We start from the raw sequence: 72,089 nt of genomic DNA on the forward strand, positions 1-72,089 counted from the left end.
ACATCTGCAGCATCTTATTGTAAATGTTGAAGGACGCCTACCTTCTAAGGAAGTATAGTCAGCTCTGACCTTCCTTACACAGAGCATTAGTATTGGCAGTCCAATCCAATTTATCATCCAGCTGCACTCCCAGATATTTATAGGTCTGTACCCTCTGCACACAGTCTCCTCTGATGATCACGGGGTCCATGAGGGGCCTGGGCCTCCTAAAATCCACCACCAGTTCCTTGGTCTTGCTGGTGTTCAGGTGTAAGTGGTTTGAGTCGCACCATTTAACAAAGTCCTTGATTAGCTTCCTATACTCCTCTTCCTGCCCACTCCTGATGCAGCCTACGATAGTAGTGTCATCAACAAACTTTTGCATGTGGCAGGACTCCGAGTTGTATTGGAAGTCTGATGTATATAGGCTGAACAGGACCAGAGAAAGTACAGTCCTCTGCGGCGCTCCTGTGTTGCTGACCACAATGTCAGACCTGCAGTTCCTGAGACGCACATATTAAGGTATGTCTGTAAGATAGTCCACGATCCATGCTACCAGGTGTGAATCTACTCCCATCTCTGTCAGCTTGTCCCTAAGGAGCAGAGGTTGGATTGTGTTAAAGGCTCTAGAGAAGGCCAAAAACATAATTCTTACAGCACCACTGCCTCTGTCCAAGTGGAAGAGGTATCGGTGTAGCATATAGATGATGGCATCCTCTGCCCCCACCTTTTCCTGGTATTTGAACTGCAGAGGGTCAAGGGCGCAGCGGACCTGTGGCCTCAGGTGGTGAAGCAGCACCCGCTCCATGGTCTTCATCACATGTGACGTCAGAGTGACAGGCCAGAAGTCATTCAGCTCACTAGGACGTGATACCTTTGGGACTGGGGTGATACAAGATGTTTTCCAAAGCCTCTGGACTCTTCCCTGTTCCAGGCTCAGGTTGAAGATGCGCCCAGTTCCAGCACACAGGCCTTCAGCAGTTGTGGTGATACTCCATCTGGACCCGCTGCTTTGCTGGCACGAAGTCTCCTCAGCTATCTGCTCACCTGCGCTGCTGTAATTGTGGGTGGGGATGTCTCTCCTATGCTGGTATCAGCAGAAGGATGGTTGGAGGATGCAGTACTCCGAGGTGAGAGTGGGTTAGGGTGGTCAAACCTGTTAAAGAAGTTGTTCATTTGGTTTGCTCTCTCCACGTCTCTCTCGATGGTGGCACCCCGCTTCGAGCTCCAGCCAGTGATGATCTTCATCCCATCCCACACTTCCTTCATGCTGTTATTCTGCAACTTCTGCTCCAGCTTTCTCCTGTATTGCTCCTTCGCCACCCTGAGCTGGACTCAGAGTTCTTTCTGCACGTGCTTGAGATCATGCTGATCACCGCCTTTAAAAGCCCTTTTCTTCTGGTTCAAAAAGCCCTTGATATCACTTGTAATCCATGGCTTGTTAATAGCATAACAGCATACTGTTCTTACTGGAACTACAATGTCCATACAGAAGTTGATGTAATCAGTAGTGCAGTCAACAACCTCCTCAATGTTCTCACTATGTAATCCTTGCAGGATATCCCAGTCCATAGTTCCAAAGCAGTCTCTCAGAGCCTGCTCTGCCTCAGGGGACCACTTCCTGAATGAGCGTGTGGTTGTAGGAATCTCCCTCACTCTTGGTTTGTAGTGAGGCTGAAGCAGAACCAGGTTATGATCTGCTTTCCCAAGCACAGGCAGCGGGGTGGTGCTGTATGCGTCTTTAACGTTTGCATACAGTAGGTCGATAGTCCTATTTCCCCGGGTGTTACAATCTACATACTGGGAGAAGGCAGGTAATGTTTTGTCCAGCGTTACATGGTTAAAGTCTCCAGCAATTAGCACAAGCGCCTCAGGGTGCTGTGTTTGTAACTTAGCAACTGCGGAATGGATGATGTTACTTGCTATCTCCGTGTTTGCGCAAGGGGGGATATAAACAATAACAACAATCACATGTCCAAGAGGCAAGTAATAGGGATGCATAATTACAGCCAACTGTTCGATGTCCCTGCAGCAAGTGGAGATTTTAACGTTTATTTGTCCAGTGTTCCAACATCTTATATTGACATAGAGAGCGACACCCCCTCTTTTGTGCTTCCCGCAGGTACTTGTGTCTCTGTCCGCTCTAACTGTGCTAAACCCGGGTATCTCCACATCAGCATCTGGGATGTTAGTTGTTAGCCATGTTTCACTAAATCACAGCAAACTGCATTCTCTGTATATCCTGACATTTTTCACCAGTGCAGCCAGTTTGTCAATCTTATTTGGTAGTGAGTTCACATTTCCCAGGATCACAGAAGGCACCGAAGGTTTGTAGCGCCACTTTCTTGCTAGACGCTTGGCTTTTATCATAGCAACGGCTTTGCTGCCCTGATACTGCCTTCTTACCTCGTCAGGTAAATAGGGAACCACACCGGCATGTGCATTTGTTCTCAGCACTTGAAGTTGACTACTTGAGTAGACGAGTCTCGGTGTGTAAAAATTTATCTCCAAATAGTAAAAAGTGTCCAGGGAATGAGTCCACATAAAAGAAAGTGGTAGGAGTTAACAGTGAAATAAAGAAAAATAGAGAAAAGGTACAAAGATAAAGACTTTAAGATAAAGTCATACACAGAGCTGCTGGAAAGGTTGCCACTTCTGTTGGCACCTGAGTCAAGCCGCAACACCAATATTTCATGGTCAACAGCGGACAGGTCAAGGAGGACAAGGACTGCAGCGCCACCTGAGTCAGTAATAATAGAGATGTCATTGAATACTTTAAGGAGGTCCGCCTCAACACCATGATAATTCCTAAAGCCAGATTGGTAGATCTCAAATAAATTATTGGAGTTAAGGTGATCAACACATTGATTATAAATAATTCTTTCTAATATTTTAGCCAGAAATGGCAATTGGGAAATCGGGCGAAAATTGGCTAAAACTCAAGGAGCTAATTCTGCCTTTGTTAGACATTGACGTACCACAGCATGTTTAAAAAATGAGGACACAACTCCCTCACTAATAGAGCCATTCATAATGGCTAGTAAAGATGGACCTAAAACATCAAAGGCTTCCACTACAAGGCATGGTGGTACAATATTAAGAGGACTGAGAGCTGGGTTAATTTTTTAACTGTGAAAGTGAGACAAGATCAGAAGATTCCAAGACAATACAAGATTAATAGTAGGAGGTTCATAGCCAGTTGGAACAATACCACAGTGAATTTTTTATCAATTTTACTGACAAAGAATGAAAGAAACTGCTCACATGAAAGAATAATGGCCACATTAATTGAATTAAATAAGACCCTAGGATTCTTAGAATGATGGGATACTAAATTAGTGAAGAAATCATGTTTAGCTTCCTTAACTACAATCGGGAACAGAGAAGTCCTAAAAATCTGTTTAGAAACCATCAGTCCATCTTTTTTCCAATGCCGTTCCGCAGTTTGATAGGCATGGCAAGGTGATTGCGTACTTTCATTTATCGAGATCAAGGGTGTGACCGAGAGAGTGAGTTGGCATGTTAATATCCATCCATCCATCCATTTTCCAACCAGCTGAATCCGAACACAGGGTCATATTAATATGCTGGATAAAATCAAATAAGTCCAATAGTGATAAAAAGTCATTAACCAAAGGTTTTGATTGACAACAAACGTGAATGTTAAAATCACCAACAATAAATACTTTGTCATGGGAGAGGGTGATATCAGCCAGGAGATCAGAGAATTCAGAAATGAAGATATCGTTAATTACAGGTGGTCTATAAACCACAGCAAACAACAAAGAAGGGGAGCTGCACACTTCGAAAAGTTGCAGTTCAAAGCTACAAAATGGACCGCTTGTAAGGCTCTGACAGAAGAACATACTTTTAAAAGCAGTGGCAGTGCCCCGACCATGATGAGTCAGCCGAGGAGAATTTAAAAATGAATAACCTGATGGTACTAAGTCAGTAAAACATGAAGAGTCACAATTTACAATCCAGGTCTCAGTGATGGAAAAGAAATCCAGATTATTTCAGATAATAAAGTCTTGCAGAATAAAAGTTTTATTAGACACTGATCTCACATTCAATAGAGCAGCCTTGAAAGAAGTAGAACAGCTTGCTGCGGGATGAACATGGGTGAGCGTGCGAAGATTAGCAGCGTTTACTCCCCAAGAACACACTGAGGAAGAGTGATGTCACCTTAAAATGGAAAAAGTGTCCAGCGCCCATGAACCAGGGATGGAGTCCTGTGCAGAAGAAGATGGGTCATAGAAGACTCGCAGGCATCGGGAATCCAAACTCTGGGACTTGAGTCGCCGTTGTTTAACAGCAATACGAAGCTCTTTTTCCAAGGCGACGATGGGTGCGTTTGCATCTCCGAGAGCCATTCAGCTCACTAATATAGGTGAACACCGGCATCCAGGTGAAAAAGTCAGCAGATGAATAAAACAAGGGTGGAGGTTCACGTAATATCCCATCAGGAGATGAAAATTGAGAGGAAAGCAAGCAAGAAAATATGTCAAGTAAAGAATCATGATCATAGGACAGTGGCCATTGAGATAAACTAATACATAAAAACAAAGATAAAACATAGATTAGCGAGACGAGCAGACGGCCAGCCACACCAGTCGGCGCCATCTTGTCATTCAACAAGACAAGACAATGTCTAAGTAGGATAGACTGGGATAAGCTTTTAAGTGTGGAGACAGTCGAGGAGCAGTGGAACAGATTTAAAAGTGTTTTACATGTAATGCAGGACATTTCAAAATGGCCGGCTTGTCATCCCGGCCAATACCCGCAGGCCGCTAGATGGAGCTCTCCCTACAGCATAGAGGTGCCCGGATACCAGCAGGGAATCACGGACTATGGAGTTTTCCCCTACAAACCTGCTAGATACCCCAGGGGCCAACAGAGGATGCTGCAGGGAGGCCCAGAGAGTCATATGTGCCCTATAACCCAGAAGTGCGTCATAGGCAAAGCGACAGCGGAAGTGACGTACTTCCGGGGTGAAAAAAGCACTTTTTATCTGACCTGGAAGTAATAAGGAATCATGGACTGAAGGACTGTGGGAACACAATATAAAAGACTTGAAGGAACACCAGAGTGTTGAGCTGAGCTGGGTGGAAGTGTGGCAACGTGTCTGGGAGTGGAGGATTGTGTTTATTGTGTATTTGATAGTTATTTATGAGTATTGTGGACTACTGCACTACTTTGCTTTGTGCACTACTGTTAATTAATAAAGTCTACTTTTGAACTTTTATCTGGTGTCAGGCGTCTTGGACAAGGGTTCAAGGAGGCGATAGCGCCCCCAATCTGTCAAAATACCTAAATTTGGAATAAATAGAAAACTAAAAAAAAACTCCACGGTGGTTTAATAAAGGTTTAAAAAAGAAGTTGCAAAGGAAAAAACTGCTTTATAAGGCATATAAGACTAATGACTGCAAAGTGAATCGTAGAGCATATAGGAATATGAGGGCAACCATTAAGAAGGATATCAGGGAGGCTAAAACAGTTGGAGAGGAATATAGCAGATAAGGCGAAAGAAGACCCTAAGAGATTCTTTCAGTATTTTAGTAGTAAAAAGAACAGTCAAGGAGGAGGTCAAGTACATCAGGAATAGCAAAGGGGAATTGAAAGATACAGACAGTGAAATAGCAGATGCCCTAAACTTACAAGTGGGCAAGTGGATAACCTCCTAAAGGTAAACACGACTACTAAGGAGGTACTGAGAGATTTGGAAATTGTAGAGGGAGAAGTGCTGCTCAAATTAAATAAGCTGAAATCAAACAAATCACCAGGACCAGATAATATTTATCCTTGTGTTCTTAAGGAGGCTAGTGAGTACATATATAAACCCTTGACACATATTTTTAGGAAGTCACTACATACTGGAGAGATTCCGAAGGACTGGAAAATGGCAAATATCATCCCATTATATAAAAAGGGTGACAGGGCAGATCCAAGCAATTATAGGCCAGTAAGCTTAACATGCATCACAGGAAAATTAATGGAAGGAATTATTTAAGATTAATTATTTTTAATATATATAAATGACTAGCAAAATACCCACGCTTCGCAGTGGAGAAGAAGTGTGTTAAAGAAGTAATGAAAAAGAAAAGGAAACATTTAAAAAATAACGTAACATGATTGTCAATGTAATTGTTTTGTCACTGTTATACATACACACACACACACACACACACACACACACACACACATAAACATATATATACATTGTCACAGATGAGCGGGGACACTGCCTGGCTGGGACGCCTGGATAGTCCCAGAGTTGGACAATACTTCTCCTCGGCTATGAGAGGGCAGCCGCCCGGGCCTGTTTGGGGGCCACAGAGACGGAGCTGGGACGTTCATTATGAGAGGGGCGCCAGGACAATTAGAGAATCCTGGATGGCAGCACTTCCGCCACACCAGGAAGTGCTGCCGGAAGTAATTCCAAGGAGACCCGGAGTGCTTCCAGGTGCTTTTCTGACACTTCCGCCACACCAGGAAGTGACTTCAAGGGGAGCACCTGGGGCTCATCCGGGTCATGATAAAAGGGGACACCTCCATCCAGTAGACGAGCCAGAGTTGGGAGGAAGGAGACGAAGCTTGTGAGGAGGAGAACGGAGGTCAGGGAAAGAAGAAGAGTGCAAGAAAAGATAAAGGAAGAGAGTTGGTGCTTGAAGACATTGTGGTGCTTAAAAATAAAAGAATTGTGTTTTGGACATTCTGGTGTCGGTCTGTCTGTATTCAGGGGTATGCTTTCCACAACATATACACATATATACAGTATTTACATATATATATACACACATATCTACATACACATATATATATATATATATATATATATACACATGTATATATATATTGAAATAGTTTTGCTGTCAAATAATGCAAAGAGTACGCGACACATGTTTCTCCCTAATTTTGGGCTCATCAGGCGTACACACTCACTGCACCCCCTCTCGGGAATCGAACCTCTGACGTCAGCGCTAGAGGTGAAGCCGCTTGTGTTGCGCCACGGCGCATGGTTCACTTATTTGACTGTATGTAGATCGGGGTATATATATATACTAGCAAAATGCCCGCGCTTTGCAGCGAGAAGTAGTGTGTTAAAGAAGTTATGAAAAAGAAAAGGAAACATTTTAAAAATAACGTAACATGATTGTCAATGTAATAGTTTTGTCACTGTTATGAGTGTTGTTGTCATGAAGGATTTGATTATCATTATTTCTTTCAATCAGGTTCGTATTTGGAGGATGTGTTGTGTTCAAGTTATATTCCGTGTTTGTCAACCGTTGTGAAGATAACAGGTTTCATTCATTGAAGTGTTCACTACCCAAATCGGTACTCGAGAATCTAAGATGTTTAACAGGCATTCCCGGTATTAAGTTATGGATTTTCCTGCGAATATTTAGCGGTAGCGTGTCTATGAACTTAATTTAAACTTTCCCAGTCCTTCAAAGTCAGTTCACGTGAGCCACTCGGAGTACATGCATCGAAGCTTCTCAGCTTGTGTTATCTCGTGCGATCTCGTGATGTCCATGGCTTTATTTAATGTTAGCTCAGACCTGGCATACCAGCAATTTAAACTCCATTAAAGCAATTTTTACTCTGTTACAAAGTGATCAAAAGTCTCATTTAAACCCTGCGTCTTCTCATTAAGCTTGTATCTCGCGAATATCGTATTCGTCGTGGGACTGACAAACGCCAACGGCAAGCCTGTCTATGAACTTAATTTAAACTTTAGGTTTACACCGTGCTTTGTTTCCGAAATAGCTGCACTTATGAATATGCTTGTATGCGTCACCCGCTTCATATTCTTTTGCTGCCTTCTCAATTGTGTAATGCGTTTTTTGTTCAGCGCACTTGGGAGCTGTTGCTCTTTGTCTGTGTACTGCGTTCACAGTCAGTTCACATGAGCCGCTTGGCGGCAGGGTGTTTCTATTGGATCGCTGACAGATGGTCTTATATGGGCAGGCAATCAATTATGTGGGAGGCATGACGATAAAGGACGCAACTCCGCCTCACACGGCGACTGAGCTGCAGGCTATGGCTGGTATATACAGTATGTACATAATAAGGTTCAGTTATGACCATTACGCGTAGAATTTCAAAATGAAACCTGCCTAACTTTTGTAAGTAAGCTGTAAAGAATGAGCCTGCCAAAATTTCAGCCTTCTACCTACACGGGAAGTTGAGAAATAGTGATGAGTCAGTGAGTGAGTGAGTGAGTCAGTCAGTCAGTCAGTGAGGGCTTTGCCTTTTATTAGTATAGATTTAGATAGGAATATTAGTAACAAGCTGGTTATGTTTGCAGATGATACCAAGATAGGCGGATTAGCAAATAATTTGGAATCCATTATATCATTACAGAAGGACTTGGATAGCATATGGGCTTGGGGAGATTTGTGGCAGATGAAATTTAATGTCAGTAAATGTAAAGTATTACACATAGGAAGTAAAAATGTTAGGTTTGAATCCACAATGGGCGGTCGTAAAATCGAGAGTACACCTGATGAAAAGGATTTAGGAGTCATAGTGGACTCTACGCTATCAACTTTCCGACGGTTTTCTGAAGCCATTAAGAAGGCTAACAGAATGTTAGGATATATAGCATGATGTGTGGAGTAAAAGTCCAAGGAGGTTATGCTCAACCTTTATAATGCTCTAGTGAGGCCTCATCTTGAGTACTGTGTGCAGTTTTGGTCTCCAGGCTATAAAAAGGACATAGCAGCGCTAGTCTAATTCCAGGGCTACAGGGGTTGAATTATGAGGAAAGATTAAAAGAGCTGAGCCTTTACAGTTTAAGCAAGAGAAGAGTAATAGGTGAAATGATAGAAGTATTTAAAATTATGAAGGGAATTAGCACAGTGGATCGAGACTGACACTGACACTGCTCACTCAGCATAATGGTTCATCTCAACAACAATTCTTTCGATCATGTCATCATCAAGAAATAACTTCAAGTAAGTTAGTGGATTTTACCTGTCAACTTTCACTTTTTTTCCTGGCTGCCACACAAAGTCAAAATGAAGTGTGTTGGTTTATTTGAAGCAGGGTCAACAGAAACCCAAACATGATCAAGTGCCTTTTTCAGATTCATCAGAATCACTTTTGGTTTCACTGCCCATTTCAATTTCACTGGCTGAAGACAGATTCACTTTGGCATCACTCATCAGCAGTCATCATCAACTGTCAAGACTGTGCAGCACCTGGGCTGGGGAAAAACATTTCTTACAAGACACCATTATGAGGCTAGGAGAAGATGCATCTACACCATTGCCCGGGTAACAACTGGGCCAGAAGCTTACGTAAGATGTGACTAAACCATTGCCTGAGCGACTCTCTGGCTTTGGAGATTTTTGTCAGAAGAATCACACACCAGCACTGTTATTACCTTATCTCACTACCCCAGAAATGGAAGTGCCAACCTTTATATCATTGGTCTGATAATGTCATGTATAACACATTCCATGAGCATTCTGGAAAGATTCCCGTAGCAACTATGGGATAAGAACGGGCATCCTGGCCAAGAAGGAGGCTTAGGTTATTACCTGGAAGGGAGGTCTGAGAGGAACAATTGATGGATTGGATGGCTGAGTGTAATGATAACTCTGTGCCCAGCTGGTATAAAATACTGGATGGACCAGTAAAAGCTGGAACTTGTGTGTGGTTCCATCAACCCAAGCGCTAGTTGGTAGTGGTCCTCAAATTCTCAAATGAGAACCCAGTAGAGACACCTGAAGGGGTGCTAGGGAAATGAAGTCCAGAAGTGCAGCACTGTACGGGTCCCTTGGGATTGGTAGAGGGCACTATCGGGGAGGACCACCCTATTTTGCCTATAGTGTGGAAGTGCTTTCTAAATTGTAAATTTATTGGTCAATTATTGTATTGTGGCTTACATTGAGAGAGGATTTTGGAAAGTGCCTGTAAGAAGAATAAAAATCCATTATTTTATTCTATTAAAATGTGGTGTATTGCTGGGACTGTGGTTTGGGGCTCTCTGGTACCCCCTTGTGGTTACACAACCAATGGAGGTAAGAAAAATGGTGTCACGGCATAGTGCAAAAACATTTTCAGGAACATTTTAGATTTTAGATGAAAATGAAGGTCAGAATTGAATTCTTCAGGTTATTAAACCCCAAAAAAGATTAATTACTTTGTATATATTTGTCCCGGCTGGGTAGGAAACAGATACAGTCGATTCCTGTTAATCGGACCACATCGGGACGCGATCATTTTGGTCCTAATAACCAGCTGGTCCGATTACACGAACATGCCCTATACATGTGCAACCAAGACGGAACGTGCTATAAGCAACATATTAAAATGTCATTATGACTTTTATTGTGCTGCACACGCGTATGGCGAACGTACAAACAAGAACTACGTACATGTACATGTACGGTTGCTTACAACTTTGTTTATTGAAAAAGAAATCTACAAATTCTTCAAAACGATCTACATGACACTCAGCATGCGAAGCACAATAAAAAAGGTTACATTACCAAATTCCAGTCAACGTCTGAAGAACTTGTCTATTGTGATCTGACATATTCTGTTGACTCACTGCACTTGAACAAAATCACCACAAACATCTAACACATCAATGGGACTGCCTTCATTTCCCTCCTGCATGAAATAGCGGCGCAAAGTTTCAAAGCATTTCCTGGCATCCTGTGTTGTCACTTGCACTAACTAATTAGGGTCATCATCATCACTTTCCTGTTCTTCCGCTTTACGCTTACATCCGCTTTCTTCTTGTGGCTTCTTTTTCTTATTCTCTGTCATGTTCTTTGGTCTGATTAAATGGAATTTTGGTCCAAATAAGCGAACAATATTAGGCTTATGTAATATGATCTGTTTCGGTTTTTTAGGATTTGGTCCGAATAAGCAGCTGGTCCAATTAACTGGTGGTCCAATTAACCGGAATCGACAGTATCTAACTTTTTCAGATGAAGCAGTAGATGCATAGAAAAGGCAAAACAAAACAAATAAAATATAAATGTGACCAAAAGATTTAAAATCAGTATCAGGCAAGACATCAAAACCACGCAAGACGTGAAGATCAATTAGCAAAGAGAGGAATTTTTTGTGTTTTAAGGATATATCCACAGATGGGATAAAGCTGCATTTTCTGACCTTTTGTCCAGTCATGTTGATGAACTTGACGTCACATCCCTGGACATCATGCCCCAAGAAATGAGGAATGTGACCCTAACAATGGTTACACAAAATTTGGTTGCCCAAATTTATTGTCATAGTCAGCTTACCCATGTTCTAAAGCACATCCTTGGGTGAAAGAATGAGAAAGAGAGAGACAGATATGTGGCTCAGTCAAGGGTCTGCATGTCTGGAAGGTGTGAGGGTGAGGAATGAGAGATAAACAACTAAAGCTTGACTATGTTGTGATTCAAAACATTTCTTTCCAGTTTAGTCAAAAACTTGTGAAAAGTAAAATAAAAAACCTGACACACATATAATCATGAACTTGTTGTGTAATAGTAATAAAACACTACCACACAAGTCCTTAACTGGCAGTTTACTAGCTACATAATGTTTTAATTTATCTAGGCAAAGATAAACAGTTTTACAATACCAAGCCATTATGATAATGTCCAATTCTGTGTAGAGCCATGTGTAGAATTAGATTGTAGTATTTTCTGGTAGTGGAGTGCCCTCTTTGTCTTTGCTATGTGCATGATGTGGTGTTGACATCCTTATGTTGCTGTTAAAATCATTGCCATGTCGTCTGTTACTTCATATAGAGCATCATGACTCTTTGTGGCACATGAGCATTTTTAAGAAAGTCCCTTTATTGAAGTAATGCTGCTTCTTGATCTTCCTAAAATTGGCTCAGCAACTGGCACAGAGCTTAAGCTTATAAAATTGGATTTTAGATTTAGTTCATATTGTCCAGCTGTAAGGCTCTACAGAAGATAGCTTCAAGTCTTGATGGAAGAGGGGTCAGCTTTAATGCCTCAAAGACAACCGAGAAATGCCTGCACATAATTTTTAAGGGGAGGCATAGTGGCTAGTGATTGGATCAAGTTATATATCCAGTGTGTGCCTATAGGTGTGTTATTTTTGTCCAACAGAGTCAGCCAGCATTCAGTTTGTGGTTAGAAACTTAAAATGAATGTCCTTTTGGGTGCCCTTTATCTGTAAATTTTTTTGCACACATGTCAGCTCATCACTAATTAACACCTTTGTTATCAGATAAAGTGCAGAGCAAGCTGAATAAATTTTGGTAGAACTGCAGGTTAGCCATTCATTGGGATACAGCTAGCATTCTGCATCAATATTAAGTCTGCTGTCTTCACAGGCCTTGTGTGCCATTCAAAGCCTGGCAAAACAGGTCAGTGCCCACTTTTCCCTACATCCTGGCATGACAGATGCTTGTCCCTTGCAAACCCTGAGAATGTTAAAGAATGTTATGATGTGTTTAAGGCCTATTCAAACTATCAGTTAACATTTTCTGAGTTTCAGAGTTAAAAAATCAAGCATGCTTTACAAAGGTAAAAAAGGAATTGAGTGTCACACAAATTGTGATAGCTTTTTTGATAAACAAGTGAATTATTCTGAAAAAGTACAGCTGATTGTGATACTATGATCTAAAATCTTCATTTACTTAAAAAAACAAAACAAAAAAAAACAAGACAGCACTTTCATATGGCGGTTCTTATGTAGCAAGGTGATGCTGCGTGATATTGTGTGAATTTATTAACTGGGCATGTTTCACGGCACTTTACAGTGAACACTATTACAAGGCATTTTATCAAAAAAGTACATTCAAGCACAAAACACTGGCAATGATAACACAAAGGTTATAGTAAAAATGAACTGTAGGAAAATGTTAAGATTTTGGTATACCTGGCAGATAAGCAAAATAGCAATAATTAACCAGTTTCAACAGTGAAAGCATAGGACAAAACAACAGTAGAATGACTTTCATGAAAGAAATGAATGCAATGACTCATTTTCAACGTGTTTGATACCACCTTAAACATATACTGCTTTCCACTAGTAAGATTTCAAAATCAACACACATTTTTGCACCAAAGTTTTATTGGTTATTTTACAACATGCCCTTGTAAATATTTATAACAACAGTTGTAATATCTATCTAACTACTGAAGTAAATATTAAGCCATGCCATTTTCTTTCCTAAATCTTATTTGCATAATTTGTCCCAATGATCCTAGGAGCTATGTTGTGTGGGGCTTTATGCCCCTGGTAGGGCCACCCAAGGCAAACTGGTCCTAGGTGAGGGATGAGACAAAGACGGTTCAACAAACCTCCAATGAAGAATAAAAACGTTGGACAACGTTTTCCCTTGCCCGGACGCGGGTCACCGGGGCCCCCCTCTGGAGCCAGGCCTGGAGGTGGGGCTCGATGGCGGCGCCTGGTGGCGGGCCTGCACCCATGGGGCTCGGCGGGCACAGCCGAAGAGGTAACGTGGGTCCTCCTCCCATGGGCTCACCACCTATGGGAGGGGCCAAGGAGGTTGGGTGCAGTGTGAGTTGGGTGGTGGCGAGGCGGGACCTTGGCGGTCTGATCCTCGGCTACAGAAACTGGCTCTTGGGGCGTGGAATGTCACCTCTCTGAAGGGAAGGAGCCTGAGCTAGTGCGCGAGGTGAGAGGTTCGGCTAGATATAGTCGGACTCACCTCGACGCACAGCTTGGACTCTGGAACCAATCTCCTTGAGAGGGGCTGGACTCTCTACCACTCTGGAGTTGCCCCCGGTGAGAGGCGCCGAGCAGGTGTGGGCATACTTATTGCCCCGACTTGGAGCCTGTGCATTGGGGTTTACCCGTGGGCGAGAGGGTGGCCTCCCTCCGCCGGGTGGGGAAGGGTCCTGACTGTTGTTTGTGCGTATCGCCAACAGCAGTTTGGAGTATCCACCCTTTTGGAGTCTCTGGAGGGTTGCTAGAGGGCATACCTTCTGGGGATTCCCTCGTTTTGCTGGGAGACTTCAATGCTCACGTGGGCAATGACAGTGAGACCTGGAAGGGCGGGATTGGGAGGAATGGCCCCGATCTGAACCCGGCGGTGTTTTGTTATTGGACTTCTGTGCTCGCCACGGATTGTCCATACGAACACCATGTTCAAGCATAAGGGTGTTCATATGTGCACTTGGCACCAGGACACCCTAGGCCTCAGGTCGATGATCGACTTTGTGGTGTGTCGTGGACTTGCGGCCATATGTCTTGGACACTTTCGGGTGAAGAGAGGCGGAGCTGTCAACTGATCACCACCTGGTGGTGAGTTGGCCGATGGTGGGGAAGATGCGGTCAGACCTGGTAGGCCCAAGCGTGTTGTGAGGGTCTGCTGGGAGCGGCTGGCAGAGTCCCCTGTCAGAAGTAGCTTCAACTCCCACCTCGGCAGAACTTCACCACGCCCCGAGGGAGGTGGGGACATTGAGTCGAATGGGCCATGTTCCGTGCCTCTATTGTTGAGGCGCTGACGGAGCTGTGGCCGCAAGGTGGTGGTGCCTGTCGTGGCGGCAATCCCGAACCCGTTGGTGGACACCGCGGTGAGGATGCCGTCAAGCTGAAGAAGAGTCCTATAGGACTTTTTGTCCTGTGGGTCTCTGGAGGCAGCTGATAGGTACCGGCAGGCCAAGCGGAATGCGGCCGGTTGTTGCTGAGGCAAAACTTCGGGCATGGGAGGAGTTTGGAGGCCATGGAGAGCGACTTTGGACGGCCGAGGAGATTCTGGTCCACCGTCCGGCGTCTCAGGAGGGGAAGCAGTGCAGTGTCAACACTGTATATGGTGGGGATGGTGCGCTGCTGACCTCGACTTCGGACGTTGTGGGTGGTGGGGGAGTACTTGAAGACCTCCTCAATCCCACTAACATGCCTTCCAATGAGGAAGCAGAGCCTAGGGACTCTGAGGTGGGCTCTCCCATCTCTGGGACTGAAGTCACCGAGGTGGTCAAAAACTCCTTGGTGGCAGGGCCCGGGGTGGATGAGATCGCCCGAGTTCCTTAAGGCTCTGGATGTTGTAGGACTGTCTTGGTTGACACGTCTCTGCAACATCGCATGGACATCGGGACAGTGCCTCTGGATTGGCAGACCGGGGTGGTGGTCCCCTCTTTAAAAGGGGACGGAGGGTGTGTTCCAACTATAGAGGATCACACTCCTCAGCCTCCCTGGAAAAGTCTATTGGGGTTCTGGAGAGGAGGGTCCGTCGGATAGTGAACCTCGGATTCAGGAGGAACAGTGTGGTTTTTGTCCTGGTGCGGAACAGTGGACCAGCTCTTCACCCTTAGCAGAGTCCTGGAGGGTGCATGGGAGTTTGCCCACCAGTCTACATGTGTTTTGTGGACTTGGAAAAGGCATTCGACCGTGTCCCTCGGGAATCCTGTGGGGGTGCTCGGGAGTATGGGGTACGGACCCCTGATAAGAGCTGTTCGGTCCTGTACAACGGTGTCAGAGCTTGGTCCGCATTGCGGCAGTAAGTCGAGCCCGTTTCCAGTGAGAGTTGGACTCCGCCAGGGCTGCCCTTTGTCACATTCTGTTCATAACTTTTATGGACAGAATTTCTAAGCGCAACCAGGGTGTTGAAGGGGTCGGTTTGGTGGACTCAGGATTGGGTCACTGCTTTTGCAGATGATGTTGTCCTGTTTGCTTCATCAGGCCGTGATCTTCAGCTCTCTCTGGATCGGTTCAGCTGAGTGTGAAGCGGCTGGGATGAGAATCAGCACCTCCAAATCCGAGACATGGTCCTCAGCCGGAATAGGGTGGAGTGCCCTCTCAGGGTTGGGGGGGAGATCCTGCCCCAAGTGGAGGAGTTTAAGTATCTCGGGGTCTTGTTCACGAGTGAGGGAAGAATGGATCGTGAGATTGACAGGCGGATCGGTGCGGCATCCGCAGTGATGCGGGCTCTGCATCGGTCTGTCGTGGTGAAAAAAGAGCTGAGCTGTAAGGCAAAGCTCTCAATTTACCAGTCGATCTACGTTCCTACCCTCACCTATGGTCATGAGCTATGGGTAGTGACCAAAGAACGAGATCGAATACAAGCGGCTGAAATGAGTTTCCTGCAGGGTGTCTGGGCTTTCCCTTAAGGATAGGGTGAGGAGCTCAGTCATCCAGGAGGGGTACAGAGTAGAGCCGCTGCTCCTCCGCATCGAGAGGAGTCAGATGAGGTGGCTCGGGCATCTGATCAGGATGCCTCCTGGGCGCCTCCCTGGTGAGGTGTTCCGGGCACATCCAACTGGGAGGAGGCCCGGGGATGACCCAGGACACACTGGAGGGACTATGTCTCCCGGCTGGCCTGGGAACGCCTTGGGATTCTCCCGGAAGAGCTGGAAGAAGTGGCGGGAGAGGGAAGTCTGGGCTTCTCTGCTTAAGCTGCTACCCCCGCGACCCGACCTCGGATAAGCGGAAGAGGATGGATGGATGGATGGTTGTGATGTGGCATCACATTTTAATTAGTCTACTTTATAGCCACACCTAGGAGAGAAGTGATGTGCTGCATGTTGGTCGGACATAACATGCAAGAAATAATTCATTATACTCTGTACACATGACAGTACTACTACTACTGAGCATCATCCACAAGGCTTCCTAGTCTATAATCCAAGACCACTCTTTCCAAAGAACATATTGTTTATAGGAATAAGAACTGGTAGACAGAACAGGAAAAATCATGGACAGTATTAGATACACTTATTTAGGAACAGCAGATTCAACTTCAGTAGACACAGCCAAACAAAACATGATTTTTTCATTGTGATTTGAATGTTAGAATCAATAGAGTTTCTCTGGAAGGGAATACAGCCTCCCTGTGTGCAGTTTGTGTCTAGTTACGCATCCTTTGTTGCTTATGATAACATCAACTAGGTACTGCTGACTCTGTTGTCAACTTTGTATTGCATAATTTCAATTATCTGGCAGTCACCTGAATATATTTTACTCTGCTGGTTTGTTTAAACAAGTATCTGGCATTCATTCTCTGCTAAGTTGCCAGGTTTACATATACAGTATTTAGTTTGAAGTTTTTTCCTAGTCTCAATATTATTCTGTAATCTAATCCTTATTACATTCTTTATCTACTGTATGCTTTTGTATGAAGCTCTGATATCAGCCAAGAATTACATAACCAGCAATGAGACACAATAAATGTTAGAATAAAAAGATGTTAAGTCTATTAGTTATTATACACAATCTGTAGGCCAAATCCAGCCAGTATGCAATTTTTTTTCTGGCCCAAATAATACTATAACACATTTTTTTCAGTTTCTTTAAAATTATGTAACATCTGTAAATGTGAGGCATCCAAGAAAGTCAGACACGTGCAAAGAGTTTGAAAGGGGCAGGTGCTCAATTCATTTAGCAAGACATGCAAAGCGGGAGATGATCCATGCACAGTCCTGATAAAGAAATGGCAGAATCACATTCATTTAAATGTAATGGACATGGCTACACTTCTTCCTACTCAATTATTCTTTCATTTTCTAACCAGCATATTTGTAACTAACCTAAAAAGTTGACAAAATGAGTGGTTCCATTGATTTATTCCAAAATAGAATTTATTTTATTAGCATGTCAAAAAAATCTACATTCATCTGAAATTCCTGTGCTTTAAAGCTTGAGGTAGAGCACAGTGATGATACGATTTCAAATTTGTTAACAGAATTGCATAATTGCTGCGATGCGTTGTTAACAAGGCTATTAAAAGGCTTTCTTCCAATGGTAAACTCTTAATTTTGTGTCACTTATCAGATTTTTGATGCCAAAAGAATGCTAATTAGTATATCAAAAAAAAAATTACTGAACATAGTGAAAGCACATGCTCCATATATTTGTGTATGAGAGAGAATGGGGTGACATCTCCAGTTACAAGTAATCACTGAAGGTATGGTCAGTCGAGTTCAATGGTTATTCGGGTCTAGTATAAAGGCTTCTGGTTTAGCTAAACAATTACACAGTCTTTTCACTTATGTGCAGCACCTTGAAAGCAATACAATAAAGACTGTTTTTCATGTATTCTGAAAAGATGGAATTATCTTCAATTGATACGTCTGATTTCACATAACTAGTCTTAAAGTTGAAACAAATGTAAAAAATAAAGCAGAGATTTTATATCATCATGGTTTTTTGACATATCAAATATGAATTAATCTGACATGTCCATTAAGTATTACCCTTTAGTAAGTGTTATTCACCAGCAAATGTCTCCTGTATACAGTTGAATTCAGAAGTTTACAAACACTTAGGGTGAATTCTTCCAAACTCACTTTATAAGCCCTCCACAGATTTTATTCTAAAAAAGTACAATTTTGGCATACTTGTTAAGACATCTACTAAGACATCTACAACATTTAAATGATTAGAAACAACCACTGTAAATTGTCATAAAAGTATGAATTTGAATAACTGAGCTTCTTCATTTGGAACAATAATGACACCAGAATGAATTCAGTGCAACATTTTCTTTGTGTATAGATATACATTTAATTGAACAAACTGAATTTATGTGTGTGATGTGATAATAAGTGGGCAACTGGATGTAAGGGTCCAGGAGTAAATGAGAACTTGGGTCAAAGTGTATGAGAATTGTGTTTTGGGGGTGGGATCTGCCTGAAAGTGCATTTGGCCCCAGATCAGATCTGTTTGATGGCCTTTGTAGTACACGATTAATAGGGCTACTTGTGGAATGAAATGTACAGTCTTATTATTTCTGGAAGTGATTCTGCATCTGATGGGAAGCTGGAGTGGTCATATCTTTTGTGGGATAATGAACTTGTTACTTTTAGTTTAGTTTAGTTTTTTGAAATTTTTGTAGTCTGTTAATGTTTCTGTTAGAAAGAGCACCAGAAAGAAGAGATAATGAAGATTCAAGTATTTAGAAAGAGATAATGAAGATTCAAATATTTACACATCTAAAATGCTGTCCAGCTGTGGTTAATACTGGTAAGAGAATGATGTTCCGGTTGCAAACAAGACGTGAGATTCAAAATTTAGATTTCTGATTATGAAAATCGGCAAACAACAAGATAATGCTTGTAAATGCATGGGGAACTATTTATTAAATATGTGCCAGTGGATTTGCAATATATTATCAAACAGAAAACTTGCATCGCAAGGAATTATTTTGATGTGATACATGAGATTAAAGAAATAATCTATTCATTTATCTGTTTACTCATTCCACTTAATCTAATTTTAAGTGTTGTGAAAAAGATGGAGTCTAACCTGGTAGCATTGTACTCAAGACAAGAAGAAATCCTGATAATGAGGTCATTTATTTGGGTACACATTCATATGTGAAAAAAGTAACCCATGGAAAATATATGCAGACATGAGAACGTTTAAACTCTTAAGTTAAAAAAATAAAGTATTTGAGGACACTGCCTAATTCAATAGGTGTGACATGATTAACTAGCAACAATATCACACCTTCAGAGAGAAATGTCAAAATAATGAGAAAAAAAAATTAAACCTGTATATTTTTTGACTTTATGTTCACACAGCTGAATTCTCAAGATAAACAGAGGCAAGCATGTGTTGTCTGTGTGGTAGCAGTCTATTCTTACAACTTAAGCTACACACTCATGTGGTTTCCGTTTCCTTTAAAATGAAATTACTTTTAGGTGGAAAAGAAACAAAGAAAAATTACTTTCTTGCTGAAGCAGTAACTGCCAAGAGAAACACTTGATTAAGTTGAAAATATACGCAGTCAAGAATATATATGCCTACAGTCTTAAAATAGATTGTTCTCTGAATTAAATGCTTTCCTTTGCATGCAACCAACCTTACTCCAAAATCATTTATTACTAGACAATGTTAGTTAACATTCTATTCTTTCAATTTCTAAGTCAATCATTGTTCCGAGTGGACCAAGAACTATATCCAAACCCCGTACCAGCACTGACCCAGTCCTCAGGATCTTTAGGACAGCAGTGACATCCGAAATTCTATGAATTCTTATATCATTCTTCACAAAAAAAGTTTCAGATTATTAAGTAATATAACAAGTGAATACATGGAGAGCAGACTTTAGACTAGGAAGTACAAAACCAAAGCAATTTTATATTGCATGAGTAGATACAACTATTTATAGAAAGCATGAGAGCAATCTATAAATTTGAGACTGGAGTGTATCTGCATTTGAATAAAGTAATTACAATACCAAAAAAAAAGTGTAATTCCATTAGAAAATCCATACCAAAGTTAATAATGCACAAATTGACACTATGTGAATCAGAACAGGACGCAAAGTTATAATCTTGTACCACATTTATTTAATATATTGCTTGTGGTAGTAAAGAAGATAATCTCCATGTCATTAAAAAAAGAAGAAATTGTAATATAAATATGAGAAGGCATAATTAACTCCCTTTGATTTGTAGACAACATTTATCTGTCTGCAAATTCAGAAGATTTACAGAAATTGATTAATCAAGAAAATAAGTTTAGGAAAGCAATTGGATACTCTATAAATGTGTCTAAAACAGAATCACTCTCAATAGGAAAGAAAGACTAGATAAATATTTAATTGGGATATATCAGTTGAAACACCTTGCTGAGCTAATTTATTAAGGAACAGTAATTGCAATGGTTGGAAATATTGGTAGGTATCTATCACACAGAGATTGTGCTGGTGGCTTTTGAAAAAGTACAAAACATTTTTGTGTTAATGACAACATAACCTTAAACTGCTTGACATTTTGATAGGTCTGTTATCTTTCATAGACAGAAGCCTACTGATAAAGACCAGTATGAGAAAAATTATACATTTGTTGAATAGTTTAAAATGTTTAAGATAGTACTTTAAAAAGAAATATGTATGTGTATTTTTAGGCATACAGACGTTAATGTGTTTTTAAATTTCCTGGAACATTTCAAGTTAATCAATGATAAAGTAAGGTGATATGAATATAAGCTACATAATCATCTGGTAATGCAACAAAAGAAAATAAACCTCCACGTAACACATATCGTGTAAAAAGTAAACTTCTGAATGTCCACGGTCATAAAAAGTCAAAGTTAATCTATAAATGCCAAGGACTCCTCAGTGAACTCCCTAAAAGTATGGTCTGATATTCCAAATTATTTGGGGGTCCATGACAGAAAAAATGTGAAACATTTTAAAGTATTACATTATTTATTGCCCATTGCTCATTTTGCAAGAAAGGTTTGTAGCAGAATGCAAAGAGCTGCTTACAGGCAAGGGCTGTCTGCAATGGCTTCACAGTCTGAATGGGACAAGATGAATGTCTAGGTTGGGTAGGGCTAGATGTTTGAGTGGCAGCAATCCACTGCCAAGAAAGGAGGGCATCTTTAAATAAATAAACATCAAGGATGAGAGCAAAGAATTTCTTAGGAAACAAATAAATCAGAACTTTGCCTGCATGAGACACCGTCTCAGTGATAATGAAGAATGTAACGTCAATTGCTGACACTTTGATACTGACAGTGTTCAGTTTGGGAAGAATATAAATCAGCCATTTTGTTTCCAGTTCATTGGAAGCATTTCCTGTGATCTGTAAAAATGATAAAATGAAGTCATCTGCTTTGTTAGGCTCTTAGAGTTCAGCAGTGAATATTTTGGTGTTCAGTAAACAAGTTCATTATTGGCACAAACCTGTGACAGTGCTGCTGAGGGGACTTCACTTCCCGCAGCTGTCAGCAGGAGTGTGCAGGAAAACATAAGAAATCAGCATGCACTTTAAAAGGACATTACATTCAGAGGAAACAGTCCGAGTGGAGCTGCAGCAGTCTTTGACAGACAATATGTAAGTGCATATATGTCATGAAAAGTGTTTTTACTACATGATGCTGTGTTTTTTTTTTTGTTTGAAGCCTGTGTACATGTATAATGCTGTCCATATGCCTGTGATATAAATATCCTAACCAAAAACCTCCCTTTTATGTATAATTGATTGTATGTACCATAGTACCAAAATAAGATTTTATTGATCAGCCAACACAAACTTGCCATGAAGTATTATTATGTACACTGATTAGCCACATGTGACAGCTTTATATTTTGCAGTATCTACTGTAAAGGCAATGGGGAGAAGGAGGAGAATAAAAGCACAGCTTCAAACGTATTTCCTATTTTAGTTTTCAGAATGGATTATCACTTCCACCCCTCTGCTAATCGCACCCTTTCCAGTCTTCCAGGATAAAAGAAGTGGGTCATCTTGTTTGATCACCTCCCTACAGGACATCTGGATTCTGAGGAAAAATACAAAATGGAATTCGCAACTTGAACACATCACATAAGTTATGGGATTACAGCCTATACTTATGTAAAAAAAAAATCTAAGTTCAATTGCATAATGAATATTATACATCTTCTTTTTCAATTGATCATTCAGAGAATGCAGACAAAAGCACTATTATAAAAGCTGTTGAATACGAAGGGTTCAGATCTTTTACACACAAAAGTATATGTCTGTCTGACATGTACAGAATGTCTCTGCTATGCAATCGTGGCACCAATAATTAGCTAAAGGAATGAACAATTGAAAATCTGGTCATTGACAGAAGGTCAACATATGCACTACATTCACTTGCTTTTCCATGATGAAATTAAGCATCATAATTTCATTTTTGGGCTTGGGACAAATTAACCGACAATATTAGGTCCATAAAAGGCAAAGAAAAGGGACTATTTCAGAGACCACTGCAGAAAGACATACATTGTCAATACTTTACATCATGGTTTGGGGACCTAAACTATTTGACAGCAGACTCCAGATAGTTCTCATTGAGAGCAAAATTGCCTCTTAATGGTACACCCACAGTCATCAAGCTTTTCATCTTATACATTGGCAACATTGAAAAGATTATCTGTGTTGTAGAAATGGAAAGATTTTAAAAAAGTCTCACAATAAAGGATTAACAAGCTGGTATGAATCTGGGGGTTTATTATGTTCTTTATTAATTTTAGACTTTACACAATTTAGCATTATTTGCTAACATTTCTATCACTGCCATTTTAATCTCTTATTTATTTTGTTAATGGAAGCTGTCATTTTCCGAATCTACAACAATCCAGAGTTCATGACACCAGAGGCATACCAGTATTTAAGATGGCAACAGAGTACAGCTAGTCTCTTTTGATGTTGCACTTTACCAGGTTTATTTGACTAAACTTTAGAACATGTTGTGGCATACAGCTGGGGCCCTTGCCCAGCTGGGACCCCTCCACTCTGGAAGGACCGGGGTAGGGAGCTTATCCAGAGCATTAAAAGAGCGAGAAGGCAGGCGCCTTATAAAAGGAGCCAGCAACCACTGCTTCATGAGCCAAAGTCGGGTGATGGAGGACAAAGCTTGCAAGGAGCAGTGGAGGCAAAGAAGAAAGGGAGAAGAAAAAGAAGAAAGGAATGTGTTTAAATGTATTTGGTGCTTTGTATTGTGTTTTAAAGAGGGGAGCAAGAGAAAGACACTTCCCCACTGAAGAATAAACGTGTGCAATTTTGAACTCGTGTCCTGTCTGTGTCGGAGTTTGGGGAGTGGTATGCACCCTATTGCGTTTCATAATGTTTAGTGGTTTGGGTGTGCATTTTCTATCCTTTTTTTTAAACTTTGCATCTTCTTTTAAAAAAAAAAGCTCAGGTCAGGATGGGGAGCATTCACTGGTACAGCACATTGCTGCACCCACCACACAACGAAACAGCTAGGGATACCGGTTGGCAACCCCCCAGGCGGAAATGCAGTCTAGTCACACCCTCCAGAAATGACCATCTATCTGCTGCCATCATGTATTATGTGTGCATCCCCGTAGCCTAGTCCAGACACTCGGGTCATCAACAATGAGGATCACCCTCTGAGCTGGATCACCCTCTGAGAATCGTGCCACATGGCTGTAGTGCCATAAGTGATGCTCCCTCATAATGCAGGTAATGTGCCTCATTCAGGACTCCATGAGCAACCGCTCATTTAACGCAAAGTCAAACCAGCAATACCCAAGGATTCTCCATCAAGACACAGTACCAAAGGAATCCAGTCTTCATCTCAGGGCATGTCTTGCAACCATATAACAAGACAGGAAGCACCAGGACTCTAAAGATTTGGACCTTCATCCTCTTACAAAGATACTGAGATCTCCACCTACCCCTTTCTTGCGACCTCTTATCTGTAGCTGTAAACCTCTTACATTATTTTTTCTACACTTTATGAACCCGTTAGTACTTTAGTAAACTGCCCTGTTATAGTGCTCACTCTGTAAATCCTGATTGGTGCATTTTTTTTATTGTCAATTACTCATTTAGTCAAAATAAAAATAATTACAGCATCTTTTGTGTTTTTCCAATCTTTTAATAGTTTAATAGGGCCTTTCAAATTAACAAGTAATGAATGAACATATTTTCTCTGTTTCTATAATTTAAAGCAACATAATTATCTAGCTTTAAACAATATGCACTTATATTTAAAGGAGCCATGAGTGTATTACTATGTTGTATAGGGCCTCAAAAAAACATCTTTTAACTGCGCCAGTTTACAAAATGTATTTGTAAGCAAAAAATCTGGGTTACAAATGGAGTACTACCAGGGACCGTCTGGAAACAACAAGACAGTGTAATTTAAAACTCAGAACCATGGTTATGGAAATAAGGGTCTTCAGTTTTGCGTGTGTGTGAGTCTAACAATTTCTTTTATCCTTTGCATATGCATAATAATTCAATATACCAAAACTGATGTCCAAAGTAGCTTTATCATGTTCTGAACTTAGTCATTCCATTGCATGGTCATGTAAAACTAAGATAACAAAGCTGCAATCAATCCTACACAGATTCAGTCACAGTGGTGTTTTTACATTAAGAGTGAGATTCTGTACATAATAAGTAATAAATTTCCCTCTGTAATTTTAACTTTTTATGTTTGTAATGAACCTTGACTGAGAGGCTAGATCAATTGGCCCTGCAGTGTTCTCTGTACCATTACATGTGAGTGCGCACACGTGCACCCTGAACTATCAGGTTTTAAAATGGGGCTTGAACTTTGCTACTCATATGAAAATGTGAACCACCTGTTGCTCTTTTAAATTGTGCATTTGCAATTCTGTTTCAAAACTTTTCCCAGTCGAGGCCATGCAGAGCACACCAAGGAAGAGATATCAAATGTTCAGGACCATTTGTGCCCATTAAACTTGGACACAATCTTTTAAAAAGAAAAAAGGAATCCAATATTAGTGTTGTATTGTTCAAAAGACATTATACTTCATCGATAGTTTCTTTTATAAGGAAGCCTGCATGTGCCCTTTCCATTTTGTGGAAAAGAAGCCAGCAGTATGATGCTCCTGTTTTAAAGATACAGAGAATCCTGGTGAGCAAAAACATGTAGAAAATTGTTAAATTATTTGCTGGCCTTGTGCTAAGCAGCAAAAACCTGGCTGCATAGAAGTTGTTGTTGCTACAGGACATGTGGAGCATGTATGTTTCAGTGGTCTGTCCATATTATTGTGGCTTGTCCTTTTTCACTTCAGATCCCTTTGATTCTAAGCCTGAAGTGTTGCTGTTTCAATTTAGGGAGTTCTTAACAAATAGATTTTCCAGAGCAGAAAGAAACTGCAAGGCTTTTACTTTTTTGTTTCATCGTGTTTAAATCGCTATTGCCTTATTTTATTGGATGATTACAAAATCAAAGTATCACAATGATATGTTGCCAACAGAGACAGACCAGGTACCAGCACCACATTGTTTCATTTTTTGTGATGTTTAAAGTGCATGGACTTGTATGTTTCAGTAGTCATTAGCTAAGAGGGACAGATATTATTAGTTAGATAAATTAATGCAGTGGTTCCCAACCTATGGTCTGCAGACCACTGTTCCACTGCATATTAACAGACAACCTGCAGCTACTTTATCCATATCATATTAAGTGCTTTGATTTTGCTCTGATCCTCCCTACTTAGTATTAATCGTACATTCCAAAATGGCCACTGCACACGACAGGTTGTTCAAACTGATGACAGAAAGTGACTGTGTTGGAATTTGAACCCCAGACTATAGGCCTGTGAGGCAGCAGCACTAAATACTCAACCACTTCTTCAAATACATTCTAAAATTCATCTGGCAATTTTGGGCTTTTTTACACTTTATTTTTACATATTTCATGTAATTCCTCTTTTGGATGTAGAATTATAAGAGGTTAATACTTTGTAATCGACATTATACAAAATTAAAAATTAGGCAATAATGGGCAAAAATGAGTAATGTATTTAATTGAAAAATACTTATCAAAATGATAGCATAAGAATGCATAATGCATGACAAAAGAAATTGCATAAAATGTGCTGTAACTAAACACTGGAAGGAATTATTATTATTTTTTTACTTTTTTACATTACATAGTGTATGATGTGGAATATATTTTCCTTAGTTATTTTTATTTTATTTTTATTTGTCATACGTAGATGAATTCATTTAATAACCCTCCCTAAATAATATTGTAGTTTCTAAAAAAATCCACTTCTGCCTTGCATTGTAATGTAAACTACAAAGAGTAAATATAAAATAATAAGAATACCAATATTTAACAGTACTTCCTCACAATACCTGAACTCGAACTCAATACCCTGGCTGAAGAACCTCCTCTCTGAAGGTTACATCTTCTTTAAAGGTTTGTATGGCTGGGGATGCTTTTCTCTTACAATCCAAAGACATGCAACGAGGTTGATTGGTTTCTGTAAACATGCAGAAGCAGTGAGCGCAGGTACAGTATATGCATGACCATGATGCAATGACTTGGAATCTCATCTAAGTTTTTTTTCTGTCTTACGCTCATTACGTCTGCAAAGAACTCTGGCTTTAGTGGTCCTATGAGGGAAAAGTGGGTACAGAAAATGTATAAAACAATGGTGAAATGAAATGTTAATGATCAAAAATGAATTTATCCATCCATCCATCTATCCATCCATCCTCTTCCACTTATCCAAGGTCGGGTCGCGGAGGCAGCAGCTTGAGCAGAGATGCTCAGACTTCCCTCTCCCCTGCCACTTCTTCTAGCTCTTCCGGGGCAATCCTGAGGTGTTCCCAGGCCAGCCAGGAGACATAGTCCCGGGGTGCATCCAGGAGGCATCCTGATCAGATGCCCGAGCCACCTCATCTGACTCCTGTTCATGTGGAGGAGCAGCGGCTCTACTCTGAGCCCCTCCCTGAGCTTCTCACCCTATCTTTAAGGGAAAGCCCAGACACCCTGCGGAGGAAACTCATTTCAGCCGCTTGTATTCGCAATCTCATTGTTTCAGTCACTACCCATAACTCATGACCATAGGTGAGGGTAGGAACGTAGATCAATTGGTACACTGAGAGCTTTGCCTTACGGCTCAGAACCTTTCTCACCATGACAGACCGATGCAGAACCCGCATCACTACAGACGCTGCACCAATCCGCCTATTGATCTCACGCTCCATTCTTCCCTCACTCATGAACAAGACCCCGAGATACTTGAGCTCCTAAACTTGGGGCAGGATCTCTCTCCCAACCCTGAGAGGGCAACTCCACACTTTTCCAGCTGAGGACCATGATCTCGGACGTGGAGGTGCTGATTCCCATCCCAGCCGCATCACACTCAGCTGCAAACCGCTTCAGAGAGAGCTGAAGATCACGGCTTGATGAAGCAAACAGGACAACATCATCTGCAAAAAGCAGTGACCCAATCCTGAGTCCACCAAACCAGACCCCTCAACACCCTGACTGTGGCTAGAAATTCTGTCCATAAAAGTTATGAACAGAATTGGTGACAAAGGGCAGCCCTGGCGGAGTCCAGCTCTCACTGGAAACGGGTTCGACTTACTGCCGGCAATGCGGACCAAGTTCTGACACCAGTTGTACAGGGACCAAACAGCCCTTATCAGGGGGTCCGGTACCCCATACTCCCGGAGCACCCCCCAGAGGATTCCCCAAGGGACACGGTCAAATGCCTTTTCCAAGTCAAACATTGGTGAAAATCAACCAAGCACATCTCCTTCAGTGTCCGTCCAGCTCACCCATGGCTTGCTCAGCTGGAGAGACGTCAGCCGCTGTGCTCCTCATGATACTGACCCCCATCTTGGCTGCCTCCGCTGGCGTCTGTCAGACCGCTTGGGGTTGTTACCCTCTTGTCTTCCTTCTTGCACTCGCAGTCAGATCCCTAATGAGGATGCCACCTTGATCGAACCCACTCCTCCACATAGTCAGTGGGTGTGATCCATCCCTCGAGCGCCTATCCTTTGCTCCACACAAGATCCTGGACTGTGCTGACCAATCTCTTTAAGCTGGCTGGCTCGTCCACTCTTTTTCACTGCCCCAATGCCACACTCTTGCTCTCCAAGCCTTTCCTCCCTTTCTCCTTTCGTTTTCTTTTTTTCTCCTCCCTCTCTGTGCCTGCTCATACTTATATGGCTCCGTGGGTACAGCGGCTTAATCACACACCACAGGAAGCCAATTAAGCAATTGAGAACAATCGTACCCTGATGTGCAGGTGCAACTCGCCCCCATTTACCTCATCAACTCCCCGTGGCTGCACAATTGTGGCCATGGAGACTGACATAGCCAAATGGATTATTAAAAAACTGGCCTTTCATTCAGAGCCACGAACCCGCTATACCACAAAACCCTCCAGGAAAACATGCAAACTCCAGGCAGTGAACATAAGGGGCGTGACTCCCTAATATAAGGATTTTAAATATGCAGAGCAGTGAAATATCATAAATTTAATGTGTTCTGTGTGGCAGTTGCTGCCTGCTGCTGCTGTCAGTATGGAGGAAAATCCAGAAGCATGTAGCAATTAGCAACTGAGTTGGATTTAAGATATTTACGATAGTCTGCTTTAATGATAAAATAAACTACTGGTTTAAATTGGAAGATTACAGCCAAAATTTCCACTTTAATCATAAAATAAACCTTTTTTTCTTCACTGTGTCCCTAATTGTTTTGTCTATAGCTCAAATACACTTCCACATATTTTGATGATGTTACGAAGGTGTGAAAAAAAGGCACAGAAGATTATAGTATGTGAGACTTTTAAAAAACATCATTACAATGGTGAATATGTGATGCCTTTATTGCCTTTGCAAGAAATAGATTAATAAAACCATCACAAATACATTTGTATGTCATCATTTAAGTTTGATTTGCTTCATCACATCGGACCATTTATCAAACATCGAAGCACGCACATTGATCCTGTAGGATCTCTAAAGTGGCTTGCTGTCACATCTTGATATTAAACAAAGACTCTGATGTCAACGTAAACTCGATTTTTTGCTGCAACTCATGCGTGCATCAAATATGTGTTCTGAACGTAAAGTATAGGGGTACAATGGACGTGATTAACTTCTTTATATGGGCAAAATTAAATATTTTAGATCAAGCCAAAAAATTTCAGACTGTGCAGATGTAGGGTAAATTTGAAAGAAATAACTTTTTAAAGAACATTAGTGTTACCTTAATGATTTGTTGTTGGGAGAAACATCTTTTCCTTGATTTCTGTGGCCTCAATTGTCTTTTTATGTAATATATTATTGCATCAACATAGATTTTTCCAGTATCATTTTCTGCCCATAGATATTTACTTCTGTTTTAATTTATACATCAGTAAACCTTTTTCTGAGAACAGAAGGCTCTTTGCCTCCATTTTTGAAGAATCTCCAAAAGTTATAAATCTTCCATTCTCCAAAACATACATGTTCCATTATTTTCCTATAGCTGGTTTGCAATATTAGGTAGAACAGTGTAGAATTACCCCAAAGTAGGCTATTACTCTGTGAAGCAAAGATGGAAATATGATCAGCAGAAATAGCAGGCTCAAAGTTACAGGTCCACAGTTCCTAAAATACAGTCTGAAGAACTAATTCTAATAACACAAGCTGGGGCTACATTAACAGAATTGACAAATGACTCGAGTTAGGTTGTTTTTCAAAACCAAAATTAGCCCGTAAGGCTTCCTGTTTTCTTTATTGTTGCATAAATGATATTGAGAAAAGAGAAAATAATAATGTCACATGTGACTTTTGTGGACTAAAAACTCTTTATCTACACTGTCTTGTATGCTTGTGTGCTTTTCACTTAAAATCTTCAAAACATTTGGACACTTTGTGACTGAACCACAGTTCTATTGAATTGATAGTAAATGCATGTATAGTATAACTGAAACAGAAATTGCATCTACAATGAAAATTGTAGGCAAAAAGAATAGTATTATAATGTTATTTTTATATTTAAATTGTAGTAGAAGCATACCAAACTTTCATAAATAATCCTTTATGGGCAGCTCATGCCTCATGCGGAGGCCTGGGTGTCCTTAGGTCACCTATATTTCACACCATGCATTTTTATTCTCCTGTGTCATAAATTTATATCACTTGTCACACACGTGCACATGGGAGGCAGCTAAAGGGTCTAAATGAGAGTAATTCCATGCCAGACCAGGGGGTCCTTTTTTATCACTTTCCTGCAGACTGTTCAAGTGAAATTCCGCCTGCCCTTGATGACGTCACTCCTGGTTCTGGACCCTTGGATGATGTCACTTCCGGTAAAGAATCCATGACCGAAGAGACTTTGGGTTCCAAACCAGTGGAAGAGGACACTTCTGCTTCTGCCCTCGATGACTTCACTTCCTTTTCTGGCCTTCAAAGCCGCCATATTTGAATAACCTAATCAATTCTGTTTTGGACTCCATTCTTAGCACATCTGTGCTAGCAATTTACCCATTTGCAGCCAGGGAATATTATACGGGTTTTCAGAAGGCATCATTTTGACATTGGCTATGGGTGATCTTTTGTGCCCAGACCATGATTTTCCTGAACACACTCTTCCCACAACACATGTGATGCTTTAATGGGGATCACTTTACAAAGCTACAATAATATGCCTTCAAGACTCTGTTGTATGGGTGTGTGACATTTTCCTTTTTCCCTAGGGCAGCAAAAAGGTTTGAGCTGGCACTGATGAGGGTTAACATGTTATGACATTAGAAAACACCCCATAGACGCCATCAAACAATATAGTCTACAAATATTAAAATTTTCTCATTCATTAGCTTTTCTGCATTTTTGAGGCTATAACTGTTGAGCTAAAATTAATTACTTAAACTCAGTACAGAAAATGAAAAGACTTGTAAAAATGCGTAGTGAATCACAAGCACATTGTGATAAGCAAGTAAGATAGAGGCACTTACAAAGATTTGCATTTTAATCCAGGCATCTAGACATTCAAACGTGCATTTTATTTTTCAGAACCAATCAAAATTTTCCTTCTGTTAGAACATTAGAAAAATCTACACTTGAACAAGGTCATTTAGCCCAAAATGGGTCCACTCAAGTCTTCTAAAATAACGCTGTCTAGTTTTAAAAGTCCCTCTACCACACTACTTTGAAGCTTATTACAAGTGGCAATGGTTCTCTGTGTAAAGAAAAACATCCTAATTTTTATGTGAAATCTACCCTTAACAAGTTTCCAACAATCCACTGTACTAATTCCCTTCATAATTTTAACCACTTCAATCTTGTCTCCTTTAAATCTTCTTTTGTTTAAACTGAAAAGGATCAGCTGTTTTAATCTTTCCTCATAATTAATCCACTGTAGCCCTGGAATCAACCTAGTCATTCTTCTCTGGACTTTTTCCAGCACTGCTATGTCCTTTTTGTAGCCTGGAGACCAAAACTGTACACAGTACTCGAGATGAGGCATCACCAGTGCATTAAAAAGGTTGAACATAACCTTCTTGGACTTTTACTTTGCACATTGTGCTATATAACCTAACATTCTGTTATACTATATAACCCAGTATTATGTTTCTGCCGGTGAACAGCAATACTCTAAGACTGTAACATTATAGTTTGTGTTAGAGTAAATACCTTATGTGAGTCACTAATCATATCTAAATGAAATCCAAGCTGTCCCCTATGTTCCTAAGAGAAGGACTTATCTGGCAAGAAGTGTTATCCTAATGTTTTCATGAATCTACTATTTCTTTATTTTCCATTACTTTTCTGTTATTTTTGAGGTGTACATTGTGCTTATTCCAAGACTTAATTTGTAAAAGGCAAGGAATTGTTTTGGAAGGAAAATAGAAAATCTCATCCCCTTGTTCTTTCAAGCATCTCTTCCAAATCATGAGGAGATCATACAACAAAGATAACAAATATACAATGTAAAGATCAAATAGTTTTCAGCTTGTGCTTGTATGTTTTGACTTTTAGCTCAATTTCAAAATAAGAATAAGAGATAAATCCAAATATAGCCAGAATGATCAAGCATATATTTTGCCAAAATGAAAATAAACAGAAGAATAAATAGCATCATCTTCAGTGATGAAAATGAAATTAAATTGCTCTTTTGCTCCCTCTCATTATATACTTTTATCAATTTATCCATCCATCCATCAATTCTTCTCTTGTATCACACAGCACAGTATCTTGGCAGAAACAAACCTTAGCAGTGTGCTAGTCCACTGTAGTCCTTATTGTACAGATATATATGCTAAAAAAGATTGAAAATTCAGAAAAAGTAAATAATAAAGTATCATAATGTTTTCTTATTATACAGTTTTATTTAAATACAGTATATGTGTTATATTAAAACATTACATGCACATATTAATTCCAGACCTTTCTGCAAATGCAGTTGTTATATTCTGTGATTTATATATTTTATAAAATGTTGCTAAAGTTAAACTGTAACAGAAATAAACATGGATGGACATATTTTTTATACTCTTGATATTAGCTTAAATCTTTCATGAATTAACATCACTGTGTATAGCTTAACGTTGTTAATTTCTGCTGTGATTTTCCTTTCCCTTTTTTCTGTTTATTTTTCCCCTTTTTTCTTCCGTGACCCTTTTTTTTACTTCTTTGGCCTTTATTTTCATTCTTGATCTTTTTGTTAGGTGTAGGATTTTTCAGTTTAATAATTAGATCTGTCACCCAATCTGCATTTGGATCAGCACAAATTTCCCTATTTTTTTGTGTAATAAACCTGAAAAGAAAAAAAAAAGTTTAAATGTAGGTTTGTGTGTGGAAACCCCACGTACCAATCTCTGCCTTTGGACTATTTGCCATTATTTAAACAAAACAAAACAAAACTTTGCTGCCTGTAGTACCTTATTACTCATTGCTGGTCAGACAGACATTGCTCAATCTTCCTGTGAAGCTTCACTTGCCTTCTCTGATTAATACTGCCTCAAGGGCTTATAAAGATGGAGACCAGACAAGATATTTGGGACAGTCCTTTCCTAGTTTGCCATACCTCTTATCTCAATATGTATCCCTGGGGTAGAGCTGTTGGCTCCATAATGAAGAATTAGAATCTACTTAATGTTGTACTTAACTAGAAAAGGCAATCAAACCAATCTTGGTAATCAAACAAAGAAGTCATGAAAGTAAAACCCCTGTAAAACCAAAAGTTATTATAAAATGTGTTCAGTCCACTAAGAAATCTGAAACTAGTACAATGCAAAAACTCATATTCCACAGTGAGAACTGCTGGTTCATTAATCAAGCAGTGGACGTTACATCATACATAAAAACCTTATGAATATCATCTGGTTAATGATCCAAAGATACAATGAAGAATCTCAGGAATAAAAAATTCAATGCCCTTGAATTGCTTAGTTAAAGCCATGACCTTCTTCTTCTTCTTTCGGCTACTCCCGTTAGGGCTTGCCACAGTGGATCATCTTCTTCCATATCTTTCTGTCCACTGCATCTTGTTCTGTTACACAAATCACCTGCATGTCCTCTCTCACCACATCCATAAACCTTCACTTAGGCCTTCCTCTTTTCTTCTTCTCTGGCAGCTCTATCCTTAGCATTCTTCTCCCAATATACCCAGCATCTCTCCTCTGCACATGTCCAAACCAACACAATCTCACCTCTCTGCCTTTGTCTCCCAACTGTTCAACTTGAGCTGACTCTAATGTACTCATTTATAATACTATCCATCCTTTTCACACCCAATGCAAATCTTAGCACTTCCACCTCTGTCTCCTGCTTCATGGTCAGTGCCACCATCGCCAACCCATATAACATAGCTGGTCTCACTACCGTCCTGTAGATCTTTCTTTTGCTGATACCTGTCTGTCATAAATGACTCCTGACACTCTTCTCCAACCATTCCACCCTGCCTGCACTCTCTTCTTCACCTCTTTTTCACAATCCCCATTACTCTGTATAGTTGATCCCAAGTATTTAAACTCATCCACCTTCGCCAACTCTACTCCCTGCATCCTCACCATTCCACTGACCTCCCTCTCATTTACACACATGTATTCTGTCTTGTTCCTACTGACCTTCATTCCTCTCCTCTCTAGAGCATACCTATACCTCTCCAGGGTCTCCTCAATCTGCTCCCTACTATCGCTACAGATCACAATGTCATCAGCAAACATCATAGTCCATGGGAACTCCTGTCTAATCTCGTCTGTCAGCCTGTCCATCACCATTGCAAATAAAAAAGGGCTCAGAGCCGATCCCTGATGTAATCCCATCTCCAACTTGAATGCATCCGTTGCTCCTACTGCAGACCTCAGCACTGCTTGTACATATCCTGTACAACTCTTATGTACTTCTCTGCCACTCCCGACTTCCTCATACAATACCATAGCTCCTCTTGAGGCACCCTGTCATATGCTTTCTCCAGGTCCACAAAGATGCAATGCAACTCCTTCTGGCATTCTCTAAACGTCTCCATCAACATCCTCAGAGCAAACATTGCATCTGTGGTGCTCTTTCTTGGCATGAAACCATGCTGCTGCTCACTAATCATCACCTCACTTCTTAATGTAGCTTCCACTACTCTTTCCTATAACTTCATGCTGTGGCTCATCAATTTTATTCCCCTGTAGTTACTGCTGTCCTGCACATCCCCCTTATTTTTAAATATCGGCACCAGTACACTTCTTCTCCACTACTCAGGCATCTTCTCACTTTCCAAGATTCCATTAAACAATCTGGTTAAAAACTCCAATGCCATCTCTCCTAAACACCTCCATGCTTCCATAGGTATGTCATCTGGACCAACAGCTTTTCCATTTTTCATCCTCTTCATAGCTATCCTTACTTCCTTCATGCTAATCAGTTGCACTTCCTGATTCACTATCTCAACATCCTCCAGCCTCTTTTCTCTCTCTCGTTCTCTTCATTCATCAGCGTCTCAAAGTACTCTTTCCATCTGCTTAACACACTCTTCTCACTTGTGAGTACATTTCCATCTTTATCACCCTAACCTGCTGCCCATCTTTCCCAGCTTGGCCCCTCTGTCTAGTCAATCGGTACAGGTCCTTTTCTCCCTCCTTAGTGTCCAATCCCTCATACAACTCATCATACTCCTTTTCTTTAGCCTTTGCCACCTCTCTCTTCACCTTGCGCCTTATCTCCTTGTACTCTTGTCTACATTGTGCATCTCTTTGACTATCGCACTTCTTCTTTGCCATCCTCTTCCTCTGTATACTCTCCTGTATTTCCTCATTCCACCACCAGGATTCCTTTTCCTCCTTTCTGTTTCCAGATGTCACGACAAGCACCCTTCTTGCTGTCACCCTTACTACATCTGCTGTAGTTTCCCAGCTGTCTGGTAACTCTTCACTGCCACCCAGTGCCTGTCTCACCTTCTCCCTAAACTCAACCTTGCAGTCTTCCTTTTTCAACTTCCACAATTTGATCCTTGGCTCTGCCCTCACTCTTTTCCTCTTCTTGATCTCCAACATCATCCTACAGACCACCAACCTATGCTGCTTAACTACACTTTCCCTTGGCACCACTTTGCAGTCTTCAATCTCCTTCAGATTGACTCTTCTGCATAGGATGTAATCCATCTGTGTGCATCTTCCTCCACTCTTGTACGTAACTCTATGTTCCTCCCTCTTCTTAAAATATGTATTCACCAGAGCCATGACCATCCTTTTGGCAAAATCCACTATCCTCTGACCTTAAAGCAATAACCTTAATCTCATCAAACACCCATGGACCAACTTGAAAATATGTGATGCAAAAGAGAGGTTTAAGCAATGTAAGAAAACCGTAACAGGCCTTTGCTTTTGGTTATACTCTGTTCTCTTCTCTTCTTTTGGTTTACTGTCTCTTGCTTGTAACGACATAACAATTTTATCTGCTCATATTGACCTTGACATTCAGTCAGTCAGTCATTTTCCAACCTGCTTTATCCTAACACAGGGTCACGGGGGTCTGCTGGAGCCAATCCCAGCCAGCACAGGGATCAAGGCAGGAACAAACCCCGGGCAGGGCACCAGCCCACCACAGTTGAACTCTACATCTCCTGCTAATGTTCTTTTGGAAAGATACACAGAAGATATAACTTTATCTGTCCCAAGGGGTAAATCTGGCTTTTTACAGAAGCTCTTTAAATAAGTAAGTACTAAATATGTAGATAAATAAGTAACTAAATAAATAAAAAAAATAATAAATAAACCAATAAAATTAAAAAGAATGAAAAGGAAATTTCTGACTTGGCAATCACTGTCACACTGAGCCATTACACAGGTGTATTGCTGTTTATATAAATGAGTCCCAGTAGCCACACACCTGCTGAATAATTTGTTGGCTGAAAGTCCTCAGTGTCAGTGTGTCAGAGAGAGGATGCACACCTTTGTTCATAATGGCACTCAGTTTTGTTTTCACTTTTTCCTTTGCTAGTACCTCCAGTGGGTCCAGAGAGTGTCCTATAACTGAACTTGTCCTTTAAATTAGGTTGTAGATTCTGTAAGCCTCTCATAAAATGATGTTGCAAGTGCAGCACACCGCAGTGTAGAAAATCATACTGACCATCACAGAGTTGTAGATACTTCCACATTAAAGGAATGCAGTCTCCAAAGGAAAATGAGCTTGCTCTGCCCTTTCTCATATAGCTCCTCTGTTTTCTGAGACCAGTCCAACCTGACATTAATGTGGACCCACAAGTACTTGTAGGAGAGGAACCAACTCTACATCCACTCCTTGAATAGTAATCAGACACAGAGGCTGTTTGGTGCAGCACAAGTCAATAACTAGTCTCTTGGTTTTTGCTGATGTTAAGATACAGACAATTCTCTTTGTTCCAAAACTCCTTATTCCTCATTTCCCTAAATTTTAATTTAATTTAATTACATAGAGAGGGGCGAAGAAAATTTTGTATTTGTTTTTTTGTTCTGTGGATGGGAAGGCATGTCCGTTAACTGCTTGATTGAATTAAATAAACTGAATTCTTACACTACAGTAAAATACATCCCACAAGTTAAAGGACAAGTCCCATTATTTACCTAGCACATACAATTTCCACTCAAAGAGCAAGTGTGCATGGGATACTGAGGTAGCAATGCTAACTGCTGTGCTACTGTGTCTTCCTAGATAGATAGATAGATAGATAGATAGATAGATAGATAGATAGATAGATAGATAGATAGATAGATTGTGTGACCAGTAATGGGTGTAATAGCACTTCCAGACCCCAAACAGACACAGTCCCGGGTTCAAAACACAAACGTTTATTTAACAAACTACCTTTGACAAGTTTCTCCCTATAAACACAACAAGGCAATTTAACTCTTTCTCTTCTCACTCTTCTCTCCTCCACTTCTCCCTGGCAAGTATTTTCCAGTTCTTTTCCCAACTCTGACTCTCACAGATGAAGCAGAGCTGCATTCGTTCTGCAGGACCTGACAGTACTTCTGATGCCACAACACTGCCGAGCAGATCCACTTCCGGAGTTTGAAAGTGGAAATCACATGATGTATAATTCATTACTCCCTGCAGTGCTGCCTGCCTGTCTTACACCCGTACCAGACTGTTCCACAGGACTATACTTTCCAACATGCCCTGTGGGAATCCATAGAGGCACTGTAACCCAGGGATGCTGCCATCTAGTGTTTTGGGGGAGTAAGAAACGCAAGTAGATTGCCACTCCCTGCCTCTCCATTGCACTGGCATCCTAGCAAGGTAAGGATCCTTGAACAAGTCCTTCCGGGATGCTAGCATATCCACTTCTGTCCCTCTGCTGGCTGTGGCAGGAACCACCCTGACTATTCATTAGGCCGGCCTCCTGGTGAGGTAAGGAATCTTGAATGATGCCTGCCATCCATTACAAGAGAGAGACAGATAGATAGATAGATAGATAGATAGATAGATAGATAGATAGATAGATAGATAGATAGATAGATAGATAGATAGATAGATAGATAGATAGATAGATAGATAGATAGATAGATAGATAGATAGATAGATAGATTTTTAAAGAATTGAGTACAATAGCTGCTCAATGGTGGGAGGAACTCTTTTTGTCTTCCTTATTTTCTGTAAAGTTTCCTTCTCTAAACCCTTCCCCTTTTTCCTGATTCATGATGATACTTACACAACAGCATTTCTTGCGCACACACCGCTTTTTTGAAAATAAACATGTTTTATTCTTTTTTGAATCTTTTCATCTAGTACCCCTTTTGATATTCTTGTGCAGCAATCAGCGGATGAAGGAGCAAAACCTGCATGGAAAAAACAAGATACATATACTGTTATAAAATTAAGACAGGAAGGACAAGGCAAAAACACGCTTCCTTTACATTTTACATTTGTGTCAGTGGAACTGTTAAAGAGGCAAAAGCAAAACAACTTATACTGGAAGTGCAAGACTATTTGTCTCTCATTCTTTCAAAATGGAATTGTCGAAATTAAATAACACAAAGCAGGCTTCCTCAAATACTTTATTTCATAACCCTTTGTTTTCTTTACTTGCTTTTTCTGACTTTATTTTGCCAAGTAAATTTTGTCATTCTTTAAAAGTAATTCTTATACTATTGCTACAAAATGTTGTAGTAGTTTGGTGGTCTTGCATTCTATTGCAATATTAAACAGGACCTCAGAACATACCACTAAGACAAACACAAACATTCTGTTATTGATATACTTAAGTTTTATATTTGACACTGTCGCCATACTGTAGGCTACAAACTGAAAACGATTCTGCAGTTTAGGTTATGATTAAAAGTTATATTTTTAAAAGGGATAAAAGTAAACCAAAACCTTTTGTTAATGCTAGTCTATTGCAGAACTTATTCAGGCTTCCAGGGGAGTTAGATGACAAAATTCTCCTAGGATGCAAAGGATTATAAAGTACCTCATGAAAGAGGGCTGATCAAAATAAAACAACTGAGACTTCAAGACTGGTTCAAAACAGTTTTTTTCTGAATTTGGAGGGATTGTCCTGAGGCTACTGGTGTTTTAGTTTATTTAAACTATATATATATATATATATATATATGAAAATTTAACTAACAGGTATAACACTAGCCTAGAATTTACAAATGTAATACAGATGGATTTTGATAAAATTCAGACTAGGGCAGATATATGAAACAAGAAGTTTAATATGAATAAATGTAAACTTGTATACATAGGAAGAAAAATAATTACAAATAATCACACAATGGAGGGACTTTTGTTAAACCGTGCAACATATGAGAAGTTCTAAAGTGGAATTGACTCATCATTTTTCATATCTATATATCATACACAAGGCACATAGATTGTTGGGTTACAAGGCACACTGACCTGAGCTCAGAGTAAAGGAAATTATTTTAAGATGTACAGTACAATTGTGATGCCAAATAAGGGATACTGTGCACAGTCTCCAAATAGCAAGCATAGATTGAACTACAGCAAGTCAAGAGAAAGAGCTATTAGATTTATTCCAGTTATTAGTTATGAGGAAAGTCTGAATGAGAAACTGAGACAGTGAGGGAAAGGAATAAAATCTGAAAATTATTTTTTTGTGGGAGAGTGGTGACGAAATCAAATCTAACATACTTTACAATGTAAAATCTGGGACATATTGACCCTGAAGAACCAAACCTTTTGTTTTTATCTATTGTTTATTTGGTACTCTTGCCTATGTTCATCACTCCTTTGTGTTTTGATTTTTAACAACAAAATAATTGTTGTATTTCTGGATTATTTGTTATGTCATTCCAGGTAGGAGAGACCTCTAAATGGTGTCTCCTCTCATATTGAGTACGAAATGCATATGAGATGAAGAATTGTGCTATTTTCCTGTTCTGTTAATCAGTTTTTTACATGACCAAATAAGTAATTTTGTTAGAGTGATACAGTGCATGCTTAAACATAAATGATAAATGAGGCATGGGGAGTATTTTTAAATAACCCCAGTATATTGAATCATTGTATCCATTAGAGGATAGTGAAAAAAATGACTTCATGGAGCTTACTAACTCTAGACAAGGTGCTGATTTGTGACAGAGTTCTCTTTTACACACACCAACACTTTATCATAATGGGTTACCTCAGTGTCTTTGGTACGAGAAAGGAAAAGCAGAACTCATTGAGCAAAACCCATAAAGGAAACAGAGAAAATGTAACCCACCATGCCACGAGCTTTGAATAATTTTTCAATACTTGTTATTTGCTTGCATATTATGTTTAATAACTTAGCAGTATTCATGAAGGATACCGATATCATTTTAAATGTCATATAAGATTAACGTTTGTTTTTCATTTTAAGACCCTTTCAAGTCGTGAGTACCCAAATTTCATTGAAAAGCATGATTTACTAATTCTTCTAATTTTTTTGTTTATTTTTAATTGCATTTTCATAGGTAGTATGAATGTCAAGTGACCAGTGGCTGAAGTCTCTTTAAGTTGTCATTTTCCAACTAATCAATCATGTGAGCATGGAAATTTGGTCACAAGTCCTTGTACTGCTGAGCTTGTAGAGGGTTTGGGGTCAAGAACTTTTCTCATCCAATTTAACTACGTTACAATGACATTTTTGATTATTTTATTTTTCTTTTTGTCTCTTCATTAATACTGCTATGCTGATGCCAAAAATGCAGCACTATGGCCTTTTATTAAACTAAATTAAACTTTATGTCTTATGCTCATAAACAAATTGGAATATTATGTGTTTTTGTTTGATCAAAAACTGAAGCTTTAAAACATCATTGATGATATCATCAAAGTGTCAATGCATGGGTAATATGTCTCCTCCAACATTATTACTTGCAGACTTGCACTGTCTGCGGTGAGCTGGCGCCCTGCCCGGGGTTTGTTCCTGCCTTGCGCCCTGTGCTGCCTAGGATTGGCTCCAGCAGACTCCTCTGACCCTGTGTTAGGATATAGCGGGTCGGACAATGACTGACTGACTGACTGACTTGCACTGTTGACATGTCTTCCCTAGCCATATGCTTATAACAGATGATCTACCAGCCCATTAGGAAATATATAATAATAATAATAATAATAATACAATTATGTTTAACCTGTGGGTATTATTTGCTTGCAAATTGATTAAAGTTTGTGTCATTGTTAATATAAGAGCACCAGATTTTTGACAGTATCAACTCAGTTTATCAAAACTAATAGATGGCAGGAAAAGACCCAACCACTGAAGGATTGTTTAATTGCTAGGAATTATTTTTCAGTTGTTCAGAAACAGATGCAATCACATTAGAGATGAACTTCCAAAACAATGAAAGAATAAGTTGCCTATCTGTCACATTGTAATTCACAAGTTTAAAATTTGAAAGAAGAGGCACGTGCAAAACATGCAGCACAAATATATATTGTTTTAATGTTGGCAATGTGAATGAACTATTTAGTATGTAACAGACCAGGGATAAATTCTTATAATAGCCATACATTTATCTCTGTTCAGTTTTTTTTTGTTTTTGTTTTTGGTTTTCTTTTCAGCATGACTCTCAAATCTTCTTTCTACACTGAAAATACTGTAATTACCAGATTATACTTCAATCACATTTTTTTCTCTATTGCATTTTTTATGTCTGTTTTAAAGCTTACATGATAAAATCTACACTGATGTTAGCTCTGTTCGGCTGTGTAACACCGCTTGTTATCAAACAAAAATTATGTTAATTGTTTTAAACTATAATCTGATGAAAAGGCACAAACACTCAGTAAATATTTCGCTATGATGATTTATATCAAAGCTATAATTTGTTGATATTTTTATAAAATAATGTTATTGCACCTAACCATAGTAAAGAAGCATGAAGAAGCAGCAAATCTAATAATATACAAAAGATGGCTGATATTATTATTAATATTTTTACATGGTAACATTAAACTCAGTAGATTAAACAATATAACATAATATGAAAATTTAACATGTTGTAAAACAAAAAAAAAACTTACTTGCAAAAATAAATTCAGTCCATGCAAGAAGACAGAGAACGGCAATAGCACATTGCTTCATTTTTGTTTATGTTGCTTAGAGTTGTTTCCTGCTTCAATGACCAGATCGAGTTACGATCTCTTTAGCATGTTCAGTCTGTCTTTGACAAGTGTGGGGACTGTGGGTAAAGGTGTTTCCTGCCCTTCTCATACTGACCTGCGTTGGTGCAGCAAATCTCACCCTCAAAACCGCAATATCAGTGGAACAGGTGAATCTACATAAAGACCCCAATTACTAACACTATTAAAAAACTTGTTCCAAGTTATCTTCAGAAGAAATTTGATTAAACACATTTATTATTAATCTAGTTAGTTATGTTTCAACTATGTGTTTTAGTATCATATAATAATATCATTGTTATATACACAGTTTCCATTTACAGGCTGAAAATAAGAGTCATATTTAAAAATAGAAAATGATCTAATAAAACTCTGTACTTTTAATAGTAGTATTACATTTTACCCTTACAGTTACTCTGTTTGAATAATTACAGATAACTGTTGTTCACACAAGGTCAGAATTTGTAAGATTTGCAAGTTAACCTGATTAGATAGATAGATAGATAGATAGATAGATAGATAGATAGATAGATAGATAGATAGATAGATAGATAGATAGATAGATAGATAGATAGATAGATAGATAGATAGATAGATAGATAGATAGATAGATAGATAGATAGATAGATAGATAGATAGATAGATAGATAGATAGATAGATAGATAGATAGATAGATAGATACTTTATTAATCCCAAGGGGAAATTCACATAATCCAGCAGCAGTATACTGATACAAAGAAACAATATTAAATTAAATAGTAATAAAAATGAAAAAATGAAAAAGCAGACAATAACTTTGAGTTATTTTAGCATTTACTCCCCCGGGTGGAATTGAAGAGTCGCATAGTGTTGGGGAGGAACGATCTCCTCAGTCTGTCAGTGGAGCAAGACAGTGACAAAAGTCTGTCACTGAAGCTACTCCTCTGCCTGGAGTTGACACTGTTCAGTGGATGCAGTGGATTATTCATGACTGACAGGAATTTGCTTAATGCCTGTCGCTCTGCCACAGATCTTAAACTGTCCAACTTTACTCCTACAATAGAGCCTGCTTTCTTAACAAGTTTGTCCAGGCGTGAGGCGTCTTTCATCTTTATGCCGCTACCCCAGCACACCACCGCGTAGAAGAGGGCACTCGCCACAACCATCTGGTAGAACATCTGCAGCATCTTACTGCAGATGTTGAAGGATGCCAACCTTCTCAGAAAGTATAGTCTGCTCTGACCTTTCTTACATAGAGCATCAGTATTGGCAGTGCAGTCCAATTTGTCATCCAGCTGCACTCCCAGATATTTATAGGTCTGCACCCTCTGCACACAGTCACCTCTGATGATCACAGGGTCCATGACACAGGTACATGTCTGTAGTAAGTGGGAATAAACCTCTGGTGAAAATCAAGGTATACTTAGGGAGACACAAACAGTTCAAGAAATTAAGCTAGGGCTGAAGTTACTATTAAACTACCAACTGTATTACTGATCTGTGTCTTTAAACTTGGTCATTTACATATACAACAAAATACAATACAATACAATACAATACAGTTTATTTTTGTATAGCCCAAAATCACACAGGAAGTGCCGCAATGGGCTTTAACAGGCCCTGCCTTTTGACAGCCCCCCAGCCTTGACTCTCTGAGAAGACAAGGAAAAACTCCCAAAAAAACCTTTTAGGGAAAATGGAAGAAACCTCGGGAAAGGCAGTTCAAAGAGAGACCCCTTTCCAGGTAGGTTGGGCGTGCAGTGGGTGTCAAAAGTAGGGGGTCAATACAATACAATATATAGAACAGAACAATTCCTTAAGACAGCATAATAATAAAAATTTTAGAAGTACGGTTTAACAGTAGATGATATGACATAATTAGGTTTGGATATTTTTAGAGTCCTGGAGACCTCATCCATCTAGCTGCCTCCCCATTTGGCCATGCCACGGCTGAAACGTTGCTCCGATGAAAGGACCCCTCTTTCCCATGATTCCTGTGATCCTCCATCAGGGATGACTTTACCATAGGCAGGCAAACAACTTGGCAGGTGGGCCGTGGCACCAATTGCCACATTTGGGTACCGAGAAAAGAAACAGAATAGGTGAGGGTTAGTATTCAAATATAATTATCATGTTACTTATGTTATAGTGCTAATGACTAACAACAGAGATGCAGTATGTACAGTTAATCAGCAGCTCTAGTCAGGATATGCTAAACTGAAGTACTGAGTCTTCAGCCGGGATTTAAAGGCTGAGACTGAAGGAGCATCTCTTATGGAAGAAGGAAGACCATTCCACAGTTTAGGGCCCCTGTAACTAAAAGCTATAGAAAGTATGGGCAACATAGCCTGTGCACCACTGACATAGTGATAGTTCTGCTGTATTATAACAATGAGACAGAGATTTATGTCTCAGATTCCACCAGCATGGATTTTGCATCTTCTCCCTGTTTCCATGTGGTTTTCCTCTAAGTGTTCTGGTTTACTGCCCCAGTCAAAACACAAACAGATTAGATGAAATGGCACTGCTAAATTGATCTCTGTGTGTGTGTGTGTGATGACCCTACAATGGACGGGTGCCATGTCCAGGTGTTGTTCCTGCCTTGCTGTCAGTGCTTGATGCGTTAAGATTCTGCTTCTCCATGACCCTGTACTGGATAAGAAAGTTTGGAAATAAATTAAAGGATGCAAATTAGACAGATAAGACAATGTTAAATCAGGTTTTCCACATGGTAGATACAGATCAGCTAGCACTACCTAAGTGGCATACTGTAAGTGAAAAATTATTGGTCTAATAGCTCTTCTTGTGATTAAGATGCAATCTTCCAAATTATACTTGTCTGTACAATGATAATGTCATCTAAATCTCTAGAAGATGTTAACAGTATTCAGTTACCAATATTACATGTTTGCCTAATTGGAGAACATATTAGCCATCTAGTAATTTATATAATTTATGGAATACTTACTTACTGTATATGCATTAGAAGTTTAAAGAAACTAGTTTCAGATTTGACAGGTTCCCTGGAACCCAGAGCTGGCACTGCAAAACTAGAGTCCAATCCATCACTGCTGGCTTAACCCAAAAAGAATAAATTCAACTTTAGGTTTGTATTACCACGGTTTGTTTGAATGTAGATATCAATTTATGCACAATATTTCTCATTTACTTGCACTACAGGAGTAACAATATTGACATTGGGTCATCAAAGTTCTGAACAATGGAGAAAATATTCATTCATTTATACTTGTGGATAATATGCTGAGATATACTGTAGAAAAGACAACAGTGATTTCTTTAGCCTCAGTTTTAAACCAAGCACTATAAGTGCCATGACTTTCTGTGAATTGCAACATAAACTGTTTATTTAAAAGGTTCACAGTGACATTTTAGTATGAACATATTACAACAAATAAAGAGAGGATGGCCAACATATACTTAATCCTGGGATCTGACCGGAGCACTGTGAGTAGAATAAAAAGAAGGGAAGTGCTTTTGAGTCTGAAGGAGAGAGTAGGTGGGAAGTAAAAGGAGAAATAGGAGATTAAGATGAAAGCAGATGAGACCATATATGTCAGGCACATACATGGTTATTGCTTGCTTTTTTGCACTTTGTGTGACACTACTATTATCCCTTTGCAATCTAATGAGAAGGGATATGACAGTTAAAGATTTTGACCTGTTCCACGGCACATTTGGACTTTCCTCTTCTGGGTTAGTGCACTTCCTTTTTGTTCAGTGTGGTCATGACATCAACGAAAACAAGAGTATGTCACTAGATTGCTCACCACAAACCAAAAATGAAGCATTGAAGAGACTGACAGTGGAATAAGCACATTGTCAGAATTCATGATAATTGAACTCTAGGTTTTATACTGAATTGTTTTGCATTTTATTCATTGACCACTGTCCTATTGTAGTTCATGTAACAACAAACTGTGCACAAATTATATATCACGTGAAAAAAATAGATGGCAAATTATAAAAAGCTTAAGGTATTTAATGAAACAAATGACCAGAACTTGTCAAAGAATGACACAAGTGCCTAATATAAGTTCATGAATGTCTAGTGGGATTGCTTCTTCACCACAAATCCATCCTTGCTTCTCACCATTAATCTGTTCCATTCCAAATCATGCCTTGTCTTCTTTCTAAAGCAAAGGCACCAGCATTATGTAATTACATTTTTTGTGACTTGAATTATATTTTATCATCTTGCCAGTCAATAGCAAAAGATAAACTCATTGTTAGTTAGATAAGTGAATTTTAATGTTAGAGAACTCTGAGCACATAAAGGAATATTCTGGTACCACAATTTTCATGACAAAATGAAGTAAAAAGATACAAGTAGATAGTCCTAAACAAAGTCTTCTTAGAAATACAGTTTAGTTTCCTCTAGCATTAAGAAGAAAGAAAAAAGTGAGAGACATGCAGAGACATGATGAAGTGATCCAAAGAAAGTATGATTTAAAGATACATTGTGCTATCTTAATAATGGTGATTTGATGACATCACATGTACATGTACATTGATATCAAGTCACATGACTAGCAACTGGAGGTTTTTTCTGTTAACAGGATAAAAAAAATGGTAGGATCGGGTTTGGTCTCGTCCGTTGCGAGAGATGGACGTCTGAAGTGGAGCTCCGCTAGCAGCGGTGTTATTTTTCATATTATCTTCTTATTATCCTGAGATATCCTGTATTCATCCAGCCTGAGGGTACTTATACAGTATATGCAAGCATATATAAACACGGCCAACAAGAAAGGGGTTCAGAAAGAAATGAAAAGTAATGCTACATCCAAGCTCAGATTGGCAAGCCCAAGTTCAAGCTCAAGGTACGGCCTTTCAGAGACTGACCTGGATCAGATGGGCAAAAGCCCAGACTCCTTAAGACCACGGTCTGCTCCGGCTAAGAGTGAAATGGGGAGCGAATATATAAGTGTGAGTGACGCAGGTCACAGTAGCTCGCCGATTGGAGAAGATCATCTAAAACTGGAAAAGGCCTTGCATTCCCACTTTGAACTACTCCATGCAAGCTGGGAACACCGGCTGCAACAGAGCCCACGGCCACACCTATGGTGCACGAAAGCAGAATTGATCTGTCTGAACTGAAGGTGATGATCGCTGAGCTCATGCAAGACATAAAGAAAGATATAAAGAATAACGAGAAGGCAAATGAGAAGGCAAGGGAAAAAGCAAATGAGAAGCTGCAACAGGAGCAGCAGCAGGATAATAAAGACTTGGAGAAACGTATATGTGTTCACTTTGAGGCAGTCTTTAAAGATATGCCGGGTAACTTTGAAGAGCACATTCAGGAAACCTTGTTTTAAATGAGCACACTTGCTGATCAACTGAAGGATGTCAAGGAGACATTCACGACTCGGATTGAAACAGCCGAAAATCTAGCTGCCAGTGTTGAAGAAAAAGCAACAACTGCCAACTCCGAATGCAAAAAACTCGGAGACAGACTTGCTTTGGAAGATGGAAGCAGAAGGAATAATATTAGATTCAAAGGTCTACCTGAGAATCAAGAAAGTCCAAACACAGTGAAATTCGCAGCTGAACTATTTTCTAAAATAATTGGAGAGGACTTTAAAGCAGATTCTGAGATAGCAGCGGCTTATCGTGTATGCGGATCAAATAACGTTAGACCTAGATCTTTTATTATTCGCTTCGAGAGATTATTATTTAAGCTAGAGGTGATGGTACTTCGCAGACACAAGCAAGAGATTATATATGAAAATAACCACATTCGTATCTTCTCTGATTTCTTTCCAGCAACAACTACTAAGCATGCAGCCTTCTATAACATCACACTGCGGTTATGGCAAGCCAATATCAAATACAGCCTCTTGTATCCTACCAAAGTGAAAGTGGAATTGCAAGGTCAATTCTATGTCTTCGCCAGCAAACAAGAAGCAGAAAAGGAATTAAGAAAGCTGATCCTGACACTATTCTGAAACACAATAGTGAGTCATAGCCTGTCATGACATGGCAAGGATAAATAACCTACTGCTTGATCTATTTGTTAAGATACGGGTGTTTTATAAACTATATATCCTCATTATTACTCGGACGCAATCTGTTTATGTTTTAATTACAGTTATAGACTTTTGTGCTTCATTTTTTATTTTTTTTTTTAATTTCTTTTTTTCATCTTATTTATTTATTTTTTCTTTATCCTAAAAGAGACTGTTTAACATCATACCCTTGGTTTATTGTTATTGTTATTATTGCATTAAGACTTACTATGCTTATTCTGGACCACTTTCTAACACCATTCCCCAGGTTTATTATCCGGGTTTATTATTTTAATACATTAAGATTGCAGAAGATTATATATATTTTAGGTTCATAGTTTGTCAATGATTATATTTTTGGCATATAGTATTTAGACTATATTGGCAATATATATCTCTATGTTTAATCCTAAAATGCCGATGCAAGGGGGCTTGTTTTGCTTTGGAAGCGCTCTGTCTCTGGGTGTGTCAGAGAACCGGGACTGCATGAAGTGGGGTCCAGCCTCACGTGGGGGGGCAAAATTTAAGGGAGGGAGAGAAAAAGAGCAGGCTATATCTATATCTAATCTAATCTATCTAATCTATCCTTTTAATCTTTATAATTATAACTACCAACGTAACAATAAGCTGCATGGCAATAACTCTTGGGGAAATAGGAAATTAAGGTTAAAGCTGTCTCACTTCCAGTTAAGACTATAAAATGACATCAAAAATTTGGAATCAATGTCTCCATGATGGGACAGTTAACTTTGTGAGCTGGAATGTTAAAGGCCTGAATCACAAATTAAAAAGAAATAAAGTACTCTCTCACCTAACAAATTTAAAAGCTAAAATAGTATTTTTACAGGAGACCCACTTATTAAGCAAGGATCAGTTCCGGCTGTAAAAGGACTGGCCTGGCCAAATGTTCCATTCTAGCTTTACAAAGAAAACTAGAGGTGTGGGAATTCTTATACAGTGGAATCTCGGTTTGCGAGCATAATTCGTTCCGGAAACGTGCTTGCAATCCAAAGCACTCGTATATCAAAGCGAATTTCCTCATAAGAAATAATGGAAACTCAGATGATACATTCCACAACCCAAAACTATTCATATAAAAATGATTAATACAAAATATAAAGTAAAATACATAATACAAATTAACCTGCACTTTACCTTTAAAAAGAATCATGACTGGTGTGAGTTTCTAAGCTCATGTGGGATTCCACCCAACGGGACGACACGCGGAAGAGCGTCCCAAAGCAATCGCAGTCTCCAATCGCTGTAGCAGTTTGCCGTATAAGCGCATCCAAAAAGATCGCAGACATACTATAAGCGCCTGTCGTCAATGGGTCATACAAGGAACATTGTAAAGATCTCGCTACAATAAATAACAGTGCTGTTGCTGTTTCAAGCTGAGTAAAGCTGGTGTTAAAGTACTGAGACTCAGCTTCGTGTTTTGGGGAGCAAGATGGGGACTCGCACTTCACAGCGCACACACACACAGTCACAATGCTGTAGTAAACAGTATATGCTCGTATGGATGTTGACTATATGAGTGAGGCACACAGATCAGACAGAGAATAGGAGACAATTGACAGAGAGAAAGAGAGAGAGACGGGCGAGCGAGATAAGGAGAGAGAGAGAGAGACGCGCTGGCCGAGCGAGTGAGATAAGGAGAGAGAGAGACGCAGCTGGGCGAGCGAGCAAGATAAGGAGAGAGAGAGAGAGCGCTGAAGCGGCGAGATAAGAGAGAGAGAGAGAGAGACGCGCTGCGCGAGTGAGCGAGATAAGGAGAGAGAGAGAAGAACCATCAGATCAGTTGTGTTTACATGACGCTCAGCAGACAAAGTGTATCCATACTACTCGTATTGCAAGACATCGCTCGTTTATCAAGTCAAAATTTATTAAAAATTTTGGCTCGTCTTGCAAAACACTCGTAAACCAAGTTAATCGTAAACCGAGGTTCTACTGTACATAGAACAGTCTCATTTGTAGCATTAGATATAGTATTGGATCCTGAAGGGAGATATGTGATGGTAATGGGCAACTTATCTAACTGTAAAATGATTTTGATAAATGCTTATGCACCTAATGTCGATGATAAGGAATTTATACCAAATTTATTTGCATCCATTCCCAATGTGAACACTCGTAAAATTATAATGGCTGGGGACTTTAATTGTGTTTTAAATCCTCTCTTAGATAGGACTTCTATCACAGGGGGTACAACATCTAACACTGCAAATATAATTACAAAGTTTATAAGAGATCACAACCTATCAGATCTCTGGAGGTTTTTAAACCCAAACTCAAGAACATATTCTTTCTACTCACCAGTACATCATTGCTACTCAAGAATTGATTATTTCTTTATAGGTAATAATTTCTTGCCTACGATTAAATATTGCAAATAGAATGCTATTGTTATTTCTGACCATGCACCTCTAATCTTGGAGCTAAAGTCACTATGCCCCACACACTCATCTCGCAGATGGTGTCTCAAGTCGCTTCTATTAGCAGATGAGAATTGTACAGAATTTATATCCAAACAAATCAGTTTCTTCCTAGAGACAAATACATCCTCAGAGATTTTTGCAGGAATACTCTGGGAAACTATTAAGGCCTTCTTAGGAGGACTGATTATCTTGTATCTTTCCAACAGAAATAAATTAGAAACCAAGAAAGTAGCAGAGCTAAAAAGTGAAATTACTAGAATAGATGAAGAACATGCCAGGCTTCCAAGCGAGGCTCTACATCGGAAAAGGCAGGCTCTGCATTCAGAACTAAACCTCTTGACAACTATCTTCAAATCAGGAACTTTGTTAAACAGAACCTTCCAGATTTTCCTCATCTTGCACCCTCAACCATGCTGGAAAAATTATTGCTCAATTTCAAGGAGTTAGACTCCATCTCTACAATATATAAAATCCTTTTACAATCCCTCCCTTTCAAAGATCCAAGAGTACACTGGGAAAAAGATCTCTCAATTAATATATCAGAAAAGGAGTGGAAAGTAGCAATGCAGAGAATTCACTCAAGCTCCATATGCGCAAAGCATACAATTATACAACTCAAAATTATATATCGAGCACATCTGTCTCGACTAAAACTCTCCAAAATGTTTCCAGGACATGATCCAACCTGCGAACGTTGCAACCAAGTCCCAGCCTCAACAGGTCACATGTTCTGGGCCTGCACCAAATTAACATTATTCTGGACAAAAATTTTTAATCACCTGTCAGACAGCCTTGGACTCACAATCCCTCTTAACCCATTAACAGCTGTGTTTGGGGTTCTTCCAGAGGGGTTTAAAGTGGAAAAAGACAAACTGTGATTGCATTCACTACACTGTTGGCACGCAGACTCATTCTGATAAACTGGAAGAATCCAAACTCTCCTCTTTTAAGTCAGTGGGAAACCGATGTGTTATATTATTTGAAATTGGAAAAAATCAAATACTCAGTTAGAGGATCTGTACAGACCTTTTTCAAAACATGGCAGGATCTAATCAGTAATATTTTAAAATAAGTTCATAAAGCACAGAGAATTTTTTTTTTTTTTAAATTAGGTATGTTTACAAACCTTAAATGTAATGTTATTTGGCTTGCTCTCTCTCTCAGGGGTGGGGATCGATCTGTTCTTAACTCAATTTTTCTTTTTGTAAATTCTTGATTGCTTTGTATGGATTGTAATAAAATTAATAAAAATTTAAAAAAAAAAAAAAAAAGAAATAAATTAGAAACCAAGAAAGTAGCAGAGCTAAAAAGTGAAATTACTAGAATAGATGAAGAACATGCCAGGCTTCCAAGCGAGGCTCTACATCGGAAAAGGCAGGCTCTGCATTCAGAACTAAACCTCTTGACAACTAAAGAAACTGAACAACTAGTTTATAAATCAAGACATCATTACTATGAACACGGAGAGAAAGCTAATATGCTTTTAGCTCAACAAATTCACAAGCAAGTCCGCAACGCAATACCAGTAATTACCAACATGAATGGAGGCAAAGACATCGACTAGAAAAATATAATGTACACATTTAGAGACTACTATAAATCCTTATATTCTACTGAGTTTAAAGAATACAACACACAATCTAATGCATTTCTGGATACATTACAGATACCACAAATAGATACTCCTAGTGCGGAGGCACTGGATAAACCTCTGTCGTTATCAGAATTACTAGATGCTATAAAGTCACTTTGAGATGGGAAAGCAGCAGGCCCTGATGGCTACCCTGTAGAATTTTATAATAAACTAGCAAAATACCTGTGCTTCGCAGCGGCGAAGTACTGCCTTAAAATTTTTATTAAGAAGAAAATGAAACCTTTTTAAACTGAGGGAAAATATACCAATAATTATTTGTTAAGGATCTCTTTGTATACCACATTGTGAGTTCGGCCCTCCGGTTATAATATGACCAAGCTGTGCACTGATCTTACTCTTGAGCATGCAACGTACAGCTGGCCATGTGAACAGTAATCTTGTTTTAAATCTCACAGCTTGGATTGCTGCTGTCATAATCAGTTTGAGTTTCATGGTTTGTTTCAGTTACGATAGTATTTGTAGGACTTGTGTTGAAGAGACATTCGGCATCTGTCAAGCGTTGTAAGTATACAACCGGTTTCACCTATAACTTCACATCCAGCTTTTGAGAGTTTAAACATTCATAAACATCAAAGTGTCCACTACTCAAATCGTCACCTGTCAATCTAAGATGTTTAAGAGGCATTGGTAGTTGTCAAAAGGTTTAAAATATTTGGCCATTTCGGTACACTTGAAAAAGACAACCAAACAATTCACCGGCAGCCATCAACTCACATGCAGAACCATAGGTGAAGAGCTTAAGCATTTCACTCTTCTAGTGCTCCTGTGTAGTATAATTATCTCCTGTACCATTGTCAGTCCACAACTTGAACCTGTCCCAGTCATTCAATACATAAGACACAATGTTCCTCCGGATATAAAGAGTGAGCCTGATATGGCTGTGCAGTATGTAAAAAAGAGAATGGAAAAGGTAGGTGCCATCTCGGGCATGTAAACCACTCGGTAAGTGACAGTTCTTTGATCGATGGTGATCACCTCGATAGACATGTTAATGGGGGTACGGTTGGAATGATAAAGGTAATGGGCACCTAAACAGTGTAAAGTAAGTCTAAAATACCTATACAATAACTATAATTGTAATAAATGAACAGTAAAACAGCGGAGAAGCCGTGGATTAAATAAAAAGGCTGTAGTTATCAGCAGGGAGACGTGAATCCCATGGCGAAGCAAGGAAGGGAATGTAGAGACTGGAGCGACAGACGGCCTTATATAGGCAGGCAGCCAACAACGTGGGAGGCATTGGGATGGGGGACCCAATGCCGCCTCACACGGTGACCAAGCTGCAGGCTATGGAGTATATATGTACGTAAGTAGGATTCAGTTAGCGTTGGGAACCTGTCTACCAAATTTCTTGAAGATGGGCCCATAAGTAACAAAGACCGTTGAAAAGTTCAATATGGCGGCCGACAGTGGCATCATACCACCAAAATAAGTACCACATTTCAGCCTTCTACCTACACGGGAAGTTGGAGAATTAGTGACGTTGGAAAGTTTAATATGGTGGCTGACAGTGGTGTCATACCACAGAAATAAGTACGCAAAGTAAGCTTTGCCTTTTATTAGTATAGATTCTCCGCTCAGCTAGATCCCCTCCTATTAGCAACATTTACAGAAGCCAGAGACAATCAAACTCTTCCTCAAACTTTTCGCCAAGCATTAATCACCGTTTTTCCTAAACAAAATAAGGACTTATTGCAATGTGCATCATACAAACCAATTTCACTTTTGAATACAGTGATCCCTCGCTATATCGTGCTTCTACTTTCGCAGCTTCACTCCATCGTGGATTTTAAATGTAAGCATATCTAAATATATATCATGGATTTTTCGCTGGTTCGCAGATTTCTGCGGACAATGTGTCTTTTAATTTATGGTTTGTTTGCCCAGTTAATTTCATACAAGGGGCGCTATTGGCGGATGGCTTAGACGCTACCCAATCAGAGCATGTATTACATATTAAATAAAACTCCTCGATGATATACGATATGCTTCCACGCAGTGCTTGATTGTTTGCTTTTCTCTCTCTCTTACTCTCTCTGCCTGACGGAGGGGGTGTGAGCAGAGGGGCTGTTCGCACACAGGCTGTTTGCCTAGAGGATACGGACGCTTCTCTACAAAATGCTGCTTTATCCCGGTGCTACGGCATACTTAAAAGCCCAAAAGCACGTATTGATTTTTTGATTGTTTCCTTTTCTCTCGCTCTCTCTCTCTGACATTCTCTGCTCCTGACACACATTCTTTGAAGAGGTTGATATGTTTGCATTCTTTTAATTTTGAGAAAGAACTGTCATCTCTGTCTTATCATGGAGCACAGTTTAAACTTTTCACTAAAGGGTATTATTTCATGTCTAGAGGGCTCTAATAATGTTAACAGTGTGGGAGAGTTTATAAGGGCTTAAAATATATAAAAATAACCATACAAACATATGGTTTCTACTTCGTGGATTTTCATCTATCGTGCGGGGTTCTGGAATGCAACCGAGGAGGAGGAATTACTGTAATGATGTTTAGATAGTCTCAAAAATTATAGCTAGAAAGATGGAGAAAGTGCTCCCTTCGGTAATATCACAAGATCAAACTAGATTTATCAAGGGTTGACATTTATCCTCAAATCTTCTACGCCTGTTTAATGTAATATACTCACCAACTAAGTCAAACACCCCAGAAATATTATTATCATTGGATGCAGAAAAAGCATTTGACATGATTGAATGGAAATACAGTGCCTTTTTACTACATTGGAGAAATTTGGGGTTGGCCCGAATATTTGTGCATGGATCAAACTACTGTATAACAATCTAGAAGCTTCAATTTGTATGAACAACATCTGTTCAGACTAATTTAAACTAGAATGAGGTACTAGACAAGGATGCCCCTTGTCACTGCTGCTGTTTGTAATAACCATTGAACCATTGGCAATACATTGTCGAAATGCTGATCAGATAAAGGGGATTATCAGAGAAGGACTGGAACAGAAAATTTCTCTATATGCAGATGATATGGTACTGTATATATCAGACCCACAAAATTCTATGCCTGCAGTCTTAACAGCACTCACAGAATTTCAAAAGATCTCTGGTCTCAGAATTAATCTGAATGAAAGTATACTCTTTCCAGTGAATTCTCAAGCATATAATATTAGATTAGACACCCTGCCTTTTATTATTGCAGAACAGTTTAAATACCTTGTGGTAAACATCACAAATAAACATAAAGATCTTTACCAACAAAATTTTCACGTCTGCATGGAAAAAATTAAACAAGACTTGCATAGATGGTCGACCCTTCATCTCACACTAGCTGGAAGAATTAACACTGTTAAGATGAATATTCTTCCTAAACTCCTTTTTTTATTTCAAAACATCCCAATATACATTAGTAAATCATTCTTTAGGCAATTAGATTCAACAATAACCTAATTTATTTGGAATTCAAAACATCCACGCACGTAGAGCGACCCTACAAAGACAAAAAGCAGAAGGTGGCATGGCTCTACCTAACTTCCAGTTCTATTACTGGGCAGCAAAAAAACAAGCTATAAAAACCTGGACACAAATAGATGAACATACACAGGCCAGGGGCCTCATGTATCATGCACAAAAGCCGAAATGTGCTTAAGCACAGAAAAATCCAGATGCAGGAATCTGTGCGTACTCCAACTTCCACGTTCTTCCGTTACATAAATCCCGGTCAGCGAGAAAAGTAACGCTCGTGCACACGCTTTATGTAACGCCCCAACTCCTCCCAGAAGTACGCCTATTTGAATATGTAAATCAATATAAATTGCCCTTAAGCGCAGCCTTCTGTGAAAAGACAATGGGAAAAGAACGGGCGAAAATATAAGAATTTCAGCAAATACCAAGTGGAGGCAAAGAAAAAAAATACTATTTGTTTAATTAAACCGTGGTATAATCAACAAAAGGAAGTTGATCGATTGACAAAGCATGTTGGAGAAACTTGAAAGCTCACATTCACAAAGTCGCACAGTGCCGGAAATAAAAAAGAAGTCACATATCAAAGTCGCCGTGAAAAGGCGAGTTGTAGCTCACTGTCTGAGTGTCATATGAAAGCTTATTAGGGTACAGAGAAAAAAAGGCACACAGTGGGGGAAAAGCACAAAATGTCAACTTCAATCTCGAAATTTCCACTTTCATCACGTAGTTTATTTTGTCATTAAAATAGAACATCATAAACTTCATCTTACAATCGTTTAATTAGCCAGTTTCTCAAATCACATCGTAATTAAAGTATAGCATGTTAAATGCTTTGTTTTGTATGTGATCTTCTATGTGCTCTATGTGTGTGAATCACTATGTGCTTCTTAAACCGGCTCTCTTCCTCCAACAGGACACAGAATCCATTACATTCATGATATTACAGCTCTCTGAATCACTAAAATACTGAGATGTATATGTGATATTATTTTCATGATGATAGTTAAAGCACGTTATTAAACATGGGTTTCACGTCGCAGTGATTGTGTGCGACCTTCGATGAAATTATTTATTGCAGCAGTACTCATGGGCGGCTGTATGTCCAATAGAGAAAGTCCAATGTCAATCTTATGCACGGTGGATGGCCACGTCCATTGCGGACACTGCATAGTAGCCTCATGCTCATGACACAAGCGTTTAACTTTTGTCGAAATTTGCCGCTGTGGTTTTAGCTGTGTCGTTTTCTCTTTCTGTTTTATATTTAATATATATTGGCGTGGCCACCCTTGCAGTCCTTACTTTTCTTTCTCCAAGTAGCCGATCGCCACACAATCAGCTCTGTAATAGACGTTAAGCCATCTGTAAGCTGAGCGCCGATTCTTCAAAACGTTTAAGGAACATTGAAATATCTTCGTAGTACATGTCTAATTATTCTATCCTTCACGCCAGTCCTAGTGAAGAATATATATTATTTAAATGAAGTTAAAGTTTTATCTTTATAATATAATAAACATATTTTGCTGCGTTTAATCTTAAAAATGATATTGTCATCATATGTAAATACGCGCTTTATAAAGTGGCGCAGGTTGTGTAATATAACTGTAGTGCAAGTTTACAGTGAGGTAATTGTACTTATAAGTACAAACAGTTCTACAAGGTGCACTTCATTGAGTATGTTTAAAGTTCTTGGGATGAAACTGTTTCTGAGCCGTGAGGTCCGTACAGGAAAGGCTTTGAAACGTTTTGCCATGGCTGAGACAGCGTGTTCTTGAAGCTGTATACAAATAATTCTCTTTCCGATCAGCTGCTGCTGTGATTCACACTCAGATACAGTGATATAAATACTCTGAGTGGTGCAATGAGAGTAATATGGAAAAAGATGATCCGTTGTGGCAACTCCTAATGGGAGCAGCTGAAAGACGAAGAAGGTGCAGTTAGAGTAACAACGCTAAAGCAGTTATAGTATTTGGAATACTATGGCTATTCCCTGGACCATTATATTGTTACAAGTTAATTACAATCAGATGCATTACACTAATAAACAATATGCGGTTAGTTTCAGTGTATTTATAAAGCCGTGTCAGAAAAATAAGGAGTAACCACACAGGAACAGTAGCATTTCTTTGATGCTGGGTGCCGCCGATCTGCAAAACCGAGCGGAGAACCTGCGTACGACAAGGTATGAGGTACCGAGGAAAAGTGCATGGCTTTACGCCAAGTGTAGGTTTTTTACATCGCGATTTGAACGTGGAAAAGTTCTTATGCAACATTTCTGTGCGTACGCACCGTTTATACATGAGGCCCCTGGTTTGCATTAGAACTAAAATCCTGCAGTACTTCTTTATATTCCCTGCTCTGTGCCACAATAAATCCAAGTTATCGGCAATATACTAATAACCCAATTGTGCTTCACTCACTCAGAATATGGAACCAATGTAGAAAGCATTTTAAGATGGAGAAGCTTTTATCTGTGGCACCTCTGCAAGAGAACCACCTCTTTCAACCTTCGCAAACATACGCAGTTTTTAATATCTGGAAAAAATCTGGGATCAACTTGCTTAGAGATCTTTATATAGATAACGTCTTTGCATCCTATGAACAATTACATTCCAAATTTAACATTCCAGCTACACATTTCTTTCACTATCTTCAAATTAGGAACTTTTTTAAACAGAACCTATCTGATTTTCCTCATCTTGCACCCTCGTCGATGCCGGAAAAAATATTGCTCAATCTCAAGGACTCAGACACCGCAATATATAAAATTATTTTACAGTCCCTCCCTTTCAAAGATCCAAGAGGACACTGGGAAAAAGATCTCTCAATCAATATATCAGAAAAGGAGTGGAAAAGAGCAATTCAGGGAATTCACTCCAGCTCCATATGCACAAAGCATACAATTATTCAACTCAAAATTATATATTGAGCACATCTGTCTTGTTTAAAACTGTCCAAAATGTATCCAGGGCAAGATCCAAGCTGCGAACGCTGCAATCAAGTCCCAGTCTCACTGGGTCACATGTTTTGGTCCTGCACCAAATTAACATCATTCTGGATCAAAATTTTTAATTACCTTTCAGACAGCCTTGGTCTCACAACCCCTCCTAAGCCATTAACAGCTGTGTTTGGGGTACTTCCAGATGGGTTTAAAGTGGAGAAGGGTTCTGATTCCTGACCACTCTGAGACAGAGCTGCGTAATGATGCCAATTCAAACAATGGATAGGTTTGGCATTAGACCAGAACCACAGTTTCACCAAGGCAGAAAAGATAGAAGTTTGAGCCATCTACCCATTATTCAAAGGATCAAATATCGTGTCAGCTATAAGTGGAGAATACAAAAAGGACGAACTTACCACAGCAATGCTGCCACAATCGTAGCACGCCACAACAAGCAGTCCTTCTTACATTAGAAAGCTAACTGAAATAGCAACAAAAATGAGTCAATTGGATCAGTGCTGGCTGTGGTATTCTATGGTTTATGTATTGTGAGTGGACATTAGCCTGGCAAAAGGTGTTCAGGACAGTGGTATTCTCAGAATGGAGGACAATTACCAAAAGTACTGTACGAAACGTCCTGCGCTCAGAGGCACAGTTGGTCACTGGCATTGTGAGAATGCAGAGGCTGTTCGAGTAAGGTATCTCATATCTATGGGACAGCTGCAGCTTGGGCAGTAATCTGTAATCTGAGGCAAGTGTGGTGCACTTAAATGTCCATCCATCCATCCATTCTCTTCCGCTTATCCGAGGTCGGGTCGCGGGGGCAGCATCTAAACCAGAGAGGCCCAGACTTCCCTCTCCCCGGCCACTTCTTCCAGCTCTTCCTGGAGAATCCCAAGGCGTTCCCAGGCCAGCAAGGAGACATAGTCCCTCCAGCGTGTCCTGGGTCTTCCCCAGAGCCTCCTCCTGGTTGGATGTGCCCGGAACACCTCACCAGGGAGGCATCCAGGAGGCATCCTAATTAGATGCCTGAGCCACCTCATCTGACTCCTCTCGATGCGGAGGAGCAGCGGCTCTACTCTGAGCCCCTCCCGGAAGACTGAGCTTCTCACCCTATCTTTAAGGGAAAGCCTAGACACCCTGCGGAGGAAACTCATTTCAGCCGCTTGTATTCGCGATCTCGTTCTTTCGGTCACTACCCAGAGCTCATGACCATAGGTGAAGGTAGGAACGTAGATCGACTGGTAAATTGAGAGCTTTGCCTTACGGCTCAGCTCCTTTGTCACCATGACAGACCGATGCAGAGCCCGAATCACGGCGGATGGCGCACCGATCCACCTGTCGATCTCACGCTCCATTTTTCCCTCACTCGTGAACATGACCCCGAGATACTTGAACTCCTCCACTTGGGGCAGGATCTCTCCCCCAACCCTGAGAGGGCACTCCACCCTTTTCCGGCTGAGGACCATGGTCTCGGATTTGGAGGTGCTGATTCTCATCCCAGCCGCTTCACACTCAGCTGCGAACTGATCCAGAGAGAGCTGAAGATCACGGCCTGATGAAGCAAACAGGACAACATCATCTGCAAAAAGCAGTGACCCAATCCTGAGTCCACCAAACCGGACCCCTTCAACACCCTGGCTGCACCTAGAAATTCTGTCCATAAAAGTTATGAACAGAATCAGTGACAAAGGGCAGCCCAGGTGGAGTCCAACTCTCACTGGAAATGGGCTCGACTTGCTGCCGGCAATGCAGACCAGGCTCTGACACTGGTTAGGACCGAACAGCCCTTATCAGGGGGTCTGGTACCCCATACTCCCGGAGCACCCCCCACAGGATTCCCCGAGGGACACGGTCGAATGCCTTTTCCAAGTCCACAAAACACATGTAGACTGGTTGGGCAAACTTACATGCACCCTCTAGGATTCTGCTAAGGGTGTAGAGCTGGTCCATTGTTCCGCGACCTGGACGAAAACCACACTGTTCCTCCTGAATCCGAGGTTTGACAATCCGACGGACCCTCCTCTCCAGAACCCCCGAATAGACTTTTCCAGGGAGGCTGAGAAGTGTGATCCCTCTGTAGTTGGAACACACCCTCCGGTCCCCCTTTTTAAAGAGGGGGACCACCACCCCGGTCTGCCAATCCAGAGGCACTGTCCCCGATGTCCATGCGATGTTGCAGAGACGTGTCAACCAGGACAGTCCTACAACATCCAGAGCCTTAAGGTAATCCCTGCGTATCTCATCCACCCCCGGGGCTCTGCCACCAAGGAGTTTTTTGACCATCTCGGTGACTTCAGTCCCAGAGGTGGGAGAGCCCACCTCAGAGTCCCCAGGCTCTGCTTCCTCATTGGAAGGCATGTTTGTGGGATTGAGGAGGTCTTTGAAGTACTCCCCCCACCGACCCACAACGTGCTGAGTCGAGGTCAGCAGCGCACCATCCCCACCATATACAGCAGGGCTATTCAATTGGCGGCCCGCGGGCCACATGCGGCCCAGAATCAACTTCCGAGTGGCCCAGCCCGTGGTTCCGCCCATAGATAGTAAATTAATATATATTATTCATAAATTGTTATTTAATATAAATATATATATTATATTAATATAAATATATAGTATATTAATATAAATATAAAGTATTTATTATGTCTATGGTCCTGCCAAAAACGCGCATTCCTACGTAAATTACGTAGCCTGCAACACGCAAACAATGCAGAGAGTGCCGGTAGTAGCTTAGATTACTATCAATATTGGCTCCAGCAGACCCCCGTGACCCTGTATTCGGATTCAGCGGGTTAGAAAATGGATGGATGGATGGATGTCTTTCTCAACACTGAAACGTAAAATTGCCAATGAAAACCGTAAGTTTAACCCTGCCTGGACTGACAAATACTTGTTTATTTTACCGTCACATCCAAACGCCAAACCGATGTGTTTAATTTGTAATGAGTGCGTTGGAGTATTTAAAGATTACAATGTGCGGAGGCATCATGTTGAGAAACACCACACTTTTCGCAACAATTTTCCAGAGGGATCTCAAGAGAGGGCTGCAAAAGTGCAGAGTTTGATTGCATCTTACAACCGTAGCAGTACTACCATGGTGCGGTCATTCACAGCCCAAGAGAGAGCTACTGCAGCATCCCTTCGTGTTTCCTGGATACTGGCAAAAAAGAAAAGGCCATTCACAGACTCTGAAACCGTGAAGGACTGTATGCTGGCTGTCGTGGATGAGGTGATAAATGACGATAAAATTAAAATGAGCGTGGTATCTGCTATAAAAAACGTACCCCTGTCAGATACTTCAAACATTCGTAGGGTTGAAATTCTTGCTGCAGATGTGTATGAAACGCTGTTAGGAGACCTGATGAAAGCTGATACTATGTCTATAGCAGTAGATGAGTCCACAGACAAAACTGATACTGCTCAGTTGTGCATATATGTCCGTTTTTTTGATGGCAAATGCTTCCGAGAGGAGCTGCTCGGCATACTGCCGTTAGAAGGACACACAACTGGCGATATAGTCTTTGGAAAAATTTCCACCTTTTTTAAAGACAGTGGTCTGGATATGAAGCGTGTCTGCATGCTTGTGACAGATGGGGCTCCGTCCATGACAGGGAAAGTGAATGGTTTGGCAGCACGTTGGTCCGCTGTTGCACCTCAGTTGATCTCCTTACACTGCATTGTGCATCAGGCGGTGTTGTGCGCAAAACTAAGCGGGCGCTCAAAACGACAATGGACAGCGTTATGGCTATAATTAATTTTATTCGCTCCACATCAAGCCTCCAACACCGCTTATTCCGCATGCTGCTGTCAGAAATGTCTGCTGAGCACCACGACCTTCTTTTGCATAATGACGTGAGGTGGCTGTCCAAAGGCAAAGCACTGGAGCGTTTCTGCGGTCTCAGAGAAGAGATCATAACTTTCCTCCGCGGCAGCAAGCAAAAAAAGGCAGAAACGCACTTGAGTCGCATACTGGACGACAACTTCATGGCCGATGCCTGCTTTCTGAGCGACATATTCAAACACCTGAACGATCTCAATTTGGGACTACAAGGCAGAGACAAAACTGTCATCGACCTTGTGGAACAGATGCGCGCATTCAAGTTAAACTGGACCTTTTCGCAAATGATTTGAGCACAGGCCGAATGCTGCATTTCCGACACTCCGCAAATGCATCTCATCCCCCGCACAAATCACGGATGTGATGACAGATTTCATTGCGATGTTGAAAAATAACTTTGCTGGTCGATTGGATGGACTTGATCTGCCCACAGAGTTGGCCGTTTTTGTCAGAGACCCGTTCACTGTTGCAATAGAAGGCCAGAGCTAAGAAACTGGTCCCTTCCATTGACGAGGGGAAATTCACACTCGAACTTGTTGACATGCAGTCATCTGTAACCATGGCACAGGAGCTTTCCACTAACGGGCCTGCAATGTTTTGGACTGATGTCAACGCACATCAGTTCCCTAACATTAAGAAAGTAGCGATCGTCATGCTCAGTATGTTTGGATCAACATATACATGTGAGTCAAGTTTTCACACATGAACTCCATAAAAAGCAACTCTCGTTGCTCCCTGACTGACCATACTCTCCACCAATGCCTTCGAATTGCATTGACAACTTACGAGCCTAAAGTCACTGCTCTCGTTCAAAACAAAAAATGTCACTTCTCCCACTAAGTCAGCAGGGTAACTGTAGCCTACAATACATCAATATAATGTGGGATGCGTAACAGAGGCATGCCTAATCACACATGGTGATTTAAAATATGTTCCCTCAGTGTTGTTATAGTTGTGAATACTGTGCACTTTGAGATGTTCCTGGGTCAAATGTGTGCAAGTTGTTTATTTTGTTTCAAAAGGAAACAATGTTATTTCTAATAGCCTACTACTGTGCACTATTTTGTTTTATGCACTTTGTGATCAGATAGGTCAGATATGTAGCCTAGGTCAGTTTTTTTTCTTTTGTAAGTGGAAAAAATAGGGGCTACCTCAGATTCTGTTAATTCAGCTTTTTGTATGCACCTTTTGCTCTGCAAACTGACCAAAGTTAAAAGAGAAACAACGAATAAACCTTATGTTTTTCAATAAATTTGTTTGTGTTTGTTTTAAAATTTGTCATTACGAGCTGCTTTGCCGCTAAAATGACTGGCCCAGCTAACCTTCTTGGTTTGACAATCTGGCCCAACTGAATTTGTAATTGAATAGCCCTGATATACAGTGTTGACACTGCACTGCTTCCCCCTCCTGAGACACCGGACGGTGGACCAGAATCTCCTCAAAGCCGTCCGAAAGTCGTTCTCCATGGTCTCTCCAAACTCCTCCCATGCCCGTGTTTTTGCCTCAGCAACAACCGAAACCACATTCCGCTTGGCCTGCCGGTACCTATCAGCTGCCTCCAGAGACCCACGAGACAAAAAAGTCCTATAGGACTCCTTCTTCAGCTTGACGGCATCCCTCACTGCTGGTGTCCACCAACTGGTTCGGGGATTGCCGCCACGACAGGCACCAACCACCTTGCGGCCACAGCTCTGGTCAGCCGCCTCAACAATAGAGGCATGGAACATGGCCCATTCTGACTCAATGTCCCCCACCTCCCTCGGGACGTGGTTGAAGTTCTGCCGGAGGTGGGAGTTGAAGCTACTTCTGACAGGGGACTCTGCCAGCTATTCCTAGCAGACCCTCACAACACGTTTGGGCCTGCCAGGTCTGACCGGCATCTTCCCCCACCATCGAAGCCAACTCACCACCAGGTGGTGATCAGTTGACAGCTCCACCCCTCTCTTCACTCGAGTGTCCAAGATCATCGACCTGAGGCCGAGGGTGTCCTGATGCCAAGTGCACATATGAACACCCTTATGCTTGAACATGGTGTTCGTTATGGACAATCCGTGACGAGCACAGAAGTCCAATAACAAAACACTGCTTGGGTTCAGATCGGGGGGCCATTCCTCCCAATCACGCCCTTCCAGGTCTCACTGTCATTACCCACGTGAGCATTGAAGTCTCCCAGCAAAACGAGGGAATCCCCAGAAGGTATGCCCTCTAGAACCCCCTCCAGAGACTCCAAAAAGGGTGGATACTCCAAGCTGCTGTTCGGCGCATATGCACAACCAACAGTCAGGACCCTTCCCCCTACCCAAAGGCGAAGGGAGGCCACCCTCTCATCCACCGGGGTAAACCCCAATGCACAGGCTCCAAGTCGGGGGGCAATAAGTATGCCCACACCTGGTCGGCGCCTCTCACAGGGGGCAACTCCACAGTGGTAGAGCCCCTCTCAAGGAGATTGGTTCCAGAGTTCAAGCTGTGCATCGAGGTGAGTCCGACTATATCTAGCTGGAACCTCTCGACCTCGCGCACTAGCTCAGGCTCCTTCCCCTTCAGAGAGGTGACATTCCACGTCCCAAAAGCCAGTTTCTGTAGCCGAGGATCAGACCGCCAAGGTCCCCGCCTTTGGCCACCACCTAACTTACACTGCACCCAACCTCCTTGGCCCCTCCCATAGGTGGTGAGCCCATGGGAAGGAGGACCCACGTTACCTCTTCGGGCTGTGCCCGGCCAAGCCCCATGGGTGCAGGCCCGGCCACCAGGTGCTCGCCATCGAGGCCCACCTCCAGGCCTGGCTCCAGAGGGGGACCCCGGGGACCCGCAGCCGGGCAAGGGAAAACATCGTCCAAGGTTTTTGTTCTTCATCGGAGGTTTGTTGAACCACTCTTTGTCTCATCCCTCACCTAGGACCAGTTTGCCTTGGTGGCCTACCAGGGCATAAAGCCCCAGACAACATAGCTCCAAGGATCATTGGGACACGCAAACCCCTCCACCACGATAAGGTGATGGTTCAAGGAGGGGGCACTTAAATGTAGCCCATTTATATGATGTGTGTGGTAGGGTTGATCTTTGAATGTTATATCAGTAATAACAAAAAAAGAAAAATGCATTTAATGCATTTAAATGCATTAAAATTCTGAAGTTAAAGGGACTGCTTCTTAAGAAATGGCAGATTTTTATTCATTTTTTGTTATAAGCTTACATTATTACAACTCTAATTTAATAATAAAATATACTATGTTTACTTGCAAATACTGTGCATACTATATACAAAACATACTTTTGCACCATTACATGTTATAATTTAATTTTAGCAAATAAAAGTATGAAAATGAATGTTCTACTAAATGCTGTAGTACTAATTAAATTCAGTGGCATATTGAAGGAAGGTTTAACTTAGAAATGGAAAAGGGCAGAATGATGCACACCCTGTGACAAATAAAATGCATTCCCACCCACCTAGTTAGCTGTACCAAACTATATAGTCAATATGTGCAATTTTTATATGCCATTCATTATTTCAGAAATATAAGACAGATAGTGACATAACTGAACAGTTTCTGAAACTGTTGTCTTCATTGATTGTCTTACTTGCTTCCACCAAAACCAAAGTTAATTTTTGGTTCATGAAACATTGGTTACATTGAGGGTGTACAAATAGTGAGGGGGAAAACCCTCTCATACTGTACAGTAATAGTGACTGGGCTACATGCATGCAACAGTTTTTAACAATGGTTTAGTGGCTAACATATTGAGAAGCAAATCTGCTTTCGTCCCAAAGGCTTCTGTATTCAAAGCTAGGACTTTTGCCAACAACCAGTTAAGAACTTGCTGCATTGCTCTACCTAGAAGCACACACCACCATACTGTACATACAATATTTCTATGCAGGTGCCTCACTGGAGATTTTGTGCCCCATGAAAGGGTATTATATTGGAACCAACCATGTACAATGGCTATGTAACCAAAACCTCCTGGAACCTATTCAAGGCTTGTAACTTTACCTTTTCAGGATGGTAGCTCTAGTTTAGCATAGTGGTTAGCTCTATGTTAAAGTAACTTAAATAGAAATAATTGTCGGCACACTATTTCTCACCTCTTTCAGCTTTGAATTGGGTTGAAAGGACTGCTGAAGCTGCATCTGTGCTTGATTTAGCTAGGTGCAAGAACAACATTAGCTGACAGATACTCTTATAAAAAACCCTCTGGTAATAAACATGCTGTTTTCTGTTTACTGCAGAACAATCCTTTTTTTTGAGAAAAAAATTGTTACCAACCATCATCCTGTCTTTGCTCTTTCAAGCTTTTCATGGCATTCTGTTCTTTCCTGAAACCCAGAGTTTCATTCAATACAGTTGATTATTGCTATCTTGCCTTGTGTGAGCTTCATTTTACCATTGTACCATGTCATTTGCAACTTAGTTTCCAGAAAGCCATATATTGAATGATACATAAAAATCTTGACAATAAAAAAAATAGTAGTACTATTAAGTTAGAAAATACTGTAGATAGAGGGGCGTTGATTCCTAAAGCATGTGTATTTTAAAGTCGGGACATTGTTCTGTATATAAAAAATATAAACACTTTTAAATTTCATGTGGCATATTTAATTGCATCAAACTGGTATATTTTTTCAGGCTTTTCACTGTAATATAAATATCCTATAATGAAATTGCCAAATTAAAGATATTAATGAAGAAATATGAATATTCACAGAGAAATTAGGTATGGCCTAATGTTCTGGATTTGCATTACACCAGACTGCAGACATAGACTTTGACTCCTAAAGTCCCCAGGAAGCAAAAATGTACACATGCAATAGGGGACTCTGCTACATTGTGCTTGTTTCACATGCTTCAATTAAATTCAATGCATTTTGCTCAACTGAATACATTGAAAATGTATATTGTACACACCCCATAGATAAGCCTAGGTCACATTTACAAAGAGAATACAGTTAAAATGAGAAAACACATATTAGTCAGTAAAGTGCAAAGACAACAAATTGGTCACAAAAGTAACATGCTATTACTGGCCTTTTATCAATCTGTCTTCTACCTTGACTGAGATAAAGCCTAGAGCCAAAGGATGCTAACCAAAGTGCCAGCAAGAGTCATTTAGGGTAGAAATCAAGAGACCACTGTAAATTAAAATAGTAGAATAGAATAGATGATTGAGCAACATCCAGTCTAGCCCAGATAAAAGCTCGACAAGCTATAAGTGAGATAGGTTAGAATAAACGAGCGGCACTTCAGCAAAGGTTTAGGTGACAACATGCAGATTAAAAAAAAAAAAAAAGATTAAACTTTACATTTAATCTTTTTGGAGTACAGAATAAACAAATGTTATTAACTGGGAGGAATGATGCCAACCTCAACAATGTCCTGTCACTTTTTAACTCAGTATGAAGTGTTATTTTAACTGAATTTGCATGCAACTTCATTACATGTTATCTTTGACACCAGTTTGTCATTTTATAACACGTCATAACACTACATGCTGTTTTTTGTCTTAAAGTTTTGGAAAATTAAGAAAGTTTTCTAAATATGTAGAATACTTTAAAAATAAACCATGCACATATTTCTAATACTATAGGTGTGACTATTACAATGCATTTTTCACAGTTCATTATACAGCCCACTTAATTCAAAAATGCTGCAGCAATGATAATTGATAGAGCTACTAAATACAATTACATAACTCCTGTTCTTAAGGCTTTACGCTGACTTTCAGTTAAGCTTGGACTGATTTCAAAATATAAAGCCTTACATTTCCAAGATTCCGCTTACCTATCTGAAGTTGGATTAAAATTTCACCGTGCTGGCCTACTAAGCATTCCAAGGATTAACAAAATAACATTGGGAGGTCGAGCTTTTAGCTACAGTCCCCACAGCTGCTGAATTACCTGCCTGCTTATATAAGAGATGCCTCTTTGGCCTCAGTTTTTTAAACCAGGTTGAAGACTCATTGCTTTGGGCTAACATACCCTGACTAGAGCTGCTGATTATCGTTGCATATTGCATTGCTGTTTGTTAGCCATTAGTACAAAATGTAAATATTAACAATAATTATGAACTGACCTTCCTCTATTCTGCTTGTCTTCTCAGTTTTCTGTGATGACATTCCTTCCAGGCTGTAATTCTGCTCATGGCAAATACATCTGAGATACTGGGAGCCTTGAAATTAATTGATGGATGATAGAAATTTGATCTTTTATTACACTGCTCAGCACAAACTTGTACTGAAAAATGTGCAGAAGGGCACAATCACCTAGCTGGCCTAGGTCTCAGAACTCTGACTCGTCTAACATTTTCTATAACTCTGTATTATAACTGATAGTAAATCCATTCCCAGCCCTGAAGGCATATTTTCTCTAGCAAAGTTACTGACTGAAATTTTTGTTTTCCTCTCCTCGATGATATAAAAAAAGTGGACATATGTTGTTAAGATTTTTTCACAGTCTGAAGTTGCATAGTTTTACTATGTGAAATCAAGGCAAAACTAAGCTTTTTATTAAGTGATCAAGTACTATATATTCTGGACATATAATGCTTTTAATATATTTTTTCTTAAACTCCTATTTTTCCCCAAATAAATCCATGAACACTGTTTTAGAAGAGTAAATAAACACAATGTATTTACTCAAGACATACATAGACACCTTGCTTAATTTGTGTTAAGCTCCCTGAAGTCCACAGTGGCTTTGGGAGTAAGGTTGAGACTAACTACAGCAGCAAATCCTGGACAGGAGATCAGCCTATCCTCTGGCCTACTCACACATCACACAGATTAATTTTTAATGTTAAACTGTTAGCTTTCTCATTTTAAAAAGAAAGAAAGAAAGAAAGAAATCCTGAAACCCAGAGTTTCATTCAATACAGTTGATTATTGCTATCTTGCCTTGTGTGAGCTTCATTTTACCATTGTACCATGTCATTTGCAACTTAGTTTCCAGAAAGCCATATATTGAATGATACATAAAAATCTTGACAATAAAAAAAATAGTAGTACTATTAAGTTAGAAAATACTGTAGATAGAGGGGCGTTGATTCCTAAAGCATGTGTATTTTAAAGTCGGGACATTGTTCTGTATATAAAAAATATAAACACTTTTAAATTTCATGTGGCATATTTAATTGCATCAAACTGGTATATTTTTTCAGGCTTTTCACTGTAATATAAATATCCTATAATGAAATTGCCAAATTAAAGATATTAATGAAGAAATATGAATATTCACAGAGAAATTAGGTATGGCCTAATGTTCTGGATTTGCATTACACCAGACTGCAGACATAGACTTTGACTCCTAAAGTCCCCAGGAAGCAAAAATGTACACATGCAATAGGGGACTCTGCTACATTGTGCTTGTTTCACATGCTTCAATTAAATTCAATGCATTTTGCTCAACTGAATACATTGAAAATGTATATTGTACACACCCATAGATAAGCCTAGGTCACATTTACAAAGAGAATACAGTTAAAATGAGAAAACACATATTAGTCAGTAAAGTGCAAAGACAACAAATTGGTCACAAAAGTAACATGCTATTACTGGCCTTTTATCAATCTGTCTTCTACCTTGACTGAGATAAAGCCTAGAGCCAAAGGATGCTAACCAAAGTGCCAGCAAGAGTCATTTAGGGTAGAAATCAAGAGACCACTGTAAATTAAAATAGTAGAATAGAATAGATGATTGAGCAACATCCAGTCTAGCCCAGATAAAAGCTCGACAAGCTATAAGTGAGATAGGTTAGAATAAGCGAAGCGGCACTTCAGCAAAGGTTTAGGTGACAACATGCAGATTAAAAAAAAAAAAAAAGATTAAACTTTACATTTAATCTTTTTGGAGTACAGAATAAACAAATGTTATTAACTGGGAGGAATGATGCCAACCTCAACAATGTCCTGTCACTTTTTAACTCAGTATGAAGTGTTATTTTAACTGAATTTGCATGCAACTTCATTACATGTTATCTTTGACACCAGTTTGTCATTTTATAACACGTTATAACACTACATGCTGTTTTTTGTCTTAACGTTTTGGAAAATTAAGAAAGTTTTCTAAATATGTAGAATACTTTAAAATAAACCATGCACATATTTCTAATACTATAGGTGTGACTATTACAATGCATTTTTCACAGTTCATTATACAGCCCACTTAATTCAAAAATGCTGCAGCAATGATAATTGATAGAGCTACTAAATACAATTACATAACTCCTGTTCTTAAGGCTTTACGCTGACTTTCAGTTAAGCTTGGACTGATTTCAAAATATAAAGCCTTACATTTCCAAGATTCCGCTTACCTATCTGAAGTTGGATTAAAATTTCACCGTGCTGGCCTACTAAGCATTCCAAGGATTAACAAAATAACATTGGGAGGTCGAGCTTTTAGCTACAGTCCCCACAGCTGCTGAATTACCTGCCTGCTTATATAAGAGATGCCTCTTTGGCCTCAGTTTTTTAAACCAGGTTGAAGACTCATTGCTTTGGGCTAACATACCCTGACTAGAGCTGCTGATTATCGTTGCATATTGCATTGCTGTTTGTTAGCCATTAGTACAAAATGTAAATATTAACAATAATTATGAACTGACCTTCCTCTATTCTGCTTGTCTTCTCAGTTTTCTGTGATGACATTCCTTCCAGGCTGTAATTCTGCTCATGGCAAATACATCTGAGATACTGGGAGCCTTGAAATTAATTGATGGATGATAGAAATTTGATCTTTTATTACACTGCTCAGCACAAACTTGTACTGAAAAATGTGCAGAAGGGCACAATCACCTAGCTGGCCTAGGTCTCCAGAACTCTGACTGCGTCTAACATTTTCTATAACTCTGTATTATAACTGATAGTAAATCCATTCCCAGCCCTGAAGGCATATTTTCTCTAGCAAAGTTACTGACTGAAATTTTTGTTTTCCTCTCCTCGATGATATAAAAAAAGTGGACATATGTTGTTAAGATTTTTTCACAGTCTGAAGTTGCATAGTTTTACTATGTGAAATCAAGGCAAAACTAAGCTTTTTATTAAGTGATCAAGTACTATATATTCTGGACATATAATGCTTTTAATATATTTTTTTCTTAAACTCCTATTTTTCCCCAAATAAATCCATGAACACTGTTTTAGAAGAGTAAATAAACACAATGTATTTACTCAAGACATACATAGACACCTTGCTTAATTTGTGTTAAGCTCCCTGAAGTCCACAGTGGCTTTGGGAGTAAGGTTGAGACTAACTACAGCAGCAAATCCTGGACAGGAGATCAGCCTATCCTCTGGCCTACTCACACATCATACAGATTAATTTTTAATGTTAAACTGTTAGCTTTCTCATTTTAAAAAGAAAGAAAGAAAGAAAGAAAGAAAGAAAGAAAGAAAGAAAGAAAGAAAGAAAGAAAGAAAGAAAGAAAGAAAAATCTTTTTTAACAAAACCATTGATTAATATTATTTGGCTGGCTAGTGGGTCAGAGGCTATCGTGTGTATTTCAAAGTTACAGAGTTGAAATTAAAAGACTGTTTCAGGTCTATTGGAGGCTATGAATGACTGATCTAAAATCCAAGAGTGTACAGAACTCATCCAAACAACAATGGGCCCAAATCAGAAATCAA

At 40.0% G+C, this 72,089-nt stretch overlaps 1 long non-coding RNA gene across 1 annotated transcript; it reads right to left on the reverse strand.

Annotated features, from left to right (window-relative positions):
* Nucleotides 1-32,470: 32,470 nt before the first annotated feature.
* LOC120518725 lies at nt 32,471-42,204 on the reverse strand. Its single transcript, XR_005631288.1, has 3 exons — nt 42,069-42,204; nt 38,260-38,386; nt 32,471-32,895 (listed from the first exon to the last, which is right to left on the reverse strand). It is a non-coding gene; the product is annotated as an uncharacterized LOC120518725 (long non-coding RNA).
* Nucleotides 42,205-72,089: the final 29,885 nt, after the last annotated feature.

The sequence above is a fragment of the Polypterus senegalus genome, chromosome 1 (genome assembly GCF_016835505.1).
Source record: "Polypterus senegalus isolate Bchr_013 chromosome 1, ASM1683550v1, whole genome shotgun sequence".
Classification (NCBI taxonomy): Eukaryota; Metazoa; Chordata; class Cladistia; order Polypteriformes; family Polypteridae; genus Polypterus; species Polypterus senegalus.